This window comes from Nematolebias whitei, chromosome 8 (genome assembly GCF_014905685.2).
Source record: "Nematolebias whitei isolate Nwh7 chromosome 8, NemWhi1, whole genome shotgun sequence".
Classification (NCBI taxonomy): domain Eukaryota; kingdom Metazoa; phylum Chordata; class Actinopteri; order Cyprinodontiformes; family Rivulidae; genus Nematolebias; species Nematolebias whitei.
Window position 1 is genome coordinate 23,415,118 of NC_056505.1, and position 63,406 is coordinate 23,478,523.

Genomic DNA, 63,406 nt, shown 5'->3' on the forward strand with positions numbered 1-63,406 from the left:
TAGGGAAGGAGAAGCGTCTGTCTAATCAAAGCAGGAGGTCTTCAGACAAATAGCTCTAATTAATCAACAGTCTCTGGGAAAAAAAAGAGGAATAGACAAGAAAAATAATTTTTCCTCTATTCTTTTGAACACTTGCATCTGTGATGATGCACGTGGAATTAATGGGGGGAAATGTACTTTAATGTAAAATATAGATGGATAATTAAATAATTTTGGTAATATTTATTGAAATATACATAAAACAAATTAAAATGTCAACACAACGTTTGTTGTTTAACTGGTTTGCATTCTCTACATGTTGGCCATTATTGTTGGTATAAAGATAAAATAATGTCCTGCAAAAAACCTGAGGTGTCGTAGAAGTTCACCAGTTTGTCATAATCACGTTTGGAGTTGCACATTTTTTACTTGTCATTGTTATGTAAACAGCCTTTTCTTAATCCTTTTACGAGAGAACATTAGTGAGATGCATGACGACGTGGGAAATGATTTACAGAGGTGTGTGTGTGTGTGTGTGTGTGTGTGCAGGAGAGGAGAGATTGAGATACTCTTCAAGCATCCATAAATATTGCATTTCTTTGTCTGACGGATGTTTGACACACTCTCATGTTTCCTCAACAAATTCCACTGTCACACAGTTCCTTTCGTCACTCGTCTTCCAAACGGCACATTCTGACAATTATCCCAGAGAAACTCCTGATCAAAACCCAGAGTATTCTCTCTGCTGCTGCAGCTCCATCATGCCTCTCACACAATCCTCAATTGAGGATATATATATATATATATATATATATATATATATATATATATATATATATATATATATATATACACTGCATTGCTCAAAGTCCAAACGAACCAAAACTTACATTTAAAAAGAGACGTGTGATGTTCATTTCACACGTTTTGTCGTGAAAATGTGTTGACTGTAATTACTGACTGATAAAGAGGTGCATGCACTATTGAGCTAATTCATTGTTTTTGCAGATAACACACATTATTTCTGTTAACAAAAAATCATGTTTGCAAACAACTAAATTTGACGCTGTTGGGGCGTTTAAAAAACAAAAAAAATTATGAAAGGAACCAGATAAGAGCAATGCATCATGTTATGAGCTTGTATATTTGATTATTAATTTTGTAATTATTATTGAATGCCTAGGGCAAATTTTAAAATCAATAATCACAGTTTTATCTGTTGAATTTTGTTGAAATAAATATAACGAACTGAAGCTGAAATATTTTGCTCCTGATGGTTTTGGAGAATTTGTGAATGTGGGAAAATAAATAAAAAGCCAAACAGGTACCAAAAAAGGCCTCCAGGCAAAAGCTGGGGCTCTGAAACTCTTCAGCAGGGGTGTCAAGCTCACTTACAAAAAAGGGCCAAAAATTAAAACCTTTTTCAAACCAAGAGCCAGTTTCAGAATCCACTTTAACTCAAGTCAAGATACCCAACATCTTTTCTTGTTCACAACTTCCACAAAGAGAGTTTGATGGGTCTCATCTGACGTTCTCTGTTGTACTTTTGACATCATAATCACACAGTACTGAAAAAACTCAAGTGAAAAAAGTATTATATGTTTAACATTTTATTTTGAGGGGCAGATAAGATGTCAACAAGAGCCACATTTGGCCCCCAGGCCTTGAGATTGACATATATACTCTACAGCACATACAGTAACACCCCCCCCCCCCCACACACATACACACACACACACACACACACACACACACAGACACAGTCAGACCCAGACGTCTTCTTATACATCCACTGTAAACCTTACGTTCTTTTTACCTTCTCATTTGCACGTCTTCCATTATTAGCCTCACACACCAACCACCTAACTCCACCCATTAGTGTGTGCGTGTGTGTGTGTGATGGTGTGTGTGTGTGTGTGTGTGTGTGTGAACAACGTGCATCCCAGTTATTCTCTAGCACCTAATTGGTCCTCAGTGTGCAACAATTGCCACTGAAGCATAAGAGACACGTTACGAGCAGGGAGAAAAACATTAGTAAGATATTAGAACAATTTATAAGACAGTGTAGTCATTAGAGATTCTCTAGGAATCATGAATTATGAATGTGTCCAATAAGATGAGATAGCACACTCTAAAATATATTTTAGTTTATATCTGAGTTGCTTCTATTCTTGTTATGTTGAAGCTTCCGTAGCTCAGTTCCATACATTGATTTTTATTTATTCTTACTGAGAAAAGTGTGTCCTCAGGGACAGGGAAGGAACATTCATGATCTAACTTCTGACTGCACGGCCGTCCTGCTTTCATTTGCACCTACTATATCTTTCTGCTCTTCAGAGATGTTTTGAAAAGAATTGGACATTAATTGTACCTGGCAGGCAGCAAGTGGAATAAGGGCAAGGAGTTGTCAGAAAATCCACTCACATTTGTTGTCAAATATTCAAAGACATCCATTAAAAGTTATGAAATACTGCCTCGGTTTTCTGCTGCTGCTCTGTAGCTGTCCTGCTCATTTGTTAATAAAAGCGCAAATTGCCACCTCAAGTCTGATTGTCGTGTTGATTTGAGGTAGGTCGCAGACGAATAATCAAAAATGTAACAAATACGTTCTATTCACAAAAGCAAAAATGGTATTTTTTTTTTCTCTTGTTTGCTTGTTTTCCTGGATAAATCAAAATATCAAAGTTAATTTAACAACACAGTTGAAAGCGTAGATTTTCTAACACCAAACGCTGACTGGCAGCTTCGACACAACCTCTGTCCTCAGCTCCAACCCCCACCCCCGTCCTTGCCCCCTCCAAGCCACCCTTAACAGAACGTATTCCTCCACAGCACAAACGGCAGAACGTTGTCACGCTCTCGACCCTCAGTGACAGCACCGGGTCACGGAGGCCGATGATGGGCTGAGTGTACCATCAAACACATGTGTCAATGTGAAGGACTGCCAAGATTGTCAGTAACTCTTCTCATCCAACCTGAAAATATCTTGCAGTCCAAACCCATCCTGCTGCACACACACACATGCACAAGCACACACACAGGTCTACAATCAGATGGGCCCGATATCTCAGCATGTCTGACCTGAGTGGATGTGGATCAGTGCAGAGGCACTGACAACTCAAGTCTCTGGCATGCCTACACGTCAGGTGACAATGAAGTGATGCTTTGAATTAAAAGTGAGCTTGAAGCTAAAGGGTAGCTAACCTGATTTGACAGCCTAACGTGATTCGAGCGAGTTCAGACGGAGATAGAGAGCCACAGTGCGTGGAGAAAAAGATGGATCCCTGCCAGCCTGATCTACTTATTCAGTCAATAATGGAAGCAAATGCAGCCAAATGAACCCCAAGGTTCAGCATGGAGCTAATCTGAAATGCTAACACTCAGCCTTACATTGGCTCTATTCAAGGTTTTATCTCTATGGTTTGCTAAATGCTCTTGAACATAACATGCATTTAATGGTGACCACACACATCCATGTTCTAATGTTCTCTAATGGGATTTTTATACCACAACTACATACAAGTCTATTTTTCATATTTTATATATTTAGATCCCCAATCAGCGTTTGTGGATGTATAGCCATATTAGTGTAACTTTGGCGTTATTATCTCTTAAAAATGACTCACTCATACCGTGGCTAATTTTGAAGTGAGAATAGCTTTTGGTGGGTAAAACTACAACCTTGAGGTGTCATGGGGTGAGAAAGTGTCTGAATAGGTGAGATACGAAGTATTGATTTGTTGGAGTGAATGCAACTTTTTTGTGGTGATCAAGATGTTCATTTGAATTTAAGCTCTTTAAATTCCTGCAATTTTTTTTTGTTAGTTTTCCTTATCAGCATGTTCGCAGCATAGTTATACTACATGTGTATAGTTGTTTGTGTGTTTTATCTTTTTTTTTTTTTTTTTTAAGTGAAAGCGTAGAGTTGCAACACTGACTTTTGGAAAAATTACCATTTATCAGTGGACATCCAAAAACAAAGACAGACCTTCTGCAGACATGATGACTGTACATGAAAAGGGGTTCAGCATAAGGCTTACAAAACTTCAACTTCAAATATTCCTCACTTGGAAAGGACATTTAACTTGAGAAAATGTTTGACACATGAAGAATTTCATACTTAGACAAGTTGACATCTCCAATAAAACAGCTACTGTCACACTTGAGTGTAGGTTGAAGATACACCTGCACCTGCAATGTCATCAGTCAGAGGTAGCCACAGAACAAACCAAAAGCTGTCTCTCCTTTAAAAGTCTTTTGTGATTTCCAAGCCTGAGGCTTCATTCATGGGGTTCTAATCTTGTCTAAATGAACCACAAAGATGGCTTCTCTGCTCCGTCTCTGACCTTTGGGTTCTACATCCCTTCCCAGTGTGTGATGGGATTAGTAAAGCATGTCTCTGGCACCCCTGCTGTTTCAGTGTGGAGCTGACCTCGCAACCCGGTGGCCAGGTGGAGTTCTGCAATGGATAGACACCCAAGGCGTCTCTCTTCCTCACCAAATGAGGTGTCCTGAGGGGCGCCAGGTAAGACAAGTCACTCAAGGTCATCTAACCCCTGTGGTCTGACATAAAAAGAGGCAGAGAATCACCTGCCGCTTTCCACATCAAATGAGGGCTTAAATAGGAGGCTCTTGTCTTGTCAAATCTCTCCATGACCACTCAGGAAGGCCAGAGACCAATGTATAGCCTCCCCCAGGCTTGGCCTCCTGTAGACCCAAGACCCTGTTGACTGCTAACCCCACTGTACTCTAGCCCAGGTCCCCTCACAGTAGCCATCAAGCTCTTAATTCCTACTCTCAGCCCATCACTAAGTACTTTGTGCATAATGGACCTATAATCAACCTCTGTCAAATGGAGCTTTTGCTCTCAGCATGTCTGCACTCACGTAGAGCTTGCATGTCGAGTTGCAATGAGATGGTAATTAGACATCATATCTACAGGGCTAATCTGTGTCTTCACATTCAGGTGCTTTCAGTCCACTCCGTAGCTGAACAGCTGGCTAATTTGTAACTTGTGTTACGAGAATGGTAAAATCAAAAAATGTAAAATTATCTTATGAAATATTAACGTGCAGACTGTGGAAGGGAGTGGATCAGATGTAGCATCAGAGTTTTTTTTGTGTGTGCTATAGTGTTTTTGGTGGTTCCAAGGTTTGTGGCTAGATCCTGGCCTCTCTAGCAAATAACCTCATCAAACTGCACCATGTGACAGGGTAAGTGAGAGGTGTGGCAATTCAGGTGCCCAACACAATGCCCCTTGTCAGTCAGCCTCATTCCTGGGGGTGAAAAGGAGTGAGGGAGTCTGCAGCGGAGGCAGCCACATGCCCTTGGGTCTCTGCGATTGGCCTTAATCCGCCAGCTAATAAGTTCAGAGAGGAGCCATATGCTGCAGTGCAATGTGTGGGGAGGGGAGTATTGCCTCATGTTACTTATACCAGGCTGGAGCTTTCTTAGGTACCGCCCTCCCATGGTCTGTTCCTTTGTACTGGGGGATCAGCCCTCTCCACGCTGTGAATGGTCCGAATTGATTAAACCCCACCGTATAATTGTCAGCAAATCCTAGCGAATCATTTCCCATCCATTTGAAAAGTACAATGTGCATTTCTCTTTTTCTCCTCACCTTCTTTCTTCTTCCCCATTCCCACCCCTTGGTGTCCTTCCCCTCGGTTCTCTTTTCCTCTCAGATTTTTTTCCCCTGCAAGGTCTCAAGTTTGGCCCTGCATGCCATTCTTGGTTCCCCTGCATGACAGGGAAAGCAGAGGCAGAAGGAAGAAGAGGATAAGAGAAGGCAGGGGTGAGAAGCCATAGGGTATGCTTGGCTGGAATGTTGGCCATAGATGAAAGTAGGCGAAGGGGAGACAAGTTTTCATCTGTGGCTGAGGCCAGAATGTGGGGTGCTAATCTGAGCTTGTAGCAGCCAGGGCACAGTCAGGGCTAAGCCTGATTTCAAAAAACAGCTCGACACCAGACAGCCAAGATTTGTTGGAGGTAAAAGGAATGGGATAGGTCATTGTTAAAATGAAAACGGTGGGTTTGAATGCTTTCTGGCAGAATTATCAAAAAAAAAAAAAAAAACAACAACAACAGAACAAATCTTTCAAACAAGCTGATACTGATAGAAGCCATGACAAAGTTTATGATTTGAGTTTACATTGCAGAATAAACTGATAGGCTAACAAGTACTTTGACTGAAAAAAAAATCCCAAATCTGCTACATTTCCTGTTTGATGATGTTAGGGTTGGGTTACCATCTGCATATCTTTAGTGTGTAAGTCTTTTTAAACAAATTTAAAATTAAAATATCTACTGTCCCGGCGTTCATATTATTATAACTGACCAGATGACATGATTTAACCATTTTTGGTATTATTGGTATATAAATTATATTAAAGCACCGATTTATGTAGTTTGGGCTAAAATATGTCGTAGCACAGATTTTCCATGCAACGACTATTACAGATCAATCAGCACTTTTGACACTTGTTCTCCTTTTGATCCATTCACATGTTCATCAAGCTTTCATTGATCTGAGAGGTCCCTAGACAGTGGTTGAAGCCTGACTGACCTCAGCCATTTAACCCTTGACCTCGGCTACAGGCTGAAAGCATGTCCCAATCTGGGGATTCAGTCTATCCTAACAGGTTTTCACCATATATTTCACCATTATATTGATAAAAAAAAGAAATCCCTTAACATTTAACTAAAATCATGGACACATTTCACACAAGTGTGTATGTTTATTTTTTTCTAAACATTTATAAAAATACCAATAGCAAATCAAAACGTATCACACTGTTATGCACCAAGATCCTCTGTACATGTACGATTATATGCATGGAAGCAATTCCTGACGTGACATTGATCTTTAACTTTGATGCTTGGCTTTCATTACGAGCTGAAGGGCGCTGTTTGTGGGAGCGATCTTCATGTAAAGTGCTCATAAACGATCACAGGACGTACAGGCAGATTTATGACCAACCGGGTTAAGGCATGGGACAATTTGGCATCTCACCAACACTCATAAGTTGTGTAGGTTTAGAATTTGCACCCAGCCATGCTGGTGAGTATATTTAATAAAGAGGAGGCTGGAATGAGGTGGAGAAGGGCAGTTATCATGCTGGTTTTCCAAGAATTTTGGATGGATGGATGGATACATGGATGGATGGATCATTACTCTTTGAAATAAAATTTGAAGACAGAAACATGAACCATAATAATAATAATAATAATAATATTACCTTGAGTTTTTCAGTCAGGCTATGCTGCATCTTTGGCTTGTTAATTAATTTCACGCTGAATAGTTACAAATAACATACGCAGTAAAAATGTCTCATTTCAAAGTCTGTTGCTCTAAATATCACATTTAGGATGTTAATTAATATATTTTCCACTAAGAAAATTGTTTATTTGTAAAACTATTTTCTACACACTTTTCAAACATTTTTACTATTGTGTACGTTGTTGCCCGATGCTACACTGTACATAAAATGAATAGAACATGGTCTTCTTTGTCTCTAACCTCAGTGTATATCAAAATCCAACATACAGTTGATCCCATACTGTAAAATCAAGAAGGCCACTGTCAGTAGTTTTATTCACGTGTAATACAGAAGACCAAATGGTTGGATGTTGTCACTGTCAGGAAATTAATCCATCCATAATCTCATAATTGTGGATGGAAAATCCCAATTATTTGCAATCCACATCCCTTGTTCTCCCTTTCAGGTCATAACAATCCCATACAAGATAATTCATTCTTCAGTTGTCCAGCCCAAGTTGTTAATAATGTCCACTAGCTAGCATTGGGAGTTCATCAGCACAAGTCTCCTGGGAATGAGGTCACAATGTTTGGTTTGTGAACTCTCACCCCTGGTGGCCACAAAGGTCTGACCCACACTCATAATCTCATACCAACGAGGTCATCAATAGGACCCTGTCAAGAGACTTTTTAAAACAGATTAGGACCATTGTTTGTGAGTAGAGTGACCAGATGCCCCACTGCCCATCGCTGACATGATGTGACCCATGAAATGGAAAACACCACTAAAACCAGTTTATTGGGATTTCAAGTGGTGCTGATCACTTGAAACAACATGGAGCATAATTTGTTGCAAAGATCACAAGTCTTAGCATGAATTATTCATTTTTCTTTTAGCAAACTGATAATTGTTCCAGTCAATTTAAATAATTTGTACTATTTTATACAAACAAACAAAACATCTTCAAGCATGACAGGATAGAACAAACTACATTATGATTTCAGAACTCAAGCTTTATGCAAAATCAGTAAACGCTCGGGATTACAGGGCTGAGTGAAACATCGCGTGCCACCAATCTTTCTCTTGTTAACACTCATTCTATAACAAATTGCCCCTCAGGCTATTACACAGTAGCCGCCCTGCTTGTGTCCACACTGTGTTGCCCCCCTTCCCTCCGAAGGCGTAGCATGGCTGACCACATCGTCGTTTGACCTGCTTATTCCATATGGACAGACTGAGGAGTCAGAAGGTCAGAGGTTAAATGACCAGGACTGTTTACAAGGTGTCTGGGAGCTTAACCAGGATCCTTTTCAATGTCTTGCCCTGAACTTAGTATTAACTATATCAAAGACAATTGTATTTTTGAAATGTGACAACTAAGGAGTATTAATTAAGAAAATAATTAGAATGATTTATAAAATTGTTTAGACTCAATTTGCACAAATACACAAAAATCCAGAAAATATTACAAATATAAATACATGTCTTCTCTATGAGTAAATCACCTCTAGTAGAAATCTACGTGTTCCACACCTCAGCTTTTCTGTATATTCTCCTTCGGGTTATGAATCTGATTAACACAGAATATGCTTTTCTTTGGAAGCCCAGTGTTTACATAAAGAGGCCCAGTGGGACCAGCCTTTGAGGTCAGGGGGTCGAACCTTGGTTGTCAGAGTGCCTTGTGACATTTCTTTCCCACGTCTCTCGGCAGCAATTGTCCGCGGTGAGGAGCCCCTGTTAACGTTTGGCCCCAGGAGGTAGAGTGGTGTGAGAGGGAGGCCTGGGGGCATTGGACCCTCAGCGGGTCCCTGGGAAACGGGCGTAACCAGGCGGGGCAGAGGCGAGCGGGGACAGCATGGGGTCATTTTCCGGCTTGCTGCCTCTCTAAAGGGCTTTGGAGCACAGTATTGGCCCCTGGAGGAGTACTGGTGTGGAAGACGATACAAAAGGCTTTGTTTGTGTGTGCGTGTGTGTGTGTGTAAGAGAGAGAGAGAGCAAGAGAGAGCAGGTTTGTGTAAGACAGTTTTTTCTTCTTCTTTCGGCTGCTCCCTTCTTCAGGGGTCACCACAGCGAACTAACTCGCACAAGACTTGGCAATTGTTTTTACACCGGATGTCCTTCCTGACTCAACCACAGACCACAAGCTACCACAGCCCTCTGTGTGGAGCAGAGAGCTGCTAAGGCGTCCAGGGGAGCAGATGGTGGGGGTTGAGGGCCTTGCTCAAGAGCACAGAGAGGGGAAAAGTGAATGTGGAGGCTGGTGCTTCACCTTTACCAACCACATTTTGATTATGTCAGTCTGGGGAATCGAACCAGCAGCCTTCCAATCACAGAACCATCTTCTCTAGCCTCTGCTCCACCTCCCCCTTGGTTTGTGTAAGAATATAAAGGATTATTTTACATGTTGGCTGTGCAGACTGATCTCTTGTTTTATGGATAGCTTATTGTGCAAACAAACAATAAAACTGAATAATTCTACAGTGATCATAAGGAAAGAAATCAGGGCCATAAAAATACAGAAAAGTGTGCGGTCACAGAACATGAGGACAATAATCTTAGATTACACAATGAAATTAACATTATGATTAAATAAAGCTTGACTAACTGAGCTTGCCACTCGAGTCGTTAAATCAAAGGTGCTTTTATTCACAAGAGCATCTCACAGTAAACGGCACGATGATTTTAATAACACTTGATCAGAATCTCGTCGTAATTTCTTTGTGTTTGTTCTGGGCACATTTAGTAAATGCGTTTAACTCAGAGTTCGGTTTTGCAGTGCTAACACAAATCCTCCCTGCCTTGTGTTTTTCCTCGCTAAGCAGATGTGAATTTATATTTGCCTCTTGTTGACACAAGCTGTGATTTGAAGCCAAAACACTCAGCTATTGAATAATAACTAGATATCCCAAAAATGAATAAATAAAACATATCATCCTGCCATTATCACCTTTTTCTCTGCCTTCATGCCAGAAAAAAAAACCATCACCCTCGTTCTTCTTACTTATAATAAGGTCATCCTTTTAACTGTAATCCTACTCATATATTCTGATGGGTTCTCAGGAGTCTATTGTTTATTTGTTTTCACTTGCATTGACATGTACAGTAATGTGCAACGGGGGCTTTGTTAACATGAGAGGGTTGTGAGCTCGCTGGCTTTGAGGGATGATGGGAGTGAAAAACCTCCACCTCAACAGATACAACACACAGCAAATCATAAATGTGTCCTCTTGAATTTCGAGATTATCACAGAAAAGTCTGCTCATAGCAAATAAAATACAAACACATACTATAAATTGTTTGGATTTACAGTGCCTTGCGAAAGTATTCGTCCCCCTTGAACTTTTCAACCTTTTGCCACATTTCAAGCTTCAAACATAAAGATATAATTTTTTTTATTTTTTGTGAAGATTCAACAACAAGTGGGACACAATTGTGAAGTAGAATGAAATTTATTGGATGTGTCAAACTTTTTTAACAAATAAAAAACTGAAAAGTGGGGCGTGCAATATTATTCGGCCCCCTTGCGTTAATACTTTGTAGCGCCGCCTTTTGCTGCAGTTCCAGCTGCAAGTCTCTTGGGGTTTGTCTCTGTCAGTTTTGCCCATTCTTCTTTGCAAAACAGCTCGAGCTCAGTGAGGTTGGATGGAGAGCGTTTGTGAACAGCAGTCTTCAGCTCTTTCCACAGATTCTCGATTGGAATCAGGTCTGGACTTTGACTTGGCCATTCCGACACCTGGATATGTTTATTTGTGAACCATTCCATTGTAGATTTGGCTTTATGTTTTGGATCATTGTCTTGTTGGAAGATAAATCTCCGTCCCAGTCTCAGGTCTCTTGCAGACTCAAACAGGTTTTCTTCCAGAATGGTCCTGTAATTGGCCCCATCCATCTTCCCATCAATTCTGACCATCTTCCCTGTCCCTGCTGACAAAAAGCAGGCCCAAACCATGATGCTGCCACCACCATGTTTGACAGTGGGGATGGTGTGTTCAGGGTGATGAGCTGTGTTGGTTTTACGCCAAACATATCGTTTTGCATTTTGGCCAAACAGTTTTATTTTGGTTTCATCTGACCAGAGCACCTTCTTCCACATGTTTGGTGTGTCTCCCAGGTGCTTGTGGCAAACTTTAAGCAAAACTTTTTATGGATATCTTTGAGAAATGGATTTCTTCTTGCCACTCTTCCATAAAGGCCAGATTTGTGCAGTGTACAACTGATTGTTGTCATATGGTAAGATACTGACTTTTGGTAATAACTCTGCAGAACACCACTTCACTACTTCAAACTATCCTTTTAAATGCTCAGATTGCATGATGAGATGGTGTTGCATTTTATTTGTGAACTCTTTTCTGTTGGCACAGTTTGGCCAACTGTACTAAGCAATTTTGAGCCCACACCTGCACCAACAATATACTTAAAGTTGAGTATGATTTTTTTTTTTTTAAATAACTTGATAGAAAAGTTTTTTTCACACATGGAGTAAAACTGAACAAGACTGTTTGTGTCCAATAGACCATGCAAGCTCCTGGGTGCTTTATCCATAAGTTTCAATAAAATGTCCATTCTAAGTTTACCTAGGCTGAACATATTACCAGCAGCATATCAGTCACAAAACTAACCAGACTGAATCTTTCCACTCTTCCAAATCACAGGCAAAAACACTGCAATCTGCTGGCTGATTGCAGCTATTTTCCAGCCTCTCTCCTTATCAGAATTGTTTCCTGGCCCCCTCACGAATTGAGTTTATCAGGTGTTGAACAACAGAATAGGGATGGTTTATTGAGTGTTAAACAACAGAACAGAATGTAACGGAAAAGGTCACAACTTTCCGCCAAAACTCAAAACCAAACTTTGTTTCATTTTCATTGCAGGAAGAGGGCACAAACCTTTAGATACACAGTTTGAAAAATAAAAAAATAATAGCGTCCTGTGTGCTTTGGATGCACTACAGTGTTTCTACACATCTCCTGTCAAATAGCTCTGCTACGTGGGAGGGTGCCATTTTATTTTCCAATGTATTTATTCATGAATCTGACATTTTAAACAACCTCTGCGTGCTCGCAGAGTTCTAAACCAAGCTAATTTTCTATCATACTCCATATGTTTAAAGCTCCATCCCATTCCATAGGCTGTTAGATCTGAGGACTATGCACGGGCTGTATTTCTCGCTTCGCCTCCCACACTTCCAAACCCTGAACCTGAACTTGGAAGGGCAGGGATAGATTTATATGCATGCCCCTCCTTTGATGACAGGGTAAATATTCACACCGACAGCCAAGGTGCCCCCTTCATTACCCATGTACTGTGTGTTTGCCCACCAGTTACATTCTTAGGGGGATTGTTTGGTGAGATGAATGGGGCCAAAGTGCTGAAGGACGTATCGCAGTTCAGCAAACAAAACCTCTCCTCACTGGCTCAGCAACAGCTCGGTCCAGTGGGCAAAGTTAGCAGCGAGGAGGTGTGCAGAGGGGGTGCTAGCGGGGGAGCCATTGTGTGGTTTTGCTTGTCAATTAAGACTGCTGTGAATGGCTGGTAGGTGATGCACGAGAGCGCCCGGCTCTGCTTGCCATCTCTTAGCTCTTGTTGAATTTAAGGAGATATATAGCGGAGATGCCGTTCACCTGAAATAGGAAAAACCCTGTCAATATTCATCTATTTAATAACGGCGTATGTGCTCACGGTGCCTTTTGAAGACTTTGGGGTCTGCGTTTTTTTTTTTTCCCCCCCTTTGATGTACCTTCATTGTTAGACTCTCTATCTGAAATCTTCTAAGATGAAATTGGTGACATGTTTCTCTTTTTTTTTTTGTTCATTCAATCCAACCTCAAAGGTTTCCAGCAGTAGTTTTCAAGTCCGAGATGCTTTGTTGTATTGAGGGAGGGCATTCAAACTGGCTTTAGTTCCCTATGGTTAAAATAACTAGGCTATGGAAAATCTGCAAATCAAGAGTCTAAATATACTTGTGTACATTTGATGGTTTTCTTTTCCACTAAAGTGAATCAAATGCAGCAATGTGTGCTTTTTAAGACAAAAGCTCATGCACACTGCTTCATACTGAGAATTAATTATGTTCTCACTATGTGCGCATTTTAGCATATGAGCTGTATTCAGATATACCCTGTTCTATAGCATGACTCATTTTATTCTTCTACACCTGAAACAGTACAGGCAGGATGCTATTTGAGGTTCACCTTGTTGACCACTGACACCAGATAATATGGCAAACAATAAAATAGTTGTCACTGTCAAACTAGAATCAAAGCAAACAATCTGGATAGTTTTTTGTTTGTTTGTTTACATCCAAAATCTGATTTGATATCATAAAAACATATTTTAGTTAAATGTATTTACAGTAGATTATTTTTACTATGCAGTATATTAATGAAATGTACCTAAGACAGGCCCACAGGTCAGCCATAAAGTCCCGATCATGACATTAAAAATAAAGGTAAAAAACCATTCTGGACATACCGTATTTCATAAATGTATGACAACACCAAAACAAGACAAAGCAAGTAGAGCTTTCGTCCTAGACTTTCAATCAACTGGCTGATGCTAGAGTCAGCTCCAGCAACTGGTTTGTTTATTCATAACCACAAGAGCCACTGCAGAACCATGCCATTGAAACACTGAACATTTCTTGCATGAACATGATCCTCCCTCTAGAATAATCTGCACAGGAGACAACTCATCTAAAATCACTGTTTGTCATATTTTCTCCATCTTAAAATTACCAGTCAACTTTATTAATGCTCCGTGTGATTAATTGTTGATTAAATGTGATTCATTTATTAATGCTGTTTGTGAACTCAACTTGAAAAACTGACTGGCAACTGCTTTTAAGGACATCACTGCAAATGGGATTTGTAAACACCACTTAGAACGGAGCCTTTATTGGCAAATTACAACAAATAATTTTTTTTTAGAAGAAAATTAAGCTAAATTGTGAGTTTATATTGCAAATGTAAATGCATATAGATATACTGACATATGTACAGTGAACTCTCGCTATAACGCGGTTCACCTTTCACGGTCTCGCAGCTTCACGGATTTGCATCGTTCATTGTTTTCTGCATTCTGATTGGCTAAACAGTCTCTCCAGTACAGTAGTTATTTGTAAAAAAAATGTTTATACAGTACTTTTATTTGTTAAACAAATGCTTGGGCCTGTAAAAAGGTTTTGTTCTTTGGTTTGAATGTATTATGGAGTATTTCATTGTGTAATAATTGTAAAAAAATAAAGGTTACTACTTCACGGATTTCGCCTATCACGGGTTCTTTTTGGAACGTAACCCCAGTGAAAAACGAGGGTTCACTGCATTCATGAATCAATTTAAAAGTGTGTTCACACGTGACATGTTTGTTTAACTAAACAATAGTCAGCACAGAACAAATTTAAATATCGACTAAATGTCACAGAATCTACGGTGCTAACAAACCAAGCAGAAGACTCCTTCAGAACATCTGGAGATCCAGGGAGATGTCCCTTCCCATTAAGACTTTTCAACTCCAACGTGAAGGCTGTGCTATATGGAGCTGAAACACTGAAACAACCCCATAAGAACTCAACCTTCATCAACAGCTGCCTCCGACAGATTCTGCAGATACACTGGTCCGGCACCATCAGTAACACCAGCCTATGGGAAAAGATAGGACGACTGTCTGTAGAAGAACTCTGGAAAAGAAGATGGCGCTGGATAGGACACACGTTACACAAACTGCCAAACAACATCACTAGGCAGGTGTTGAGATGTGGAAACCTGAATGTAAACTAAGAACAGGCCGACCAAGAAACACCAGGTGGCACAACCTCAATTTGGACATTCGGAGGATAGAATATAAGTGTAGCTAACTGCATAAAATTGCACAAAATAGGGCCTCTAGGATGCCATACCCTAGGATGGGTGGATGGCATAAGTAAGTACGACCATTTGAACATGGTTATGGTCCGATTGACCCATGACTGCAACACAAGTGGAACAAAAACAGCAAATACAGCACAAATTTCTTTTTTTAATTTTTGCTTGTTCTAAGTATGCATACTGTTTTTCTTGCTATAGTTTTGTACAGATTAGGGTGTATCTCTGGCCTGTGGCCGACATGATGCCTTATCTTGATACAGTGCCAACTATGATTATCTGATTCATTAAAGATACATGAGCAGCAACAATCGATGTCACACGGTACAAGCAGAAAAATTAACAAAGCTAAAAGAATATGGCAGAGAAATTTAAGTGTGAACAAACTCTTAACCCTACACAGCTCAGTTTGACAGTTTTAAAAGTCCTGCCATTTGTAAGGTCTGTAGAAGAGTGACTGAGTAAAGCAGCAACAGAACAGATATGAACATTTAGCTGATATAAGGCGTAACATGTAGAACTAGTAAAGGTTTAATAAAAGTGCTTGACTTCTGCTTAGAGTGCTGATAATTCTATCCCTTTCCTTTTCAAAAGTCAAGGAAGCGGTTTTCAGGGGTCAATTTTTGACTGTTTGATTTTCAGTTTATCATTTTCTCAAGTGTATGGATGTTTTTTTTTAAAGAGAGTGTTTGTGTTATATTGGAAATATCACAAATATAGTGGCAGTGATTACTTTGTGCTTCACAGGGAACATGTGCAAAGAGAAGAGCTAACAATTCTGCTGGAAACATCTCGTGCCTGTAAATTTACAGCAGTTATGCACGACATTTGTTTCACAATGACACATTCAGAGGACACTTTAGCAGCAGAGGTAGCAGGTGCTTTTAAAAGATTTGCTAAATATATAGACTAGATTGCATGAAAGCTCACCCGTTGTGTTTTTCTATTGCATTACATTTGACCAGATAGTTTTGGAAATGTGTGGCCTTTTAGCTTTATCATTTTTCTAGTGTGAAAAAATAAATAAATCAAGGTCTCTAAGTAAAGAGACCAAAAATTAAGTAAAATAAAATAAAAAATAAAAAATAAATCATCTGTAACTCCACTGCACGTAAACCACCTAAAAGTGCTTTTTATCAAATATTTTGTTGTGACACTGCCATTTTCCTTACTTGAAATTTAAAAACAAATAAAATGTCAAGAAAAACTTCTAATTACTTAAGAAAAAAATAAAATACTGGCATAAAAATGTAGCAAGATGTCAAATCAAACATCTAAAAACCACACCAAAGCCCTGAGCCAGTGATTATGATATATAGTTGTTGTAATACAAGTAAAGACCCAGGAAAATGACAATGATAGACTTTCCCCGTGCCATAAAGCATCGCTCAAGGTCTGTCTGGAGGAGGACGTAACTGGAGAGGCACGCTCATGAGCATGCAGCAGTAATGTCCAACAATTTCCTCCATTTCTCATATTCATCTAATCTGAGTCTTCCTGACTGTCTGAGGGGCTTCGTGCTTTATACATCTTCACCCGCCGTCCCCTCACATTTCCACTTGGTGCACTCTCGCCGTGGAGGACCTATACACGCTCAGATAAGAGGAAATGAAGTCTCGTCGACACAATTTGAAGCGCTGCTTTGAAGTTGAATGTGAAAAAGCAGATTCGCTCCTCTCTGCTCCTCGGTGGCTGGTAAAATAAGGGCCCTCTCGTTGAAAGCACTTTACCTGTGCTCCCTCTGTGGATCACTGCTCTCATTAAACAGATTTGGGGTTACATTCAAATCACAATTACTCCGAGCGCTACGTGTTAATGGGCACAAGGTTGAAAGACTAAGAGAAATGTTTCTGACATTTCTTTTTTATATCTCTCTTTGAGCTGGGGATGAAAACTCATCAAGGGGTGGAAGGTGAAACATAAACTAAAGCAGAGGGGGGATTTTCTTTCAACCACTGTGCAATGCTGAACTACATATTAAATCACAGAAAAAGAAAGAAAGAAACAATTCACTAGGTTTTAATCTCCAGGTCAGCAGAGAAATATTTAATTATTAAATAGTTATAAAGAAATCATTTTTCTCTCAGGGTGAACCTAAAAGTGGAGCAAATTTTAGCCATTTTGTGACCTTTTAGTCAGATCTTTCTTGAATATAGCACACATTACTGTGTGTCAGCACAAGTGTGTGTGTGGGTGTGTGTGTGTTTGTCTGAGGAGTGTTGAAGACAGAAGAGAGAACACCCCCTGGGTCCTTCTGCAAGGTGCGAAGACGAGTGCAGAGAAGAAACCTTCATCTGTTCACCACTGAGATCTTGCTGCTTGTGTGTGTGTGTGTGTGTGTTGGGGTGGGGGGTGGGGGTGGAAAGAGGGAATATATGTCACCTTGGGCTCAGCAACACAATCAGCAAAGAGTTTTTCCTATTGCAGATTCGGGAGCTAGTCCAAATTTGACACTTGATAGATTTCACAATATTCAAGTAACTGCTTCAGCTTTGTATCAGTGTTCCTCAGATAAAAAGTAAAGCTCTTTAAAACTGACGTGCTCATCATTCCTCTAAGAGTTTCTTTTATTTAGTTACCTGCTGGCTGCCTTAGGAAAAATGTAGTCTTGTATGTCAAATTTCTCATTAACCATGTGAGTAAACCAGCAGGGTGGAGTATCCTGTTTAATCAGGTTTGTCTTTAAGAATGGGTACTACAGTACAGGCAATTTCACAACTTGTGCATTTTGGTGAGCATTTGTAAGGTGCATGTTATTTATTGTATAAGTGAAATTTTACTGTATGTGTGAGGGTCTCTGCAGGTGACTGCCTGGGGCAAAAACACAGGGTGTAATCGCATGTATGCCTCCAGTCTCTTAGCTGCATGCGTAGATGTGGAGGAAGGTTTTAGCCCCTGCAGTGTGCTGTAGGGCACAAGTGCTCCTCCTCCCCACCGCTAACCATCAGCAGCTGACTGGTGCTGTACCAGCAGCTACTTCTTTCCCAGTTCTCGCCACTTATGTGCGACTCCTGTAAAGCTCAGTATCTGTGTGGGACAGTTCAGTTTGCAGCAATGAGCGATGGCTTAGGAAAGAAGAAATTGATTTCTGACAGCAAATATATTAAAGCTTGCACACTTTTACCAAATTGTAACAGCGATCAGAGATGTGGAGTACATTCATTCTTGCCTGAAAAAAAAAAAAAAATCAATATTACCACATGGCCTTACCTTAACTGACAGTTGGTTGATCAGAAGTTGAGGAATTAAGCAACTGAAGTCATACTCAAAGTGAAGCCGAATGTCAAATATGTTGGAGTGTTTAATTCAGAATGCACGACAAGTAAAGTTTCACACAACAAAAAAATTCAAGGAAACTTCCTGATATGAATTACTTTGTTTTCCAGGAGCTTTTGAATCATATACCTTAAACTAAATGCCTAATTGCTTAATGTTATTGTTTAAAAAAAAAAAAATCACAATTTTTAATAAACAAAAAGCCTTAAGGTCTGTTTCAATGGTTTTGACTGAAGGGTGGTTCTACCTAAAGGTTTGGGAGCAACAGCATTTGTATAGAAACAATGTACAGTATTGTGAAAACTATCATTCATCGATAAATTCAATTCAATTCAATTCAAAAATACTTTATTAATCCCAGAGGGAAATTATTTGTTGTTGTAACTCGTTATCCTCATTTCATTAAGAGATGTTATAGATACTGATGGCTGTAGGCAGGAAGGATCTCTTGTAAAGGTCCATCCCACAGTGGATCCTAAGAAACTGGCTGCAGATGCCGTCTGATCTGTCCACCCAGACTGGGCTAGCCTCTCGGTTCCCCTCGGGCTGTAGGACCACCCGAATGCTGGGCAGAACTCCTCCCAGAGTGATGGTCACTCCTCCCAGCAGACTGCTGAACTCGTCGCTGCGGACAGCCAACTGTAGGTGCAGAGGGACGATCCTGTCTTTCTGCTGTCATGAGCCATGTTTCTGCTAGTTCCAGGATCTCAGTGGTCAGGCACTCGATCACAGCTGGCAGGTAGATGAGAATGCATCCACAGAACATCCTTTCAACTCACTTGAGATTTGGGGCTGTAGTTGAGATATTATTTGAGCTTTGAGATGTTAATCAGCTGCTGTTGGTTGTAGAAAACTGCCTTACTGCCATGGTCACGCATCATAACAAATGTCCAAAACTAAAAAAGTTTTCAGTAAAAATCCTTCCAGCTGCACAAAATCCGATACCAGAGGAAACAATCATCCAACAAATGTGATTTACATCCAGAAAAAGAGGAATTAATGTTTCCAAAAGTAAAATCTCAAAATGAAAGTAACAGAGCTGCTCCAACATGCAGCCACCTTGAGCGGCACAATAATTGCTGAACAAAATATAAAGGCATCATTTGTACACATATAGTAGGCATAAATAATTACTTTTTTTAATCAAAAGTGTTTAATGGCAGAAATGACTTTAATCAATCCATCCATCCATTATCTTTTATTTGCTTCTTCCTTTTGGATCGCAGGGGTAAATGGTGCCCATGTCCAGCCATCGCTGTGCGAGAGGCAGGGGACATCATGGACAGGTGGAAAGACCATCACAGGGACAAATAGAGACAAGCAACGATTCACTCTCTCACTCACCACCTAGGGATAATTTAGAGTTACTGTACCAATCAGCCTAAAATGCATGTTTTTGGTCTGTGGGAGGAAACCGGAGTACCTGGAGAAAATCCACACATGCACAGAGAGAACAGACTGGGAGGTCTTTAGAGAAGCTGCTGAAAATTGGGGGTGGGGGAGTGCTAGATCTGGAACAATACACATCCTTAGTTCTGGGGTACATTAGTAAATGTACTGATGACTTCACCACCATAAGATGTGTTAAAGGTTACCTGGACAGAAAACCTTGGCTGGATGCACAGGTTCACAACCTGCTGGAAGCCAGGAACACTGCCTTCAGGTCTGGTAACTCACAGGAGCTGAGAAGGACAAGGAAAGAGATGATTGCTGGTATTAAGAGGGCCAAGGCCACATATGCACAGAGGATCGAGGGTCAATTCACCTCACAAGACCCACGGAGCATGTGGAGGGGCATTAAGTGTATAACAGATTATAAAGGCAGAAGTGAACAATGCCCTTGAGACCCATCACTGCCTGATGCTCTCAACAAGTTCTACGGATGCTTTGAAGACCCAAACAGACCACCCAGCACCAGATTCACCTCACCAGATGAAGAGCTTCTCAGTGTGACCTCAGCAGAAGTAAGGTGTACTTTCAGGATGATTAACACTCACAAAGCAACCGGCCCGGACAACATCCCTGGGAAGGTGTTGAAAGAATGTGTCGATCATCTCTGTGAGGTGCTGGCCAACATCTTTAACTCCTCACTTACCCTGGCAACACCTGCCTGAAGACTGCCACCATCACCCCAGTCCCAAAGAGCTCTACAGTGACTGGTCTGAATGACTATTGGCCAGTAGCCCTCACTCCGATTGTCACTAAATAATTTGAAAAAATGGTTATGACCCACACAACCATCAACATCAACAAGTACCCTCACCAGTACGCATACCGCGAGAAACGATCAACAGAGGACGCCATCTCCTCTGTGGTCCACACTGCTCTCACCCACCTGGACCAGAAGAATTCCTACGTCCGTATGCTCTTTGTAGACTTCACATCTGCCTTCAATACCATGATCCCCCAAACCCTGATTGACAAACTACTCACACTAGGATTAAGCCCCTCTATTTGCAACTGGGTCCTAGACTTCTTAACAAACAGACCACAGTCAGTGAAGATCCACAACTTCTCCTCCTCCACCATAACCCTCAGCACAGGCGCCCCTCAGGGATGTGTGCTGAGCCCTATCCTGTTCACTCTGCTCACATATGATTGTGCAGCTACCCACTCAGGCTGTCATATTGTAAAGTTTGCAGATGATACAGTGGTGGTGGGATGCATCACAAACAATGATGAGTCCAGCTACAGGCAGGAGGTGGAACACCTGGAGAGCTGGTGCAAAGACAATAACCTTCACATCAATGTGAAGAAGACAAAGGAGATGATTGTGGACTTCAGAAGGAACAAACATACCTACCTAACCCCCCCCCCCTCACTTGGTATTACATTTTCTTAAGTGTGTGTGCACACACACACACATGTTCACACACCACCACCACCACCACTAAATATAAGAGGATCTGCAGTGGAAGTGGTCTCCAGCTACAAGTACTTGTGTGTACACATGAATGACAACCTCAGCTGCGACGACAACACTACCAGCCTGATCAAGAAAGCTCATCAGAGACTACTTCCTCAGGCAGCTGAGGCGAGCTGGTCTGGGAAGCTCAGTCCTCACCTCCTTCTACAGGTGTGCAGTGGAGAGCATTCTGCACTCCAGCATCAATGTGTGGCATGGAGGCTGCATAGCTGTAGAAACAAAAACTTTGCAGAGAGTGGTGAAGGCTGCACAGAAGTCTGTTAGAGTCAGCCCCCACACCACCACAGACATTTACACCTCTAGATGCAGGAAGCGAGCAACCTGCATCATGAAGGACCCCACTCACCCAGCACACACACTTTTTGCCCCACTCCCCTCAGGAAGGAGGTTAAGGAGCATTAAGTGTAGAACCACTAGACTGAGGAACAGCTTCTACCCTGGAGCTGTTAGTCTCATGAATCTCTAACCAGAATAATCACTGTGAAAAATCACATTAGGTTGCTGCTGATCTGTTTCATGTTGCTGTGTTCATGCATGCTCATCTGCTCACACAGACTGTTCAGCATATTGTTTTTTTTATGCTAATAGTGCTTAGTGTATTTTTAGTTGATGTTTTTCTTAGTTTATAGTCTGAGTTCATATCTTAAATGAACATTTTATTGTTGGATGTAACTGGGACCCTGTGTACACAATTTTGTTCCGCCACATGTATCACATGTGGTGCAAACGACAATAAAGAATATCTGAATCTGAAACATACAAACTCCACCCAGAAATGCCCCCGGACCAGGATTTGAACCAGGGTAACCTGCTCACTGAGAGGCAGCAGCTCTACCAGTTGTGCCACCGTGCTGACTACTTTAATCAATCAAATTATAAAAAACAAGAGTACCACATATGGCGCATTATACGCCCGCCGACAAACTATTATGCAGTAACACAAGAATCTTTAACAATGGCAAGGATGAGCAAAGACCTTGTATACCTTTTGTTCTTGATTTGGGATCTTGACCATAGAGCTGGTGTGATTAAATAAAAAAAAAAATTACCCAACATGCTGTCTAGAAGTGGAACAATTGTGTACCAAGTTTCATCAAATTATCTTGAGTGGATCTAATGTTATGACTTGGACAAGCAAAGACCTTCTATAATATCTGACCTTGATTTATGACCTTGACCTTTGAGCTGGGATGATGAAGTGTGTATGCAACCCTTCGTCTAGTGATGATGCATATTGGTATGAACTTCCGTTAATATATCTTTAGTGGATCAGAAGTAATGAGCAGGACAAGACACAGTTTATGGATTGACGGACAAACACATACCTGCCTTTCGATGGGTATATAATGAAAGGATTGTATTAGGATTACACTATCCCAAAATTTTGTCATTTCCTATTTATTTTTGCTTGGGTTTTTAACCTTTCAGTTAGTTCATTATAATGAAGAACTGCCAGGTTTCAGCTAAAGTTCTTGAGGAAAGCTATAGGAGTGGACAAGTGGTGTTCATGATATCCATCCTCTGCCCTTTACCTTACCATGCTGCAACAATCAGTCATCATGATTGCAAGAAAAGACAGGGAAAAATAGAACAACAGGTGTCCTAATCGATAAGTCAGAATGACAACTCACTGAAAGATCAGCATCAGTCAATTCCTACAGTATTACACTGCAGCCTTTTCTGCTGGCTGTTGATCATTAACAAGGAAACCTGCGGGGTATGAGGATCTTGGTTGATAACATCACCCAATCCAATTAATTAGTGCTCTGGCTGAAGGGGCAGCTGATGACATGTTCTTCATCTATGTGTGATATTACAGTCCAATATCCCAGCCCTCAAACCCCTCTGACCTTGTCTCTCTGTGAAACGTTCTCGTTAGGAGAGTGGGAGCTTGCCCCCTGCTGCATGCAGCCACTGCCACACAGTCATCATTAACGAATGGTCAGGGTGTGCGTGGTTGGCACACCCCAAGCTTCCCCAGGAGGCTTTCCCCAGAACTTTATAGGGCCAGATCACAAAAGCAATCTTGATTCACCACAGAACCTAGCAAGACGTCCACCGTAGCCTTCAGCCCATCAGGGGAGGAGGGCAGAGCCAATCTGTTTCTCTTCTCTGTGTGCTGTGAAATTTTGGTGGAGTTTTGACTGGCTTAAGGAATTCACCATCATAGAGGTAATGGCATAGAGAAAGCTTGTCAGGAATGCAGTCTGTGTACTTTAAAGATGTGAGAAATAGAAGCATGTAAAAAAAACTAAAAATGCCAACCAATAAATGTAAATTAGTAAGAAAATTAAATTTAAAGCATCTACAAAAAACTTTCTGACCCTCTGAACCCATTTTGTCCAGTGCTTCTCCACTGAAATGGCATTAGCATAAATCTCCAGCCCTTAGAGGTAATGATGGCATGGAATTATGGTTGCCTCAGTGGACCTTACACCCCTCTCTGCTTTTCCCTCCCTTTGGGTCCAAGGCCTCAGCCTTCGGTTGAGACCGTCTCCCATGCCTTCCTTCTCTTCATCCTCATCTTCTCTCCTCATATTTGCCTTCCAGTTCCACTCAAAGGGAATGTGTAACTGAATTTTAAATTGAGTGCCCCTCTTTCAAGGACCACAGATAATGAGACATTTTGCCTTGAAATCCAGGCTGGGAAGGAGAGGACCCAATGGGCAAGGCCTGGAGATTATAGCCATCTTGTACATTAGGTGTTGGGGTGCTCGGCTCTCCAAGTACTGATAAAATGAGAGGGTGTTTTTTTTTTTTTTTCAAAGTGAGTGAAAAGATAGAGACATAAGCTTGGAACAAGACACAGAACATAGAACAAGGTTGGTCATTGGTCAACGAGAGCTGTGGATTCAAGAGCTGTCCTGGAATTCAACTGTGAGATCTATATCTATGAACAAACAAAGGGCCTAGACTACAGGTTAAAAAAGGTTACAAGTGCTTGTAGAGAATTATGGTGAGGTGACAATTAGACTGTACACTGCAGTGGGTTTGAGTAGGTGGAGGAAAGACGGTGCAGAGAGTGAACGAGGAGCGAGTCAAAGAAATGGAAAAGCGGCAGGGCCAAAAGAAATAGGTACACTTGACAGTTCGGGGATCATCCAAGACTCTGCATGGGCACAATGATGAAAGGAACAGTCCCAAGGATCCTCCTTTTAATCTGGGACCCTGAGGAGAACCTTGCAGCCTATGGGCCCCTGGCCGCTGCTAGCCACTGTCATGCTAATGAAAGAGGCTCAGGGTGTGAAAGGAGAGGCTAGCTTGTTTCTAGTGCGCTAATTAATGCATATGTCAGGTGTGTGTATGAGTGTGGCGAGTGAGGCTTTTCTGCATTTTAATGAGGGGTCTGCTTATGCATGTCAAGATGACAAAAACACGAAGCATGGCGTGGGATAGACGTGTGACCAAAGCGCGAGTGTGAAAATGTGCAGAACACTGTAGATGCAAAGTAGATTCAAATGTAGATTCTAGAAATAGAATGGAAATAATTTGTTGGGAATTTTCTGAAATGGAAGGATGAAATCGAGATTTGCTTTACAGCCTTCTGCGTTTATTTATTGATACAAATAAACTAGAACAAGAATTGATTCACTTGTTATAAACCATAAATAGTAAGGATGTTTGAAATATTTTATTATAGATGGCTTCAGGGCCCCGGAGGCCATCTTAGCACAAGCAAACTGTTTTTTTTCCACTCTGGGAGTGAGCTGTTTGTGGGATTCAGTTTGGTTTGGTGGGCTTCTCAGACTGAAGAAGTCCTTTGGATGAAGGGTGAAACATCTCAGCAATAAAATAAACTGTCCAGATGACCTAACTGAACATTGTTGGATTTATACCTGGATTCATGAGCATGAACTTTGGTGTTTATTATAGATTTCAACACATTGTCTCAATGTTTTTTTTTTTTTGATTTTCAAATGGAATTTAAGGGAATCCTCAATCTGGAGCCTCTGGCTCGGTCATTGTGAAGTGAAAAAAAAAAAAAAATCCTGTTTAATTTATTTTCTCACGATGGGCCAAGTCACATTGACTGCCGTTTATCAGTGCTCCTGCGTCTGTCATGCAACTACAAAGAAAAAAACATCCGCTGAAACGCATTAAGTGCCTAATTTCAGACACTTCTTTCAGTCCACTTCATGTTCCCACAGACAGATACATGGGGGGGGGACGGGACTTTAGGATGACCATAGGCACAGCATATGGCCTTGGGCTGCAGCATTGTCTAAGCTGTTTGGGTAAGATTAAAGAAAAGAAATGCCATTGTTGCATGTCTCTCCCAGACAAGACATAGGGGCGTGTGTCAATGCAAAAGGAGAACCATCAAAATCTGTGACCTTTTAATTTGCTGGTGGCCTCTCCCACAGATGACTGTGATGGCCCAGGCAGCAATTTTGGACTCCATCTTTTTGATATTGACAGGGGACACATTCACAAATTTCAATTTGACAGATGTTGTTCAGAAAGCAATTATATTATAGTCCTGCAAATTCTTTATTTGGCACATATAAAATTTAGCTATTAGCCTAATTATGTTTTAAATCAGAATACAGTAAAAATCAGTTGAATACTTGAAGCATTGAAATATTGTAAACGTCTAATCTTTGAAGATTTATTTTTTACATTAAGATCTTTTAAAGAGCAATTATTTTTAAGAGTGATTGTCTGGAAAGGTTAAGAACATTTAATATCTGACCTGTTGTTAATAGCTCTGAACAATTTGATTGCTGCAATCTTAAAACAACTCAGTATTGGATATCTCAGATATCTTATACGTGACCAGAAGTGCCCCAGCTAGCTAATACTGGTATCTATGCATAACCACAAAAACCTTTCTAGATAAACATGCGGTGCAAAGTTGACTGTGGAGTTAAGGTTTATGAAATACTATCTGCATGAACCACTTTAAAATATTTGAGGCAAGATGGCAGCAATCCGCTTTGGTCCTGGCCCCTCTTGGACAAATTGTTAGTTCTTCAATCTGGTCAGAACTAATCCACGGTTCTCCAAACTGAAGTTATTCAAAGTGCAAAGTAGAACACTAAGGTCTTAAATATGATATTAAACCCCATGCACTTCAAAAGATGTGAATTATTGCTTTAATAAGCAGAAGATGGAAGTGATCTGCTGATGAAAGAAGTTCTCTTTTTCACCATCAAGTCATCGTACATCATTTATTTAACCTGCTTGGGTTTGTTGAGCCAAATGTTAAGCATTTTGTGTACAGTTTCAACCAATCAAAGATTTTTAAATGAATGAATGAAAGTATTTAAAACATATATTTTTGAATAATAATATAGACTCCCATTAAAACTTGTGTGCAGTTTCAGTTCAGCCCATTTTCATCACAGCTACCCAGTACCATAGGTCACCGTTTTACTTCTTAAATAGGACTCACTAAAGCTTCCCTATACGTTTTTCCCTCACGCACAGCTTCACATATACCACCCTGCCCCCAACCTTGTCCACCCTGTAAAGTGCCATTATAAAAATGTCAAGGGGTCCCTCTCTGTCAAAATCATGTGCCATTATGCAAATCACTGTGTGAACACACATTCTCAAAGATTTACATAAACTATAAGGGCTATAGCTCAAAGGAGAAAAGATTTTCTGCAGAATTAATCTAGAGAAACATATGGCACAAACAGGCTTTAACTTAAAATACTGTAACGGTTCAGTTGTTAAATGTGTAATATTTTAATAGTCATGATTAAAATGTGTTGCCATATTTTAAAGGAAAAGAGACTATCTCAAAATTATAGAATGCAAAAAATGGCATCTATAAAATAAATCAAAATCTGAAGCAGACTGAATAAATTCAAACCTGCTTCGCCTCCGGTGCTACTGAAGTCAGACATGTGCTCAAATGTGAATATATTCAAGTCAAGAGGATTTTCATTCACTGATACATTTTATTGAAAAGATCATGCAAAAGGGCCCCATTGGCAGCACCCCCTTAAATTGGGTTGGAAGTGATTTTCTCAGTGACTATTAGACGGAAGCGCTCATGTGATTTGATTCATTTCACATTTCTTGGCTCCCTTTTTTTTTTTTTTACTGGTCTTCAATGTCTATTTTTGAAATGCAGAGTCTAAAAAGGAAATAGTGCGTGTGAGAAAAGAAGAAAGGAAGGATGGAAGATGTAGAAAAATGTCATTTTTGGTGAAGGGCATGAATGTACTCGAGATGGAGGTGAATCCTGTAATGTACCCATTTGGAGGTTAGATCATTAAAGCCATTTCCCATGACTTCAAACCATTGCTTTCTGACATAGGTCCTCGTATAGAGAGCAAGTGCAAAGAGCTATCCTTCTGCTGACCTGCAGTGTGACATTGTAGAGAATCAAGACAGGACAGATGACTTTCCCTCTCCGTGACATTAGCTGCAGAAAGCATACAAGAGAGCCAAAACCCACAGAAAAGGGAGAAAGAAACAGACACGGGACCCTCTGTTTTGACAGCCGTGAACGAGAATATTGTTCCATTGTTTGCTTCTCCTGGATGTGCGTTGAGTGACAGTGAGTGTGACGTACGCTGACATGCGGAGCTGCTTCACATTTCCTCTAATTGCTCCGCATTGCCCGAGCTTGGCACACATGTAGAGCATTGTAAGAGGCGCCTCTTTTCAGGTCGGAACAGGGGGTGCTGTGATTTGGCATACAAAGAGAAAAAGAGGCAAAGGAGTGGTGGGGGTAGAAGAAGAACCGGAGGAAGAGGAAGAGAGCGGCTCAAAGTGAGGTAAATTTCTGAAGGACAGAGAGGTGACGGCCTTGTTTGCACAAATCTGTGGCATAATAATGTCCGCCGTTAAATCTCTGGCTGGTGGAAAGCAAAGATATAATGTCAGCTCACTATAGATGTATGAAATCCAGATGCACTCCCATCAGTCACTAAAGCTGGGTGGTTTTGTGGGAATAACCAAATGCAGAAACAAAGAGGGAGGGGGAGCGCGGGGGGCACAGCATAGTGGCAGACACGGCGTCACTTTTGATTCATGGTGCGCTGAAAAGCATCGAGATTGGAGGAAATCCTTGCAAGGGAGGGGAAAAAGCCTCCATCCTTGCTGATGCTATTTTAATTAAATAGTTGCTAGGTTACACATCGCAGAAAGAGGTGGGTGGTGTGGCACAGGCGCCTGGGCAAGGGGAACCATGTGTGTGTGTGTGTGTGTGTGTGACAGCACATGTCCCTGAACAATGAAAGCATATCCGCTTTTTCTTTTCTTTTTCCGCACCCAAATTATAATAATGATTTCAAACGTGAAACACGTTGACGTGAAATACACCGAGAGCGATTTTACGCTCACTAAAACTCTCTGCAGTTCCCTGTGCTGCCTCCCCAGTACTCGTTTGTTTTCTTCTTTTTCTCTCACAGATCGAGGATGGGAGGAAGCCCTCTTTCATCTCGGTGACACAGCTTTTAACCTCCGCTGGTGACTGGTGCTGCTGCTGCACACTGGGATGCCAGACAGTGCAGAATGCCACAGGCCCGTCCGCCCTGGCAACGACGTGTTTTCACTGCCTCCTCCTGCAAATACTCCCAGACACACCTCCTCCTGCCTCCTTCGGCGCAACACTCCGAGCCTTCATCCACAACTTTGACCACACAGAAACCCAGACGGGGCGCTGCATGGTGGAACGTGAACAGAGCCCCTTGATGTTGGAAATAAATCTGACAGGGCCCACAGAATAAGGCCAAGCATAATCTTTCTCATTGACTTCATGCTGAAATGTGTGCATGTGTAGGGATTTTTTTTTTCAATACACCACCCCCACTCCTCTCGCTTGGGTCCTTCTTTTTTTCCCCATACAGCAGCAGAGATAATGCCATAATTTACAGCTCTGTATTGAAAAAGATGAATAATAGTTGCTTTTCTTGCTCAGAATGCATTCCCCTTTCCTGGATAAAGGTCTTTTTGTATAATAATAATAAAGGAAATATCTTCAAAAGTCTATATTTTAAACTATATTCTTATTCTAACGTGTTATAAATGAAATATAATTTTCAGTCTTTTATTTAAAAAAATGGTGTGATTTTTTTTTATTCTTAAGGGAAATACTGAAAAGTTTAAAAAAATTAGATTTTTTTTTTTTTACCCCTCTGTAATCTGGAGTGCATACGAGCATGTTAAAAAAAAAAAAACACACACACACACGAATCCTCCTTTTTGGACACACACACAGCATAAATCTGTACGCCGTGCCTCAGTGACAACTATTCACGCTCTCATGCTGACAGACAGTGCAGTAAGTGAATGGAGCAGCAACATGTTGTCTGCACTTGGAACGGATGGGGGGGCTCGGTGTCTGGGGGTCAGTTTCCCTCGGGACCACTCCACAGGACTCCCGCCATCTCCGGCCTTCTCCTCTGACAGCAAGAGGTCAGAGGCTGTTTGAATCAACAGCCTATCAATATGTAATCTCCTCACAGACAAACAGGATCAAATGACACATCTCTGAACAAGAAAATATTTTCATCACAAATTTTTATAGATAAAACTTATTTATAAACCAGAAGCAATAAAAAAGCAAAGTCACACATGGTATGAATAATATGGTGAAACATATTTAAAGATTGTTGACATGTCTTTTTGTGGGAAAAAAAAAGCTGCTTGTTGCATTTGGCACATTTTTTTTTTTACTCTTCTTTTTCTTTGTAACCCCCCACTCCCAATAAATAAATGAAATAAAATAAAATATATGTTTAATGAATGTGTCCTGACAACATAATTCATTAATTGCATTTAAAGCCATCGTTCAGATCACTGAAGTGGATTTTGTAGAAAGGTTAAGAACAGTTAATATCTTACCTGCTGTAGATAGCCATTTCAATGGACTCAAATTGAAGAAACTGTTCAATTCTGTCTAGGCTGACACGCTGACGGCTAGTCCAATTGAGATTAAGACCAAAATAGATCTGTGTTGTCTTAAAAAAGGTGACGACTAAAAAAAGTTATATCAGCCCAGTGCATTTTTACCATCCGTTTGGCATTACACAGCTATTTTGGCAGAAATATTATAATGTTCCTGCAGGAAGAGCTCCAGGCATTGCATTAAGTGCTACAGATATTACTGTAACTACTTCAACTTGTAAATAACTACAAATAGCAAAATTGACATATTTTAAAGATTTATACAGTACCAGTCACATTTGTACCTTTGAGAGAGCTGTTTTGAAACAGCAGCAACTCTCTTTGGTCAGAACAAAAAAACAATTTCTCCAAACTAAAGTTTGTTCAAAAAGCTATTTCCAAATGTCAGGTACTAATTGTTCATAGAACCCCACTACAAAACATCTGAAATATAATTTTAAGATCATTTCTTCCATCCATCCATTTTCTTTAATCCGCTGTGTTTTGTCCAGCTGTGCGAGAGGCGAACAGGTCAAAAGTCCACCACAGAGTCATATAGAGACAAACAACCATTCAAGCTCACACACTTAATGATAATTCAAGTACCATTTAATCTAACATGCATGTTTTTGGTCTGTGGGAGGAAACCAGAGTAGAAAACTTACACATGTGCAAAGAGAACAAGCAATCTCCACACAGAAAGGCCTGGAAGTGAACCTGCAACCTTCTAATTTACAATCCTAAAATCAATCCAGCCTTTATTTCAGAACAATGTACATAATTTTCCACTCCTCACAGTTCCTGAAAACACATGCGGTTACGTTGTCTTCATTAGAGACACAGGCTGACTTTACATCTGAGGACGACGTGGAGGCTGAATGGCTCCGTGAATGCAAAGCGCATCATCCTTCTAATTAAATTCAATGCTGAAAATGGACTCAGCTGGACCTGCAGCACGCAGAACAACAGGGTGGAATAAAATCATGCAGATTCCACTTGTGTGTGTGTGTGTGTGTGTGTGTGTGCGCGTTTCTTTGTTGCATGCGTTCAAACATTCTTGTGTTCACATTACAAGTATATTTTTGCAACTGTGTTGAACCAAAAATATTTATGTTGTGATGACATGTTTGATTTAATTAGGCTAAATAGGAGGAAATCTATGAAAGGAATGTAACGAAGACTGCAGCTCCACTAGTTCGAGACACACATTTGCCATACATGCCTGTAACACACACACACAAAATGCAGACAATGGTGCATTTCTCTCAATTTTCAATCTCTCAACTGTCAATGCCTCTGCTGCACGAATGACAATAACATCATATGATGCAACATTTCATATCAAAGATCTCATCGATAGTCACTCTTCCACATTGGAGGTCTACCCTCTGATCAGAATATTACCGTCATCATTTGAACATAAAAGAAGAAAAAAATACTGCACCACTACCAAGGAGACACCTTGATCTCAGGGCATTTGCATTCGTCACCTCGTTCCGCTGGATGTAGGAACGATTTACCACGGCGCTCCATGATTGGACGGCACTGAAAAGCAGGCACATACAGGCGTGCTGTCTCCCTCCCCCCACCTCACAACACTGTCACACTAGACTGGTGGCACTAGAGGGCAGTCCTCTCTGTTGCTTTATGATGAAAGATGAAGGAGGCATCCACAAACAGAGGAGTCACATCAAAGGAGAGGTGCAGAGTAAGAGTTCAGCTGGTTTTAGCTTTAAATATATGATTTATGTAAATCCACTCAAAAATCCTGTAGGATTCTTAAGGAAATAGCAAAAACTAAATAATGTATGTAACATTTATACTGATCAAAAATAAAAAAAGGAAAATGGTGGAACTACATAAAAAAAGTTAAGTGATATGTATATGATGGCAAACTCACTAAATAAAAGCTTGCCTGACCCCTGAAACCAAGAGGGGTGTTCATAATTACTCATTACAACTTAATATCATCAGACAGCAAAACTGTATTTAAAAGTAGTTAAATAAACGTTTTAGTAACTGATAATTATACACACACATTTCTGTGTTTTGGATGACCTAGTTGTTTCTATGTGCTTATGTGAGTCAACCAATCTGTAATTGGCACTACATGTTCCAAGAAAGCACCTTTAACAAATCTTCTTATTTTCAAGCAAAAATCCAGACATGACCAAATGTGGTACATCAACGTGTTCTCTGTTGATTTATGGCACAAGGTCAGCTCAGTCATGTAAAGCATGGCTGCTGCTTCCCACCATCAACATCTTGAGGGGATCACCCAGTCTGTGTTAGCCTGAAAGATTGCTTTTGTAGCATCAACCCTTCAGAAACTTTTCAGTTTGTCTGTGTTACGGATGGAGGGGTGTGTGTTTGGGGGAGGGGGGGTGTCTCCCCCTTTATGAATCGGAGCGCCACGTCGCACTATGAAGAAGGGAATTCAGTGAATAGGCGCCACTCAAGAGGAATAAAGAAACCTCTCCACTGGTTTGTTTTGGAGGTTGTCTTATTGATCTGTCTACCTATGAATGAATGCGTTGGCCCAGTTTTCCCGCTCATGCAGACAATGACACAAGGCCTGAATTAACAGGCCTGATGTTGTTCCCAGAAAATAGACTGCATTGAGAGGAATTTGGGGAGTGTTTGTCGTTTCATTCTTCCATCTCTTAACCTTTCCCACAGTTGCAGACGGTAAATGAAGAGAAGCAAATCGATGACCACCAGTTGCTTAAATCAATGCTAATAACAAGGCCATGGAGCATTTTATAGATGTGTAAAACAATATCTATTTCATTTTCATGATTGTTTTTTTTATTTGTTTGAGACATTGAAGCTCTAAAAGGGATTGGAAAAGCTCTAAAGTCCAGAACTATCATAAAGACTTTGTGTTTGTAGTAAGGCCCTAAGAAGACATCTTAAGAGTTCTTTTTAATCTAGGTTACATTTCACAAAGAATCATCCTATATATATTTATTATTTCAGCACTTGCAAACATGAATAAATTCCAGGACAAAACTTTACCCAGAAACAATTAGTCCAAAAGCCCAGGAAATGTAGAAAAATACCTATTTATCATGCTCAATGAAAAACTGTTTTCTTTTATTTTTTAAAGTGGGGTTTTAATATAGAGAATTCATGAACAAGTTTCATTTTACTTACGGCAGACAGAATAATCTTTCATTGGACAATCAAGGATAAATTGCAATGGGGGTGTCAGGTCAACAGCTGTTCCAAAGAGAAAATGTCAAGAAAAAATGTACACTTTTTCACTCAAACATTTCATGAGATTATTATCATTAATACATCATATCACTTTTGCATATTTACGTCATTTTTAGATGATTTTTGATAAGAAGGATGGGTTTGTAATCAGTGTCCACTGCTGGGAAGAGTTTTTATGTATGTAGTTTTCACTGATGATCCTGTTTCTGTTCATTTCACTGAACATGCATGTTAGGTTAACTAGTAACTCTAAAGTGTCCCGAAGTGTGACAGAGTGAATCTATGTGGCCCCGTGATGGACTTACGACCTGTCAGGGTGTCCCCCGCCTCTCGCACAGTGACTGCTGGACATGGGCACCAGTGACCCCCGTGACCCGAAAAGGAAGAAGCGGGTAAAGATAATGGATGGATGCAAGGTGTGAATCCAAGAGCTCAACCTCCACTCAGTTTTGGGTATTGCTGATATTGTGTAGGACTTACTTATCCTTTACACCACAAGTAGACGGAAGTATATATATATATATATATATATATATATACACACATATATATACACATATGAACAATCCCACCATTTCTACAACTCACTGATGTCTCCAACAAATAATATTGTAACTGAGTTTTTGCCCTTTTCTTAAGAAATAACAAATTAGTCCCCTACTTTGTAACATAGCTTTGGGTACATATGCACAAGAACTTGTCAGCAATTTGATTATTTGTGTTCCTTTGTCCTATTTTTCCCACACTTCATGCCCTACTTCAGTACAACAATGGGGGTCTTTGGGCCAGCAGTGGGGAACAGACAGCACAGTGTGTGCTCGTGACGTCACGCTGCAATAGCTCTATAGTTATTTACACTCAACACTGGCCTTACTGGCCCTGTTGTAAGAAAACACTAGCTGAAAAGATGAATCATGTGAAGTGCATCCGGCCCAGAACAAAGTTTAATGCTTAAGTTGTGTGGTGAAAAAATGCATCATAGCATTTGCTTGAATGACTCTAACAATATGGAGTTTTGAGTTAAGATGGCTGAAATCTGCTCTTACATAAGACTCTCTCAGCAGACTGACTTGCCTTTTTTTTTTTTTCTCATTTCATCAAGCTGAAATATTTTTGTAGCTAAAAGACTGGCTGTTGATAATTACACAGACATCCAATTCAGTTATCCTTCAAGTAAACAACTTGTATTAAAGAAACTGTTCTCACAATTGTAGACATCTTGTGGGTATAATTTGGTATTAGAGGGTTTACACAGCAGCACAAACAAATGAACAGATTATTTCACATTTTCTGTATATTTGGATCTGTATGTTGTTGGTCAATCTGAAGTATCAATCAAAATCTTACTAACTGCTGACATATTTCTAATTTATTGATATAAAAATATTTATGTTACATTTAATACTTACACTTGATCTCAACAAGTCATCTTTGTACAATGTTAAAATGAAAAACCCAACTCATTTCTCCTTCTTAGGGAAGCATAAGAGGGAGCTATTTTTAAAAACAACTCACAGGTCAGTGCTCTAGACTGATTTTTCAAAGTAAAAGCACATTTAATTGCCTTGTGACTAAATCCGTCTTCTCGTTAATTCCAGTCAACATAGAAAGCAATAAAAACAGACAAACTAAAGAACATAATTTATTTAAAACAAAAATCTAAAGCAGAAATAAATACATGAAAGAACAATGTTTTTTTTTTTTAAATTTACTTTGTGAACCCAACAATGAGTGAGGAACACTTTTGGTGGTAACAAACTGGAAAGAAAAAAAAAATCAAAGTTTGTTTACAGGCCAATAAATTCTTTAAAAAAGTCCCAAATCATTAAAGTATCCAAATTGTACCATTAAAGAAAACAAAAATCTATAACTGATTTGTCAAACACATTTTAAAAAGTGATTTTAGCCATCATGCACTCCCACAACAAATATTTTCCGTTAGCTATTAAAATTAGAAATGTTTACAGGCCTCAACACAATAAATACAAAAACAAAGAAAGCAATGCATAAAAACAGTCATTAGGACAAATTAGATTGTATTTGAAAAACAGATTAAACACAGAAATTAAGTGCAGGGATGAGGGGGTGTTAAATCAATGCAAACAAACAAACTCAATTTTATATGAATATAAAAACAATATTCTAAAAGTTAGGCAGAATTGATACATTCACCATGTGCATATTCTCCATTGTTTGAAACAGATACAAACTAAAGCTAAGACTTTTAACTTCAGGAGCTTAGAAATGTTGATATGGTGCTGCTGGACTTTGTTGTGTACAAAACTCACAATGGGAATTTATAAATTCCAGGTGGACGACACGACAGGTACAACAGGCAGATAGTTCGACCAGAAATGCACAAATTGTGTAATCTGCAACTAATCTGGTACTGTACCCTAAATTCCTAATGACACTGGACAGTCATGCTGGCCATTGGGTCACTAGCACAATCACTCTTTGTGCGTATATTCTCCTGCCATTGAATGACAGTAATCAAAAACAACAGATTGTGTCCTCGTGTAAACCAGAACTGCTGATTCCCTCTTGGATCTACAGAAAACCGAAGGCTGCAGAAATAAACCCACAGAGACTGAAAGCAGGGTTAAAAGACTTACTTGGCACCATTTTAAAATTCCAAACTTCTACAAACGCACAATTTGATCCTTTAAAAATAACAATAAAACTTCTGCAGAACATAACCGTGGTATTCTAACAGTAGCAGACGTCTTTTGATCACAATGCCCATTTAGATTAGATCTGACGTCCAGCAGAGACCACAAACCTGCAGACATGAACACCAGCTCAGACTCTGAGCTCGACACGCTGTCCTCCCTTTGAGTCATAGTCGCTGCTCAACAACAACTTAGAAATCTCACAATAAAACGGCTCAGTTTAAACCATAAAAACTAAAGTTTAACACAACAAATAAAACTTTTGTCCTCTATGGCAAGCTCAGTTAGACTGATTAAAATAAATCAACTTCAAGTCAGTTAGATGTCACCTCTTCTTCAAGCACAGCTCTCATTTCCTCACTTTATAACCTTTGATTATAGTGCTTCCCAGCCAGCCATGCTGAGAATTATCTGCAGGTTGACACAATGTCCTCTCAGAATCAGAGACTCACCGGCCCTCAACGACAGGTTAAGACTCGTTCAGTCACATGTCATCAGACATTTGAGCAAAAAAAAACAAAAAAAAAACGGTTAAAAACTGTAAAATATTCAGTAAGAAACAAACAAAAGGATCCCACCAAGTTTGGTAGGCAGAACTTCCTCCCAACACAAAACACATACCCGTTAAGGTGCAAGATTATACTATCAAGATGAAAATATTGCGATCAAAATGAAGCTTCTCTCCAACGTATTACAGATAAAATAAGAATAAAGACTGTGATACAACTGGAATACAGATGTTGCATTGCTACTAATTTCAAGACTCTTGTTCACATGTGTTCAGACTTGAATAAGTTTGGGGGGGTGTGATTTCTACAACCACTTAAAAGGTGCATTCGGCCCATCTGAAACTCTTGAAAGTGAGCTATATGAAGTTATAAAGAAGCTGCACTTGTTCTAAATTTAAAGGTATAAAAAAAATCAGAAAATATTAATGGATATGACTCATTGTAGTTAGATGCGAATAATCAACATTAATTGAACTTAATTCAGAACTGCTAGACAGCATTTCAACAAATACAATCGAGACTACCATCTCAGAGTATTGTATCATTTAAAATGTGTACGGAAGCTTTGTTTTGTTATTTCTGTGCCTTTACAGTGATGACACTCACTTATAGGTGTCTACTGTTTTAAAACAATTACAGCCCGAATAGGAAAAACCATGGTCATAAAAATCTAACTAATAATCAGAGTTCACAGTCAACAATTGTGGAGGAAGCGCTGGAACAAGAACAACAAAAAAAAAATAACCCAAGAGTTGCGATGAAATGATCATTCAATCTGAGGTGGACAGACTGAAACAGGAAAAGCTGTGGAGCAGAGTCACTGGTGGGCCTATGTTGCCCCCCACCCACCAAGTTCTTTTTGATCACAGTCAACACACAGTAGCACTGTAGTAGTATAAATGGCCCTTTTGGATTGTTGATGCTATGCTGCCATGAGATACTGATGATAGAAGAGGCCAAAGAGGGAGGTGGAGAAAAGACAGGCAGCAATCCACCAAGTGAAGAAGGAGAAAAGGCCCCGGAAAAGTAAGGGGCTAAAAACTGTCCGCAGGCCCCCCAGAGCCATTGAAAGTTGGACTACGGATGCCCGAGCCCCTGTTTCTAGCACTGATGCTGGTTGGGAGGGTGCGATTGGTTCTGCCCCCAATACAGAATCAGAGTTCATTTCATGGGTGCACGGCAGGTCTTCTTGGGGATAGACCCACCAGGAGTGACCACCTGGTAAAAGAGAAGCAAAAGTAAGAAATGACTTTAAATCGTCAAAAGCAAAAAGATATTCTGAACAGACAACAAACACAGAGAAGTGACTCACCTAAGGTTTTTAGCAGCAAAGTTGTATGTAGCAACATCACCAGGGGTGCCACATACTGTAGTGCGATTACACACAAATAGTAAAAAACACGAGCAATCTGGGCAAAAGCAGAAGCATATCACTTAAAATCTCATCTCCTCTGAATGTTAAAACACGCTGAAGAAAACAGTCTTGTGCAGAATAAAAAGCAACATAGAGTTCACCAGTGGTCAGAGTTAGTTTGAACACTGTATTACTTTAAAGAATAACACAGGCAGTTCTAATGATACTTATGATAATTTACTAAATCTGACAGTTCATACAAACATAACTTAAGCACTAACAATTAGCTTTGTAAAAAAAAAAACTCATTACATTTTGATAAAAACACTGAACTAAACATTTATTACACCGAATGTGATAAATAGAAACAACTTGTGATTCCAAGCCTAATGGGAGCCCCCTATTACAATGATTAAAAAAAAGCTTTTACAGATGCTGATCATAAAATTAGAATATCATGAAAAAGTTGATTTATTTCAGTAATTCTATTCAAAACGTGAAACTTGTATATTATATTCATTCATTACACACAAACTGATACATTTCAAAAGTTTGTTTCTTTTAATGTTGATGATTATAACTGACAACTAATGAAAACCCCAAGTTCAGTATCAGAAAATGTGAATATTGTGAAAAGGTTCAATATTGAAGACACCTGGTGCCACTCTAATCAGTTAATTAACTCCAACCACTGGCAAAGGCCTTTTGGTCTCTCAGTCTAGTTCTGTAGGCTACACAATCATGGGGAAGACTGCTGACTTGACAGTTGTCCAAAAGATGACCATTGACACCTTGTACAAGGAGGGCAAGACACAAAAGGTCATTACTAAAGAGGCTGGCTGTTCACAGAGCTCTGTGTCCAAGCACATTAATAGAGAGGCGAAGGGAAGGAAACGATGTGGTAGAAAAAAGTGTACAAGCAATAGGGATAACCGCACCCTGGAGAGGATGGTGAAACAAAACACATTCCAAAATGTGGGGGAGATTCACAAAGAGTGGACTGCAGCTGGAGTCAGTGCTTAAAGAACCACCACGCACAGACATATGTAAGACATGGGTTTCAGCTGTCACATTCCTTGTGTCAAGCCACTCTTTAACAAGAGACAGCGTCAGAAGCGTCTCGCCTGAGACTGTTGCTGAGTGGTTCAAAGTTATGTTCTCTGATTAAAGTAAATTTTGCATTTCCTATGGAAATCAAGGTTCCAGAGTCTGGAGGAAGAGAGGAGAGGCACAGAATCCATGTTGCTTGAGGTCCAGTGTCAAGTTTCCACAGTCAGTGATGGTTTGGGGTGCAAGTCATCTGCTGGTGTTGGTCCACTGTGTTTTCTGAGGTCCAAGGTCAACGCAGCCATCTACTAGGATGTTTTAGAGCACTTCATGCTTCCTGCTGCTGACCAACTTTATGGAGATGCAGATTTCATTTTCCCAACAGGACTTGGCACCTGCACACCGTGCCAAAACTACCAGTACCTGGTTTAAGGACCATGTTATCCCTGTTCATAATTGGCCAGTACACCAGACCCAACAATTCAGAAGAGCTGAAGGCCACTATCAGAGCAACCTGGGCTCTCATAACACCTGAGCAGTGCCACAGACTGATCGACTTCATGTCACGCTGCATTGCTGCAGTAATCCAGGCAAAAGGAGCCCCAACTAAGTACTGAGTGATGTACATGCTCATACTTTACATGTTCATACTTTTCAGTTGGCCAACGTTTCTAAAAATCCTGTTTTGTAAACTGGTCTTAAGTAATATTCTAATTTTCTGAGATACTGAATTTGGGGTTTTCATTAGTTGCCAGTTATAATAATCAACATTAAAATAAATACAATTTTGAAATATAATCAGTCTGTGTGTAATGAATGAATATACAGGTTTCACTTTTTGAATGGAATTACTGAAATAAATCAACTTTTTCATGATATTCTAATTTTATGACCAGCGTCTACTTATTTTTTGTTTAAGTTTTTAATGATCTCTATGCCACTAAAGGTTCACGCTCCTACAGAGATTTTTGGAACACTCATAAAGAGGGCAGGGACTCCAGGCTGGAAATCATTAAACGATACATAAAAGTACAAAAGAATTTCAAAATAAATTTAAAAATGTAGTCACCATCTTCTGCAAGTCAGCGGTACTTATCCGTCCCGCTTCCTTCTTCATCTGGTCCACACCTTTCTTTGCCAGGTTGAGGTAGGCCTGCAGGTGATGTCTCATCACGGCGAGCCGGAGCATACACATCAGTATAATAACCCATAACCGCAAAGTATCAAACGTCTGTTCAGTCATCCTGGCAATAATGGAAATGCGGGAATAGGAGAGGAGAAATGAAAAGGGATGACAGTTTTTCTTTTTTCTGGTTCACAAACTCAGTACCTTGTGCAAGTATCATCTAGACTGTAAGCAGACTATGAGACTGAAAGAGAAGACGGGAAGTGATGAGGAGCCACAAACAGCTCAGAGGAAAAAGCAAGAGAGGGTGAAATTGAGGTATAAAAAGGTGAAAAGGGGGTATTGTAACATGAAATTAAACTTAATCAGGTTTAGCATTGATAGTGTAATAATCAGTGTCAATAGCAAAAAAAAGTTCAATATGTGACAGACTTTAAACAACAAATGAAAAATGCCATTATAGAACTCAGAACAATGTAGATGATAAAAAAGACAAGTCTCTCAAGTATGTCACCCAACCTATGAGCACAATGCACCAATGTAAATTAAATTCTTGTTTTTCGTTTTTATTCTATTTTTTTGGATGGAGTCTATTCTGATGCTGAGAGAGATATGGTACCTCTGAATACTAACCTCACAAGTGACTTAGTGCTGATGTCAGTACATGTTTTCATCACCCATGTTAGTGTGGGATACCAAGATATGTCCATATACCAAATGAACATTGGACAGACAACCCACCCCCCTCCACACACACACACACAAAGTATATACAGTAGTCCCACACTACTTTGCGATTTAACTTTCATGGACTCGCTTTTTCGTGGTTTTTCAACGATTGCCAACTTTAATATTACTCACATGATTGGGACGGTACGGGATAAAAAGTTAACAAAAAAATACGTCGGACAGGTGCCATCATTTTGTAGTTTTCTTTCAATAAGCCTCCACTATAACGCAAGTCAAAAGAACTACACTACCCAGAAGCCAACAGTACTTCCAGCCGCTGCTTTCTGCCGAAATGGAGGGAAAGTTTGAAACACAAATCTATGCTATCTATTAAGCTCGCAGAACTGACAGGAAAGTAGCAAATAATCCTGAAACTTCCTGAAGCTCACATCAACCTGGATGAGGAGGTGGGCTTTGTCGCTGCAGGCTAGGTCTGCTGAACCGGAACCAAGCTCGACTGGAACCAAGCTGCTGGTCTGCAGAGCTGGTGAGTAAAATTTTGCAGATCTGTACCGTACGCACGTATATCTATGTTGTTACAATTACTGTATGTAGGTTTAAAAGTGTAGAATATTGCAAGAGTGTGGGAAATGTTTTTTAAAGCCTTAAAATATACAAATACTAAAATAAATATGGCGTTCCTACTTGGCAGTTTTTCACCTATCGCGGGGTGTGCGGAACGCAACATCCGCGATAATCGAGGGACTACTGTACTGTAGTACTGTACTGTACTTTCCTTAAAATATCAAAACAATCAAATTTAACTTTATTAGGATTTTGTGTCTTGCTTGTACAGAACTCAAATAAGCATGTCCTTTGCTAAATAAACAAAATGTGTAAGTTAGTCATTTAATTTTCCCAGTTCATGAAGGTTAAAGCTATAATACTTGCCTTTCAAAAACTGGTCTTATCTTTTCAAATTTATACAACGGTTTGCTGAATTACTATTTTTGAGTAAAAGAAATGGCACACTGAACGCAGTATGAACATGAAACATTTACTTACAAAGGCACACTCTCTTTTCCCAGAGTGGGGTTCATTATGTAGTCCTTGGTAATGGGCTTCACCCAGAGCAGGACCATGATGACGGGGGACAGGAAGTTGATATGAAGCAAAGTTCTATGAAAAAAAAAAACATATATATTAAAAAAAAAAAAAAAACATTAAAAATGTAAACAATAACTGATGAAATACTTCTTCAGAGAATGAATCAATAAGCTTTATTAAAATTGTTACTTTATCTCATGTTGCAACCAATATAGTTATTTTATTAAGTGCAATATTCCCCATGACAGTTAGGAATACAACCAAGTGGCACATTTGGAAGGGCATAAAAACAATCCTTCTAAGTGACTGGGTCTGATGATATAAGCTCACATAATTTATGAGGGGAAATGGGAAAAGGAAGCCATTTTGAGGAGTCTACTATGCCAAAGTGAATTATGTGCATGCAGTGTGCTCGTTGTCTGGCATCCCCCATCTTGGCCAGTCATACCATCCTGGGAGTTCTGAAACAGAAATATGACTAAACTGAAGAAGTCATCATCTGAAGATGTTCTCGTGTTCGTGTGTCTGACATACCAGGAAAGTTTGAATGAAGCAAATTATATTAAACTGGAAGAGCAAAGTATTTAATTTGATCAATAATTAAAAACAAGCATGCTGGACTAATCTGAAAATATGGACTCATAAATACAAACATCTTTGAGAAAAATATTTGAGCCTAAAAAGTTGAATACATTTGATTCAAATATACAAAAGTTACTGTTCAAATATTTTTAACAAGCAATACTTTCCAATTGCTCCGTCCTGGAGACATTTTTATTTATTTATTTGCAGTTCTTTATGTGATCGAACTGTTCTTTAGAAATAAAACCTCAATCAAAGCGTAAAAGTTTAATTGAGAAGCATTGTGTGTAATTTACTGCTAATAAATTTAAATTCCAGATAAACACTTCAACTTGAAAATATTACTTTTTAAACCACTGATGTTTTGGAATTTTACAACTCATTTTAGAATTTTAATGATTGTGCATACATTTCAACAAAGCTTCCCATGTGTCCTAATAAGGATATAAACATTATTTTAACACAGGTGTCAACTTACAGGGGAAGAATATTGGGACAAAATACTTACTGTGTAAATTTGTTTGTGGTTAAATTGAGTGCATCTAAGTGCATCTGAGCAAGTCGTAGGCCAGGGAAAGTTAGAAATGCTCCAATCAGAGAGCAGAGCAGGGCCAGAATCAGCTTGAAGGTGAGTTTAGATATTGGACCCCTGAGAAAAAGAAAAGACATAAGAACAGAATTACTAGGAAGGACAAATTATGCTAGGCGTCAAATAAAAGTACCAATGACAGCTGACATTGTTTTAAAAGAATAACAGACACTATCCAGAAGCCTAATTGGTTTAACAACATACATGCATGTTTAGCTACATCCCAGTGGTGACAAGAAGAGTACAACGTTTTTGTTAAAGGAGCACAATGCTAGAACAGTTTAAGAAACAATTAGGTTGGTGCTTTGAAAAGCCATTTTCATGATGTAGTCTGAACAAGATAACCTCTTTTTTCAGAAGAGAAAAGGTCTGCAAAACATCTGCGTCAAGTTGCATGCTTTGCAACTCTGCAGGTGTGCAGCCAGGACATTCTTAATGCTGAGATATGGAAATGCTGACTTGAACATCTGCAAGCTAGAAATCTGCTGATGACAGACATAGAATAAGACTATTCCCAAGCATTGTACCATTTCTAAATGCCTATATACAAGAATTAGTCAAATATCTGTGTTTTATTTTTTTATATTGTTATATTAAACTGTTAAAATATTTTGGCCAAGTTGCTTGGATTAAAAAAAAAAAAAGTTACCGTAATTTCCAGACTATAAGCCGCTACTTTGTTCACAAGCTTTGAACCCCACATCCTATACAGTGCTGCAGCTAATTTATAGATTTATTTTTATTTTATTTTTTGACAGGCTTACGAGCTTTACGCCACCATAACATTTAGCATTGTTATACCACTCGCATAGCTGCTCAATACATGTCTCTCTTGGGGATGGTCCTCATGAATCAATGAGACTACCTGTATAAAGGTTAAAAAAGGAAAGAAAAATCTGACCAATGAAATTACCGAACACGTCACAAAGAAACTTGGTTTCATTGGTCCACTGGGGGGTGGGAAAGAGTTCTCTCCTCCCTCCCTGTTGTGTCCACAGGGAGGAGGGAAACAAAGCTTCCCCACTCCCTGCGAGAGTTTCCCTCCTTCTTGCAGCACAACAAAATATTTGCAGCCACACAAAATAAATGTGAATCATAAATCGAATCAAATCAAATTGCAAATTTGCCTCGAGACGAAAGTGACGATAAGAGCGACAACGAAAGACTGAGGACGTGTGTGATGAACTTTACTGAGGCTGTTCCATTCTGGCACTGAAGAAAACTTTAGTGGTTTTAGTGCAAAGGAGGAAGATGAAGATACTGTTCAATGACTTCCGAGTAGGCTAATGTATTTTTTTTTCCAGCCATGTTACAGGCACTGTTCAGAAAAAAAAAACATTTACTGTACATATTTGTATATGTTAATGGTACATATTTAATTAAGAGTTAAAAAAAAAATCCTTCTGTGTAAATATCATATGTTATAACATGGACACTTGTACACAAGCGTAGCCTATATATGTACATATTTTTTTCTTTTTTAATTTAGTGGGCGCAGCTTATATTCAGGTGTGTTCAATAGTCCGGAAATTACGGTAATTAAAAAAAGTTTCCACTGGCGTTGATGGTTCAGCAACATGGACAGTACAATACATAAAACAAATGTGGGACAGGGTAAATAAAAAAAACTGAACGTGTTTGAATAAAAAAAGAACAAGGGGAAGCTGTCAAATTAATTTCACAGCATGCCCTCATTTCACTTTTCATGCCTCATTTTTTAAACATCAGTTTGACCTTTTGAAGCCAATAATCAATACAAACCAGTTGTTTTCTCTCATTTGTATAAACATTGTACATAAAAACAGTTACATAGAGAATTTTTACTTAAACTGCAAATTCTATGCACAGCCTGCTCCAAGCCATATGTCATGTCATCTGTGTTAATCACCAAACTTACTGTGACTCCAGGCCCTGATAGTCCAGAAACTGTTGAGCGCTGTCAGAAAAGTTGGCAAAACCTAAATAATAAAAATATTCCACAGTGACTCAATGCAACCAGAAAAAAAAGAAAAAAAGAATGGTTGTCTTTAAGCAAGTGTGATGTGTAAGCACCGACCTGTTTCAAGTCCAAACTCCAGGTAGTTTTCAGTGACAATAAGAATGGCCATGGATTTGACAAAAAAAAAGAAAGCAAAAGTAATGCAGAGCGAGCGTTCTCCTCCTTCCTCCAGCTTGAAGTAGTGGGCCGTTAGAGAGAAAAGAGTCTTACTGAAGGGAAAATGTTAAGGAAATGTCTGAGGCATGTTGATCAAACAAGAAAATCTTTACAGTACCATTACCATTTTCTTTACACTTTGTACTCAGAAGTGATCAGAGCAGAGCTAAAACTCTCAGATTCTCTCCCATTTTTCTTAAAGAGACACGCTGCTCGCTCTCTCACTATCCATCCGCTGCTCGCTCTCTCACTATCCATCCTTTGGTTCAGTCTTATAATAATAATAATAATAATAATAATAATGTCATCACAATGTCAGCACTGTATGTTTCCATACAATGGCGAAATTAGTCTCTGCATTTAACCCATCCACCACCAGGTGGTGCAGTGGGCAGCTATTGAAAGCGCCTGGGAGGCTTTTGGGGATGAGGTGTGCTGCCCAAAGACACCACGTGATGTGCAGTGACTGGGGATCGAACCTGGGACTTTTGGGTCCCAAGCCGGCTGCCCTGCCTCTACACCATCTCGGCCCCTTATACTGCCATCCAGTGGTAAAAAAACGGTACTAGACACAAAAATTAACCAACATTTCTTCTTAAATTTGACAATGACTGATTACTGTCAAATTTCAAACAATATTATAATTTATTGCGATAATTTCTGAGAATTAATTACCCAGCAAAATTTGTTATCGTGACAGGCCTATGAACATATCCAGTCAGACTGATACATTTCACAAAATGAAAGGCAAAGAGACATAAATACCAATACATTCAAACACCTGAGTTATCTCGGTGTTCCTTTGATATTAGTAAAAGGTTAAAGAGAGCAGTAGAGTTGATCTTCAGGGCAAGTGTGTTCAACATGCCATCAAAGCTGAAATGGGAAAACAGAAATCAAGCATTCCATTAACACATATATTGGACCAACGTATTCCTCATCTTTATGGTCCCATTTTATCAGTTTCCCAGTCTGTCCTTTCCGTCAAGCAAATCAGTGAGTTGGGTCTGTGAAAATTGGACCTCCAATCTGCAACGCAGGCAGAAAATGACACCCCATTTGACCACGGTGAGCCAGGTCCAAGCATTAGAACTGGAAAGATTGATCCCTTTGGGCAGTGGCAAGGATAATGTATGTTATTTAACCATCATTCAGCATTACAAAATACCAGACGGAAGATAAATGCAATGGTGAGATTGCCTCTCACCAGCACTGCTGCATGCACACAAACTGAAATGATTTGATCTCTGTTGTAGACAAAAACAAATTAACCTTCTGCATATAAACCGAAGAGCATGAAAGTAATTGAAACATATGAATACACAGAAGGCTCAGCAGAAACCTCCATTTGCACCAGGAACAACGTCAGAATATTACAAATTTAAAAACCAGGTTACAAGAAAAAAAAACAGTACAGCAAAAGGGGCACCCAATATGTAAAGAGTGACTGATGTAAGGATACATAACGAAGGCGAGAACGAGTAGGCACCAGACCACACTGATGTTCATCTCTCCTGAGGGCTGAGCCACACTGTAGTAAAGCTCTGTTATCAGATAGACTGCACTTGCTGCTACTGTAAAATCTACGAGCCACTGGAACTCAGGGAAATAATACAATGCTGAAGGCAAAAAGAACATAAATCAAAACAATTATAAAATGTGCTAAATGGAATCATGTGTTCAAATGTTAAAAAGTGTGAAGAAAGAATGAAATTGTCTTTTTCCATTAACATGATTTAAGATATATACTGTACCTAAAGTGTCGACTTCTGTGATGCATTTTGTCTCCAGCTGCAGGTCTATGTCCTTTGGAACAGTTACCGGCTTATTGTCTATGTGACCATTATGCTTCCTAGAAGCAAAGAGAAAAAACTAATTCAAAGAACAAACAGGAAAAAAGTCTGTTCTATCGCAACCATCTGTTCTATTGCAACCATAAATCATGTTTTAAAAATGTAAAAATAAAGTCTAATTGTGCCCCTCATAAAACCTTTATTTCGTCCGCTCCCTTCTTCAGGAGTCGCCACAGCGAGTGAACTCACATGAGAAGATTTTGGCAAGTGTTTTACACCAGATGTCCTTCCTGACACAACCGGGGATCGAACCTGCAACCTCAGGAAGACTGCAGCATTGACCACCAAGCTACCACAGCCATTAATCATGTTCCTCACAATTACGAATCGTCTCAAGCTTCTAGGTAGGGGCAAAAGGAACAACTGAACTTAACTATTTACAGGTTTTCAAGCTAATTGAAGTTAGCTCTAATAAGTGCGTCCCTTTTCCAAACTAGCATATGTTATTAAGCTTTCAAAACATAAACATATTCAAGTAATCAGACAGAATAAATAAATTAATTATGGCTTAAGAGCTTCACTTTGGATTCACTGCAGCAGTTGACCTGGTGCATGGTGTTGATAGGTGACTTGTGGCTTTTTGTGTATTACAACCAAAAAGAGAGACAAACTTTAGGCTAGATGCAAATTATTCATATTATAAACAAGTAGAACTCTGTTCATCCTGACACATAAAACCTCACAAGTAAAAAAGAAAAAAAAGAAAAAGAAAATTAAAAACACAATTGAAATAAACTGTTAGTGTAAAAAATGTCAAATTATGAAAATGCCCAATATTTTTAAACAAAAATAATCCTTTGTACTTTTTCTATGCATTTACTAAGTATATTTTTAGTGTAAATACAATGTACATTTGTACAAATACGGTAGTCCCTCGTTTATCGCAGGGTTTAGGGGACCACGCCCCCTGTGTGAAAAACCATGAAGTAGAGATACAGTAGTGCAAGATCAAGTTTCATTCCCAATCTCCCTCCTTCTGCATAAACAAACTATTTAAATGTAAATACTGTAATATTTTAAATAAACAATCCACGCAGCACGGATTGTTTATTTAAAATGTTACAGTATTTAAATTGTAGAGAAGAGAAGCGCAGCAGGACATTAAAGGGTTAACTTCACACAGTTCTGCAGCACGGAGCAGAAATGTACTTGATCAATTACACTGCAACAATTGAACATAGAAGTTCAAAAACAATTAAAAATAACTTTTAACACTTGTATATTTTGTGATTATGATGATTTTATGATGTGACATACTTTGAATTTTAAGTTGGAAGACAAATGTCGATCGGTGCAGATGGACAGCAAAGGGTTAACCCTTCACAAAGCTGCTTCAGCTGGAGAAGAAATGTGTGCGTGACAGAGAGCCGCAGGTGGCAGAGAGAGGAGATCATGACATGCTGCAGAGGGAGCTTCTCCCTGCACCTGTGGGTTGCACAAAAGTGCAGCAGGTGCTAAATCATTTCAAATAAATTTTAAATAAACAATCCATGCCGTTTGTGTGGCTCATCCATCAATGAGCCAATTGTGTGTCATGACCACTCTTACTTTTAAAAAACGCGAAAGAGCGAGTCAGCGAAAGTTGAACTGCGAAGTACCGAGGGAGTACTGTACAACGTTTTGCTTAAAACTTCGGTGTGTAAAGTGGTGGGTGATCTGCATTCCTTTGAGTAATGCTAGTCCAAATATAAATACCACTTGACGTTTCCAAAGGCAAAGTGGACAACACTAACAGCAGATGCACAGCAGATGAAAGGAGAATTGATGTGTGTGTGCTAAATTCAGAGTCACAATGGCACTGTTAAGACTCTACGGCCAAACAAGCCCTGGACACATTTTGTCCAGGAGACACCTGGCAGCTACAAAAAAAAAAGAGGATTAGCTCCACCTCTAACAGAGGATGTCAGTTGGTTAACAAAAGGAATGGAGTCACACGGCACGAGTTGAAAAGGACAGTGGTCCATCGTTTTCTTCAAGGAATTACTGAACATGTGGTGCTGGAGAGACATGACCTGCCTCATACGGGGTCAGAAAAAGAAAGACGGGACTATAAAACTATCCTGTGGAACAGTACAGATTAACTTTAGGGTGTGACTGTAATTTGAATTCAAACACAAATACTGTTCCTACACTGAAAAAGATGAATGATAGTTGCTTTTCTTGCTTAAGATGCATTCACCTTTACGCTTGTATTTCCCTTTAAATGAATTCAGTTAAACATATTCTGCAACACTAAAACAAGATTGGGAACCAAAGTTGAAAAGTTGTTGTCAAGGAAAGTCCTCTTACAAAAGTGGATATGATTTTTGACCATCACATTGAAAATATTAGGTTGTTTTGGTAACGTTGACTTCAGAGAAGGTTCAAATCGAACTTCCATTTCTTGAAAGAAACAAACAAAAACTGAACCAAAACACAAGAGCAATTTTTTTAATTTCCACTTCTAAGAAGTACAGTAATGCTTTAAACTCCAGTGAACAGCCATAAAGATTCAAAACAAAAACAGACTTCTGTCTCTTCATTTCAAACAGCCACTAAGTAACACTGCATGAACATCATTTAGTTGAAATGCTGTGTTGTCATTGGTCCATGCCTGCTGTTTCCTGCTCTTAAATTGAAACTAATGTCAAACCTTGAATGTCTGCTGCTCATGCTTTTCAACCTACCACGTAATAGTCCTACCTGTCTTTCCTCTTCTGTCCTTTTTGTTTTCCAACTAAATTCCTCAACTCATCTTCCGTAGGGTGCTGATACCATCGCAGACTGCAAATAAAAAAATAACATGTTCAAATGGACAGAAGACATGAGTAAAAGGTTTAAAAAAGGTACAAAATAAAGTAGAATTTTCTACAGTTGAGGACATGGAAAAAATACAAACTGTAGCTAGATTTAACTATTCAATTCAGTTTTTTTATTAAATGCAAACTGACATAAATCATTGCCGGGCACTGTACAAAATTACATTTAGGTATGTTTAAAATCCCACTGGTGTTGTACAAAGAAATATTAGGTTTTAGTTGTCAAAAACAACGCCAAGGTCAAGTGACTGTACAGTCATACAGTATATTATGACTAAACAGCACACACAAAAAATAATATTTGTAAAACTGCAATTTCACACACCCATAAAGGACATATGGGAGCTTTTACCACAGGAATGTGATTTATCTTTAGGAACTAAGCTTAGAATAAAACTAATTCAGCAAAAAAAATCATGAAAACAAACATTTCAGCAACATTTTTAATTCATGTTTATAGGCCATACTTTCCTCTAGAGAAGTACCAAGGGTACATTTTTATCATTTATTTGTATAATAAATGAAAAACATGGGGCAAAAAATCATTTGGGTTCATTTTTGGACTTTAATAATACATTTATCAATTCAGTAATTAAATAAAAAATTCCTGCACACAGTCCACTTTAAGATATTTTGACTGTAAAATGACATAATACAGTGAACGGTTCAAACTTACATACTGTTAGTAGTTTGCTGAAGTATTAACAATGTGCAGGGAATATTTGGTTCTTCATCATTTGGATTCTGTTCATTTCACTTCAGTATCACTGATGGCCTGTCACCTGTAGCATACCTTAACATTTTAGGAGATAATGTACATTCACTCAGTTTTATTCAGTTTTATGTGGATCATCATGTCTAGTTCACTCATTTGCCTCCTATCATTTAATCTTCAATCATGTTGGCAGCTCAAACATCGCTCTATGGTAATAATAGCATGTATACGTGTACTGTCCAAAGCTGTAGATAGATTGGCTGTTGTAGTATTTGTCTGAGCTAAGGGTTAGGCTGTTCACTCTACGGATATATGTTTAAAATGTGCAAAGATTATCACTAAAATTGACATCCATACAACTGCAGAGTAATTTTGAAAAAGTCAGATTGCCAAGTCATGAACTAAGGAAATTACCCTTACCTGCCACTGCACAACAGCCATCTTGCAAAGGAATAATGAGGTAAAATCTTTTGGATTACACTGGCCATTACCATGGTAACCACCAGCTGAACACCAATCACACCCTGTGGGGGGAAAAATATTATAAATGCCACTACAAACATACTAAATATTTAGCAAGTTCCAACTACACATGAATACAATTTAAATGGTTGCACAATTCAGATTAATAGTAAGCAAGGGCATGGAAACATGTAAAATAAAATTATAATAACACCCTTAAAATGCAATAAAATAGTTTGTCATCAACACAAAATAACTTTGAACACTTGTATGGAGTAGAAATGTGACTTCCTGAACCATAATAATATTGTATTTAATTGCCATGATGGGGCAATTTTCAGATGACCTTCATATTTTCTTGCAAACCTGTTTGAGACTACAACAAATCTTACCAAGTATTTTTTTTAATAAAAAATATAAACAAAAACTAACAAAAAAAATCCTGTGCTTAATGAAAATGAGGTACAGGAGTTAATCACTTCATTGTATATATTAGACATACCACAAACTGTATTTAGGGCTAAACTAGTTGCCTCAAAGCTATTATTCTGTTTTATGACATAACACTTCATTTTACAATACGAGTAGCCATGACTGATTTTCAGGCAGTGTTTATTTCCAGTGATTATTATTTTAGTCAAAATTCTCATTTTTTACAGTTATTCTCACCTCTTAAATTTGACACAACATATAGATGCATTGTATTAAGCAAGACATTTTTTTTCTCCAAAAGACACACTTGTATTGAAAATCTAAAGTCCGAGACAAGTTAATGATTTAAACTCATCTGGTGACTTCGTAGAGGATGCATGTGTCAAAAGTTTATTGTTGTTGTGTGATGAAAATAGAACATGAGGCTTTCAGTGATTTAAAATAAAGACTAGTTTCAGGAGAAAGGTCAAAGAAAAAGTTATAAGACAGTAGTGAGACAAGTTATGTTGTATGGCTTGGAGACAGTGGCATTGACACTGGAAGTGCTGAGGATGTTGAAGTTCTCCATGGGAGTAACAAGGATGGATAAGATTAGGAATGAGATCATCAGAGGTGCAGCACAGGTTGAACAACTGGGAGATCAAGTTAGAGAGGCCAGACTGAGAAGGTTTGGACATGTCCAGAGGAGGGACAGTGGGTATATTGGTAGAAGGATGTTAGAAATGCAGCTACCAGGAAAAAGACAAAAAGGAGATGCAGTTAGAGAGGACATGGAGGTAGTTGGAGTGAGGACAGAGGACGCAGAGGACAGAGTGAGATGGAGGAGGATGACTTGTTGTAGCGACCTCTGAAAAGGGAACAGTTGAAAGAAGAAGAATGAAGATTACTAGGGGTGCACCGATTGCACTTTTGTGGCCGATCACCGATTTCTAAAATGCCTGACCTGCCGATTCCGATTCTGTCCGATACCGATTTTAAGCGACACTGTCAGGTGTTATAAGGTCACAATACACCTTCAATTTTCCAATCTTATTTAATTGAAAAACATACCCTTGAACAATATCCTAGAAACAATGCAAACTTGTTTTAACTGTCCATGAGGCATTGCTCTGAAATATAAATGAAGTTCAGACAATTGTTGTTAAAACTAAAAAAATCTGTAAAATCGGTTTCTCATGCAAGTATCGGACAATTTCCGATTTCCCAAAATTAAGAAAATAGGGGTCGATTTATCGGCCGGCCGATTTATCGGTACACCTCTAAAGATTCCTATAGTTTTGTTTATGTTGCTTTTTCATGAATGTATCCACAGTCTCACCGAGTCATTGAAGTAGAAAAGAGCATAAAGCAAAAACTGTTATCAGCACACCCAATGTTTCTTTCTGCCATTTTCTCTCCATAAAAGAGCAGGCATTCAAAACAATGGTGAAACCTTGTCTGGAGTTCATTGCGAGATTGTACTATGTATAGCACTGGTCAACACAATCTATACCTTGTGGAGTGTGAATGTTGGGGGCAAGTGAATATTAATATGTATTTTTCAAGAAAAGTAGTAGGCAGTTGGCTTCTTCTGTTAAATTGTGCTGCAGCTTTTTTAACAATGGATGGATAACCCTTATAACACTATACTACCTTTAACTATAGATGCATTTTATTTAGGTGAAAGACACATTTAAAAATGAAACTAGCTTTCCCTAAAGGAATGCATATTGCCGGCTGCCATGCATGCCAAAAGGTTGTAGACAAAAATCTTGCGTGATCCGTTAGAATTTAGACTTTATGTGGTCAGTGATCGGAGTGGTGGCACAGAGGTTAGAGAAGGCGAGCCTGTGATCGGAACGTCGCATGTTTGACAACCCAGACAGACAACTTCAAAATGTGGGTGGGAAAGGTGAAGCACCACTCTGGGCCCTTGAACAAGGCACCTAACCCCCACCATCTGATCCCCTGGACACACTATGGAAGCTCTCTGCTCCACACAGGTTATTATTATTATGATTATTAGCTTTTACCACGCCAATATTTATTTCAGAATGTGTAAAACCGACTGTTTTAGCTGTTTTCGAGTTTGCAAAGTTCATAAATTTGGAATCCATGTTTAATATTTTAACTTCAGAAGGCAATCAGTTATAGATGTGCATCCAATGATTAATCTGATCTCAGAGTATAATTAAAACTGTCCGGTGGTCATGAGCTGTTTTGCCCCCAGACAGATAAAAAAAAAAAAAAAGACACATGACCTTCCACCAATCATAATAGCTGGCAATAATTAAGTATCAACTGTAGCTAAAATCTACTAATAATATAATATATGTACATAATAATCTGATAGAGTTCAGCTCATTGAATCATTTTAAAGACAATGGTGAGTGCTTCTGATAGCAGCTAAACAAGATCTGAAAACACCCAATTCAATAAAAAATGTCTAAAAAAATAAAATAAAATACAAAAATAAGCTTCCCAATATTCATAAGGAATTAAAATAATCATTAAATTTATAACAAAAAATATTTAAAAAATGTAAAAATAATTAGTATTTTCTCAGTACAGCTTATCACTGCTCCACAACAGTTGCTGTAAATTAGGAAAATGTCTTGGTCTCGTGCAAAATATAATCATTCCCATCAAGCTGAGCCTTTATCCGCTCAGTATAGGTTCATATCCACAGGTTGGCTTTCATTTAGCAATCAGTGGGAATCATTTATATCTTCTCCTGCAGTGGCAACCTCGGAGCTTTTATCAGTGAAACCACACTTACAAATCCAATATTTAAAAAAGAGCTAGAAATTATATAGCCTTTAGTATTTTTTCCACTTTTTGATAATCAGATATAGCATGAAAATGTTTAACAGTAATGCTAAGCTAAACAAATGTTTTCACCTCATTAAAATATTTTAAACACAATCTGCATAATTCCAGAGACCTGTTGCGCTCTGTTGCATATCTTGGCGAGAACATCGCGAGAAATTAGAACTGAATGAAAGCATAATTATGATAACAATAACAAGACTACACAGTAATCCGAGTGATAGTTTAAAACCATGTTAGGCTTAAATAGTTATATAAAGAGAAAGTGACTAATGCTGGGTTAGGTGTGATAGTCCCAGACCTGCTCAGAGATCTAGATTATGGTTTGATCAAATGGATCCCCAGTGTCACCCAGCATGGGGTAAGCTCCAAAAGATGGAGTCAATACTTCTTCTGAAGTCACACAGAGAAGAGTGGGTGCCATTTATTTGGCAGTTATACTCACCTCTCTGCGAGGCGTGACTAAACACAACATCTCTGACTCAAGACATTTCTCCATCGGAGTAACGGTCATGCTATATAGGTCAAAAGCACACAGTCTTACTTTGGTGGATGCTGACCATTCTCTGTAGGGCACCTGCGAGGATTTCAGGCCTGGAGGAAATTGACCCAGCATGGTCTCCCTTATCTTACCCAGTCCGTTTGACCCCCTCCACATAAAAACCAAATGAAATTTGTAGGGGGTAGGGAGTGGAAGCTGCAGTAATAACCACCTTTCATAGGTGTTCAAACACCTCAGTGCCATTTTACTGATGAATTTAACTTTGGAGTTGTGACCCAAGTATTGATCAGTTGTTGCTCATTTGATTTATCTTAACTACTCTTAACTTTGCTCAATCTATTCCACCTATATGAATAAATAAAAATTAATAATGAAAACATACATATAACAGTAAAAAATAAATATATAAAACATGCCAGAGAAGACGTTGCACCACATCAAATAAAAAACAATGTTGTTTTGTAAATTTTCATAATGATTATCATGATAAGAAGAGGGAGAATTTCAGACCAATTTATAAAACATCGACAGAAGGGAACAACTTCCTGCTCAGGACAAAATTTGAAAGCAAACTAATTTCCTTGATCCATTTTTTATTTTACAATTCCATTTTTCCACCAACACTTGAATTCCTCTGTTTTTGATTGACTTGTGCCCTCTCTGACCTGTGACCTCAAAGACATAATTTAAACTGTTGCACGGTGTTATAGACGCACATACATACATACATACACACATACATACATACATATTTGTATACATATACATGTACATGTATATGGCTGGACAGTTAGTGCATAACTAGGTTTGTATTGCGTGTGGTTTTCACGGTTTGGGGTTTGAGCTGAGCCGCTGGTTATACAATCTCTGCTCCAAGTCCAAAAGTGGTGGAGCTGCGTGGGGAATTTAGTAGGCGGGGCAGTCAGTATCCCCACCATCACAGACATCTACACCTCCAGATGCAGGAAGAGGGCCACCTGCATCACCAAGAACCCCACTCACCCAGCGCACACACTTTTTGTCCTGCTCCCCTCAGGAAGGAGGTTAAGGATCATTAAGTGTAGAACCACTAGACTGAAGAACAGCTGCCTTCTACCCTGAAGCTGTTAAGACTCATGAATATCGAACCAGGATAATCACAGTGAAAAATCACCTCATGTTGCTGCTGATCTGTTTCATGTTGCTGTGTTCTTGCATGCTCATCTGCTCACACAGACTCATGTTCGTGCTGCTGTTTGGCATGTTGTTTTTTATGCTGTTAGTGCTTAGCATATTTTTAGTTGATGTTTTTTCTTAGTTCATATCTTCGATCTTATTACTGTTTTTCTTTTACATTTTATTGTAGGATGTAAATGGGACCCTGTGTACATAATCTTTCTCCACCACATGTACTGTACACACACACACTTTTGTATTTGTATATATATATATATATATATATATATATATATATATATATATATATGTACACACACATATATACGCATGAACGCACGCACGCAAATACACACACACACTTGATAGATTGATAGATCGATAGAACTAAACCCTTGTTTGTATTGACTTAAAGCCAAAACCTGCCCTATGAAATTATATTGTGTTTGGCTTTACAACTAGCTTCTGTGATAATAATGTCAATAAATAAAATAAACTAAGCTTCTTCAGATAAATGGTGGCGTCAACGAACATTATATGGCATTTCTATTAGCATGACCTGGTGTCCAGATTCATGTGGCAACATGTACCAAAATTTAAAAATAATAATAATCACTGTAACCTTCATCATTTAAATCACAGGAAAAGACACACAGTACTGTCAACCAAATGAGTCATTGCGTGAAATGATCTTGAAGTTTCACCTGAGGGCATCCTGAGGTCAAACTGAGCAGGTCAGAGGAGTGGACCCACCTTTAACTGTATCCTAACTTGGTGGCAAGATGAAAGCTCAACTAGGTTAATTTACTCAGACTTAAAACCTTTAACTGAAAACGTTATGATTGGGAAATATCTAGTCATGATATTAGATTCAAGCTGAACAATCAATTATAAATAAATTAATTAATCAATTATAAATATAGCAGAAATCAGCAACAAACTCAAAGCTACGCTCGGCAGAATGCAGATCTTAAAGTCATCTACCTGGAAGCTGCAGCAGAGGCGTTCCAGCGGGCAGAAGAGGAAGCGCTGCTCCCGGCTTAAGAGGAGAGGATGCCGGGCGGGGGTTATGGTGAGGCTACGAGCTAACGCTAAAGCCGGTAAACTCCCCATGCCGTCTCTCTTTCTGTCGAACGTCCGCTCGTTGGACAACAAGGTGGATTTACTTCGTCTGAGAGCGGGCGCCTCAGAAGAGATGAAGAAGTGTGCAGTGCTTTGCCTCACAGAAACGTGGATTACAAGTGAAACGCCGGACTCAGTCTTCCAGCTGGATGACAGACTTTTTTTTCGAGCGGACCGCTGCAGCGAGCTAACGGGGAAATCACGGGGGGGCGGAGTGTGCATTTACGTGAGTAAAAGTTGGTCCACGAACTGTACTGTTGTAAATAGCTCATGCTCGAAGGCTTTGGAGCAAATAACAGTGAAATGTCGGCCACATTATCTACCCCGAGAGTTCACAGTGACTTTTATCACAGTTGTTTACATTCCTCCGGACGCTAATGCTAATGAATCACTACAGGAGCTACATGATATCATCAGCTCGCTGCAGAACAAACACCCCGAGGCTCTTTACGTGGTAGCCGGAGACTTTAACCACGTGAATCTAAAGGAGTGTCTCCCAAGCTTTTATCAGCATGTGACGATTCCAACACGTGGAGACCGCACGCTGGACCGTGTTTACACGAACGTAAAAAATGCATACAAAGCCGAACCCCGCCCCCACCTAGGACTGTCAGACCACATCTCAATCTTCCTGGCTCCTGCTTACATGCCCCCGCTGAGACGCTCCAGACCGGTACAAAAGAAAGTCAAATGTTGGATCCAGGACAGTGGCCCCATACTGAGAGATTGTTTTGATCGAACAGACTGGCAGGTTTTCAGAGAAACTGCTGAAAATGGAGGTTCGCTTGATCTTGACCAATACACATCCTCAGTACTGGGTTACATTAGTACATGTACTGACACAGTCTCCACTATCAGATATGTTAAAAGCTACCCAAACAGAAAACCTTGGCTGAATGCAGAGGTGCGTACCCTGCTGGAAGCCAGGAACACTGCCTTCAGGTCTGGAAACTCAGAGGAGCTGAGTAGGACAAGAAAAGAGCTGGTTGCTGGTATTAAGAGGGCCAAGGCCACATATGCAAAGAGGATCGAGGGTCAATTCATCTCACAAGACCCTCGGAGCATGTGGAGGGGCATTAAGTGCATAACAGATTATAAAGGAAGGAGTGAACAATGTCCCAAAGACCCATCTCTGCCTGATGCCCTCAACAAGTTCTATGCACGCTTTGAAGACCCGAACAGACCACCCAGCACCAGACTCACCTCACCACCGGATGAAGAGCATCTCAGCGTGACCTCAGCAGAAGTAAGGAGTACCTTCAGGAGGATTAATCCGCACAAAGCAACTGGCCCAGACAACATCCCCGGAAAAGTGTTGAAGGAATGTGCTGATCAGCTCTGTGAGGTGCTGGCAGACATCTTTAACACCTCACTTACCCTGGAGACAGTTCCCACCTGCCTGAAGACTGCCACCATCATCCCAGTCCCAAAAAGCTCTACAGTGACTGGTCTGAATGACTATCGGCCAGTGGCCCTCACCCCGATAGTCGCTAAATGCTTCGAAAAACTGATCATGACTCACATCAAAACAACCATCAACATCAACGAGGACCCTCATCAGTACGCATACCGTGAGAACCGATCAACAGAGGATGCAATCTCCTCTGTGGTCCACACTGCACTCAACCACCTGGAGCAGAAAAACTCTTACGTCCGTATGCTCTTTGTGGACTTCACATCCGCCTTCAACACCATGATCCCCCAAACCCTGATGGACAAACTATCCACACTAGGACTAAGCCCCTCCATTTGCAACTGGGTACTAGACTTTTTAACAAACAGACCACAGTTAGTGAGGATCCACAACCTCTCCTCCTCCACCATAACCCTCAGCACTGGCTCTCCTCAGGGATGTGTGTTGAGCCCCCTCCTGTTTACTCTGCTCACATATGATTGTGCAGCTACCCATCCAGGCTGTCACATTGTAAAGTTTGCAGATGATACAGCGGTGGTGGGATGCATCACAAACAATGATGAGTCCAGCTACAGGCAGGAGGTGGAACACCTGGAGAGCTGGTGCAGAGAGAATAACCTTCACATCAATGTGAAGAAGACAAAGGAGATGATTGTGGACTTCAGAAGGAACAAAAACACCTACACCCCCCCTGAACATAAGAGGATCTGCGGTGGAAGTGGTCTCCAGCTACAAGTACTTGGGTGTACACATGAATGACAACCTCAGCTGGAGCAACAACACCACCAGCCTGATCAAGAAAGCTCATCAGAGACTCTACTTCCTCAGACGGCTGAGGCGAGCTGGTCTGGGAAGCTCAGTCCTCACCTCCTTCTACAGGTGTGCAGTGGAGAGCATCCTGTGCTCCAGCATCAATGTGTGGCATGGAGGCTGCACAGCTGCAGAAAGAAAAGCTTTGCAGAGAGTGGTGAAGGCTGCACAGAAATCTGTTGGAGTCAGTCTCCCCACCATCACAGACATCTACACCTCCAGATGCAGGAAGAGGGCCACCTGCATCATGAAGGACCCCACCCACCCAGCACACACACTTTTTGCCCCACTCCCCTCAGGAAGGAGGTTAAGGAGCATTAAGTGTAGAACCACTAGACTGAGGAACAGCTTCTACCCTGAGGCTGTTAGACTCATGAATCTCTAACCAGAATAATCACTGTGAAAAACCATATCATGTTGCTGCTGATCTGTTTCATGTTGCTGCTGATCTGTTTCAATGTTGATGTGTTCATGCGTGCACATCTGCTCACAGACTCATGTTCATGTTTGTGGTGATGTTCAATGTTTTATGTTATGAGTGCTTAGTGTATATTTAGTTGATGTTTTTCTTAGTTCATATCTTAGATGTTATTACTGTTTTTCTTATACATTTTATTGTTGGATGTAACTGGGACCCTGTGTACATAATTTCGCTCCACCACATGTACCACATGAGGTGCGAATGACAATAAAGAAACTCTGACTCTGACTCTGACTCTGATAAAGGAGTAACCATAATTATACAAGTAACTCCATTTTGGCAAGCCCAAAATCCAGAATAGCTTGCTCTAGCAAAGACCTGCTTTAACATTTAACACACACACAAAAAGGACAAAAATCAGCCTGCAGCTATCTAATAACATAAGCTAAACGCTAACAGAAACGCCTAACACGCTGACATATTATTAGGTACTAACACAACCCAGTAGAACACCTGCTATAGCTAACAGGCTACGCTAAAATTACATTCACAATACAAACTAGTAAACGAAAACAAGTAAGCAAACTTACAGTAAATAAATCATGTAAAAACATATTTCAAGCAGACATTTAATCAATAATAAAACACGAAAAAAGAGTGAATTCGCTGCGTTCTGGTGTCGCTGTCAGTTACTCACCATGTTGATGCAGTGCTGCTAAAACAGACTCTACCCCAGCAACACAGAGCACCCCTGCTCGAAAATCAAGCGGCCAGGAGCACATACGCCCTTTTTGCGATGGTGGAGCACAAACTGAAAAGGTTTCTTGTTAAAACTGTCACCGTATCCTTACTACATGGTCGGAAAAATCAATGGATTCACCCTCAGCTCGCAAGTATTTTCAACTGCAGTAGAGGTCAAATTGAAACTCTGGGTTAGTAGGTGTCCTCAGATTTGCCTGCATGTAAATTAAATAAAAAGGTAATAAATATTGGTGCAAACATCTACAAAACTATAAAATACATATAAATATATCTTAATTCATATGTGTGTAAGTTGTTTTTACACGTAAACATATTTAATCACGACATAAACTGCCTAGTTTTATATAGGAATAGTTAAGACGCATATAAGTGTTCAGCGAGCTCGCCTCAAAAGGAGAAGAGTGGCGAATCACAAGAACGCTTTACAGATGTGTAGTTGATTCTGTGTTGTTGGTTGCTGCCAGATTTGAAGCTGTGTGAAACGAAGGAAAAATGATTTTTCTTGTAGCAGATTATTCAAGAATCTAGATTATCGCACTGCTTTCGCAACCGGTGTACAAACAGAGCTCTACCGACATAATTTAGTCATTTTAGTCTAGTGTGTTTGGAAACAGAACAGATTTCTCGTCAGAGATTTTTCAGTTTTACCAGGGCTTTACAAAATGTACCAGAAAAATATTTAACTCTGACATGCATCACAAATGCAGCTCATTGAACATACGTTTTATTTAAGCACGCATTAAGGAAAGACTAAAATAAATTATCCTGATGCATGCTCAATAATCCAGGTAGAAAAATCTAAAAAAGTTAAATCTGGTCCTCTGGACATTCAAAAAAACAAAGCAAAACAACAAAAAAATGTAGAAACGTTTCATCTCTCATCCGAGAGACTTCCTCAGTCTGAGGTGCTGTTTTCAGCTCAGTCTCTAAAATAAATTACATGTCATAAACAAATTTATTACATTATTGTCCACCATAGTCCAGCATTTTTTACATTGTTTGATGGAGGGATGATTTTTTTATTTTGAGGCACATTTTTCTTCTGTTCAGCAGTGCTTTCCCCACATTTTTAGAAATGTAATAATTGCTTAATAGTTCTCTTATAAACTGTAATACATGTTTCAATGCTTTGAATTGCAATGATCCAAAATGCTGCTGCCAGAGTCTTAATGTGAAGTAGTAGGAAAGACCATATCTCAGAGGTGGGACAAAGTCATTGTTTTGCAAGTCTCAAGTAAGTCTCAAGTCTTTATCCCCAAGTCCCGAGTCAAGTCTCAAGTTAAGACAGTCAAGTCAGAGTCAAGTCAAAGGGAACTGTCAAGTCCAGTCCCAAGTCTGAAACTTGAAATTTCAAGTCCCTTTGAGTCTTTTTTTAAAACTATGTTGCAATTATATGTTAAATGTAAAAAATAGATGGTGTGTTATTTAAAAAAAAATCTATTTATATCAAATTGTGATGAAACGTGTACAACTGAACTTACAAAGTGCTAAAATATTTCTAAAATTGCACCTTGGTATATTGTTCGATTAAACTTAGTTGAATTGTCTCCCTTTAAACTATAATTTTCCAGAATAAACATTCAGTGAAAATGCAAAAGCAGAACTCCATGTTCAGACAAAACGTGCTGACATTTCCATTAAACATTACAAAGAATCATCCATCCATCCATTCCTTATCTTTACCCACTTCTTCCATTTTGGGTCGCGGGAGTTACTGGTACCCATGTTCAACTATCACTGTGCAGGACGTGGGGTACACCCTGAACAGATCTCCAGTCCATCACAGGGCCACATAGAGACAAACAACCATTCACTCTCTCACTCACACCTAGGGACAATTTAGAGTTACCAATCAGTCTAACATGCATGTTTTTGGTCTGTGGGAGGAAACCGGAGTACCTGGAGAAAACCCATACATGCACAGAGAGAACACGTAAACTCCACCCAGAAAGGCCCCCGGCCGGGATTTGAACCAGGCTGCACTACCGTGCTGCCAGTTACAAAGAACCATCACAATAAATGTATTTCCTCTCTCATATGGTCACTTAGTGAACATATGTTTGTATGCTCAAGATTCGCAGTTCTTTATTGTCATTCACATCACATGTGGTACATGAGGTGGAATGAAATTGTGTACTCAAGGTCCCAGTTATACCCAAAAAATAGCAAAAATATAATTTATAAAAAGAAACAGTATATAAGGATCTAAGATATACACTAAAATTGGGGAGTGGTGTTAGAGGAGGTGGGCCTGTGATCGGAAGATCGCTGGTTCAAGCCCTGGTACCGACAACATAAAAAATGTGGGTGGGGTAGGTGAAGCACCCACACCTGCTCCCACCCTCATTTGCCCCACTCTGGGTCTTAACCCCCACATCTGCTCCTCCGGGTGTCCTAGATAGCAGCTCTCTGCTCCACTCAGAAGGCTGTGGTAGCCTGGTGGTCTGTGGTTGCATCAGGAAGGGCATCCGGTGTAAAAATAATTGCCAAGTCTTCGTGCGACTTAGTTCGCTGTGGCGACCCCTGAAGAAGGGAGCAGCCGAAAGAAGACGAAGAAGAAAAAAAAATATATATATACACTAAAATATACAGTATGTTAAATGAACACTAAACAATAGGCTAAAAAAATCTAAGATATACGCTAAATGCTAATAATGTAAAACAATACAATATATTAACAAAAAAAGGTTGAATCATGTCATCTGGACTTCGTTTTTTTGTTAAAAAGAAACGTTTCGCCCCTCATCCAAGAGGCTTCGTCAGTCTGAGGCCTAGCCATCTGGTATTACCCAGAAGCCACCCTGACTCTTGTGTTTCAAGCCTGCCTCAGATACCCCTGAAGTCTGGCCTTTTCACTAATGGTTTCAAAAACACAAAGTTTGTTTTCTCAGTCATCCAGGTATATAACAACAAAAAAAGGTTGAATCATGTTTTTTTTGTTGTTATATACCTGGATGACTGAGAAAACAAACTTTGT

At 39.6% G+C, this 63,406-nt stretch overlaps 2 protein-coding genes across 2 annotated transcripts in view; both read right to left on the reverse strand.

Moving 5' to 3' along the window:
- The window catches only part of ccnh (cyclin H), a 23,519-nt gene extending 14,416 nt beyond the window's left edge, over positions 1–9,103 (reverse strand). Inside the window, exon 1 of the mRNA XM_037680661.1 lies at positions 8,900–9,103. Coding sequence (XP_037536589.1) covers positions 8,900–9,103 — 204 coding nt within the window. The remainder of the gene's footprint in view (positions 1–8,899) is intronic.
- A 27,826-nt stretch (positions 9,104–36,929) lies between these two features.
- On the reverse strand, positions 36,930–60,556 carry tmem161b (transmembrane protein 161B). Its single transcript, XM_037680486.1, has 12 exons — positions 60,365–60,556; positions 50,962–51,065; positions 49,711–49,791; positions 46,930–47,027; positions 46,638–46,794; positions 45,077–45,228; positions 44,918–44,978; positions 42,940–43,080; positions 41,808–41,921; positions 40,017–40,191; positions 37,859–37,955; positions 36,930–37,764 (listed from the first exon to the last, which is right to left on the reverse strand). Exons 1-12 carry the CDS (start codon positions 60,365–60,367, stop codon positions 37,469–37,471), a joined length of 1,479 nt encoding a protein of 492 aa, XP_037536414.1. The 5' UTR covers positions 60,368–60,556; the 3' UTR covers positions 36,930–37,468.
- Between the last annotated feature and the right edge of the window lie 2,850 nt (positions 60,557–63,406).

What these genes read in the sequence shown, in the direction of transcription:
- tmem161b (XM_037680486.1), bottom strand. An exon ending in TGGCTGTTGTGCAGTGGCAG is followed by an intron (nt 49,792 to 50,961) that starts GTAAGGGTAATT and finishes TTTTATTTGCAG; the next exon opens with TCTGCGATGGTATCAGCACC. An exon ending in CTCGTTCTCGCCTTCGTTAT is followed by an intron (nt 45,229 to 46,637) that starts GTATCCTTACAT and finishes TTTTCCCTTCAG; the next exon opens with TAAGACTCTTTTCTCTCTAA.